A 70,811-nucleotide genomic window follows, 5' to 3' on the forward strand; every position below is an offset into this window, starting at 1 on the left:
CTCAGTCTATTTTTCAGGTTCCTACTCTGGGACAGTGGGGGTCCCTTTCTAGTCTCCACCTACATTAACACTCTTGGAGAACTCGTTTGCTTCCATGTCTTCAATTATCATCTCTATGCAGATGATTCCCAAATCCACATCTCCAGCTCCAACCTCACTCTTACTCAGAAGTCATGCATTTCCTTTTGTTTTCAGGATATTTCTACCTGGATGTCCCATTAACACCTCAAACTACATTCCCACCCAAGCCATGTCCTCCCCCCGACTTTCCCAACACTGTAGGCTGTACCACTATTTTCCCTATCACACAATCCTGTAATCTTGGTATTATCCTCATCTCTCTCATCCAACCCACATATTTAAACCATCTCCAAGTTCTGTCAGTTCTACTGTCCCAATATTGATAAATTCCACCTTTTCCTCTCCATCCAAACTGTCGCCAAGCATTTATCCTAACATATCTTGATTACTACTTCAGCCTCATTGCTGACCTCTCTGCCTCCTGTCTCTCCCCACTTCAATCCATACTTCACTAAACTGCCCGGTTCATTTTTGAAGAAAATGATAGGTCCACATCTTCCCACTCCTCAAACCTCCTCTGCTTCACATCAAGCAGAAATGTCTTGTCATTGGCTTTAAAGCAGTCAATCACCTTTCCCCCTCCTACCTTCCCTCACTGATTTCCTTCTATGGCTTAGCCCAAACTCTTGGCTCCTCTAGCACCAGCTTGCTCATTGTAGTATGAAATCAGTGAGGTAACATAAGAATGGGTGAGCTGATTGAGTGCCAACCCCTTTCCCACATCCCTACCTCCCTCCCTGCCTGGAAATCCCTCCCTTTTCACATAAGACATGGTTCATGATCCCACGAAGGGTTAATTAGCAAGTACTTTGCTATCTGCAGATGGTCTTATTCCTGATATATTTTGTTAACTGGTGGTCCTAGTAGAGATTTCATTTATGATGTCAAGATACTCTCACTCATAGTACTCTTTCTTTAACATTGACTATTATGACTAAAAAGATGGAAATCAAGATTAAATCATTTTGGATTTCTACTGCATTCAAGTAGTTTTCAAGAAAAAAGTACAAGAAATAATGATGCCAGGATTTTCCATGCTGGGAAGGGATATTTTATTAGAAAACAGTCAATCACCAAGACATAATAAAACAAGAGTGAGGAGCAGGACATAAAGAAAGGATATCAAACTCAGAGGATTCGGGATCTGGGAGCCTGGACAGTGGTCTGAGAAAGGGTTTTCCCAAGCTGGTTGGATACCTGGGGAATGATCCATTTTCCTTCTTTAGATTGGCACATTGCCTCCTTGCAATGAGGACTTTGAGCTGTTCATTTGTTTTTTGGTCAGTGGCTTCTACGTTGGATGAGGAGTGTGCAACATACAGACAGCAAAGCACTAGGAAGTGAGAAGGAAGTATAGGAAGGGATGAAGTCATTGCAGTCTCAGAGGATTTGGTTTCCTGTGAAATTGGCAGGGGATTTCTTAGTGAGAAGACAGAGGAGTGGATAAAGCTCTGCTTCATCATCCTTTTCCCTCATCTCAGCATAAGTTGAGATAAAGAGGTGGTGGAGGACCTTGTGAGGGAGACTGTGAATGAGAGGAACCAGAGTTGAGGGCAAAATCCATTCTTTCCTGTCGGGGCATACTACACACATGCCTGGCCTTCGCCCCCAGCCCCCCAGTGCCATTTGCACATGGCTTTCCCACTTGTGTGGCCTCATTTATGTCTGTCTCCATCCTTTCCCCTCTTCCCTGGGATGGGGGCCCCTGCTGGGTCAGGTCACCGGCAGCAGGCAGGAGGTACCCATTCCCTCCTGTGGCAGATAATACTTCCTCTCTGCTGGGTGGGACAGTGGAGGCCGCTGAATGGGGGTCATGAATGGCCTGTAGAACCCTGAGCACCCTCCAGTCTGGCCCGCTCCCACTCTGCTGCCCTCACCTCCCCGCAGGGAGGGCAGCGAGAGGATTTTATTTTTTTATAGACTCCCCTCACTCCATTAAAGTTGGTCGGCCACACTCACTCTGGCTCAATCCTCTGTCTTCTGCGAGGCCTGGGGTGCCCCTGGGGGGGATGGGGGGGTGGAGGTCTCTGTGGGGACGCCAAGGGTCACGGCATGAGGGTGGAAGATGGGCTTAGGGGGTCCTGGTTCCGAGACGGAGGGGGACATGGGGTGGGGGGGTCCCCCTGAGGTCCCCCAGGCCTGGAATACCCTCTTTCCACACATCCGCCAAGCTACTTCTCTTCTTCCCTTCAGGGCCCTACTGAGAGCTCACCTCCTCCAGGAGGCCTTCCCACACTGAGCCCACTCCTTCCTCTCCCCCTCCTCACAGCACCTGTGTATATGTATATATGTTTGTACATATTTATTTATTTATTTTATTTGTACATATTTATTCTAATTATTTTATTTTGTTAGTATGTTTTGTTTTGTTCTCTGTCTACCCCTTCTAGACTGTGAGCCCACTGTTGGGTAGGGACCATCCCTCTATGTTGCCAACTTGTACTTCCCAAGCGCTTAATACAGTGCTCTACACACAGTAAGCGCTCAATAAATACGATTGAATGAATGAATGAATGACAGTGGATTCCCCATGTCTTTCTGTTGACAGGTAGGTCAATAGCAAGGTGCTCCTGGACAGCTCCCCGTACTGCAGGGAAACCATGGATTGGAAACATGGATCATGGATTGGAAGCAGCTTGTTGTGCGGCAGGATGCTCAGCAGCAAGACGATGAACCACAAGTAGGGCGGAAACAAGGGGTCATGCAGCATGTGGGGCGGCAGCAAGCCTGGCAGCAGCTGGGCACACAGCAGGATGGCAGGAAGCAAGGCCTGCAGCAGCTAGACACGCAGCATGGTTGGGGACAGCAGGGCTGGCAGCAGCTGGACCCACAGCACGGTGGGGGACAACAGGGCCTGCAGCAGGTAGACACACAGCAAGCTGGGCGGCAGCAAGGCTGGCAGCAGCCGCACAGGGAGAATCTTGGGAAGCCACAGAAGCTTGTGGAGCAGCAGTTGCAGGCCATGGTGGTGGTGGTTGTGATGGTTGCTCAGGTGCAAGGAGAAGTTCCTGATGTTTGGCAGCCTCCATGCCCCCGTTTGTCTTTTATACTCCGCTGGGGGCTGCTGTCACAGCCAGAAAATGGTATCACATCCTTGTAATTGTTTGTATGCTAATTTTAAATAATTAATTAAAGGGGAATTTGGTTTTCCCCCCAAGAAATATCCTGAGCTTCCTCAGTAGGACCCACTGTGTTTTCCAGTGTCCCATGAGAGTCATCCAGATCAGGTCTGGGCTGCCAATACTCATTCTCATATTTCCTCTACCCTGAGAAACATCAATTCTAATCAGCCAGGTTCTTTTCTCGCAGTCCCTGGGCTGTGTATCTGTCACATGACCATCTAATTTTGGGGATCAGATAATAACCCCGAGGAATTTAGGGGCCCAATTTCTGCTGTGGGTAAATGCCTTTACTGGGTCATTCAGATAAGGTGAATGATCTGTTCTGTGGGGTGGAAGGCTGTTGTGGAGCAAAAGGTTTTTGCCAGACAATCATGGAGGGATGAATCTGATTTTGTGAGCTGTGCAAGAAGGGTGTGGCTATGGACTGTTCTGCACAGCCTTGTCCACTGGGCACCAATGTACTAGCCAAAATGCCTGCCTCAGGACATCTCAAATGAACTTCTGCATTGTCCAGGATCACTCATGCCCCAGGGCCCTGGAAATTTAGCAATTAAGGAAGTGTTGGTTTAACTGAAGCAGGGAGAAATGACAGCTTCAAGCCAAAAAGACTTAAAGAACGATGTCACTGGTCCAGCAGACAACGTAGGTGGATAGGTCTGACAGGGCTGATGCTCATGATAGAGTTCAAATGGTCTGTGAACCTGGCTCAGCAATAATATTTTTCACTTGCTGTCAGGAGAGGTGGAGATCTGAATGGTAACAGTCCTGGGCAAGTGGGGAAACAATGCTTATCTAGCTCTGCTGGAATTATAGGTTCCATCCAGGTGCTCTCCCAGGGAGCAAGAAAGAGCCATCTGTCCTTTACCTGTCCAGATATAGAGCTACTGGGGGAATGAACCTGGAGCAAATAGTTTCTGGAGGTCATATTCTGCTCTCAGTCTCTGATTCATTTGGGATTTGGATGTGTGTCTCGTACCTGGGTTGCCTCACTTAAAACCAGGCTTTGATGATGTAGGACACTTATGCGCTTGCTGATGTGTCATCTTCAAATACATTGGGAATAAAGTATAGAAGTTGAGGTGACTTTCCATCTCTCCTGCTTGCTGAAGTAACCCCCGAAACTACTTGAAAGAGAGTTTGGATTCCTGGAGACTGCACGGTCCTAATGCCCTCGCGATGGCAGTAGCCGGGAGGATGTTTGCCTTGAGGCAAGTAATCATTTCCAGGAAATTGCACAACTTGGCCCATAAAAATTCACCCTTTTCATTGCTTCCACCAATCCTTGATATGCAGCTTGGACTCCAGAGGTAGGCAGTCCAGCTAGCCATTCCCACTTCCAGAGGTTGAATGCTGGGTGCTCAGAGAAGATTCTGTCTCTCTTTTGTTTCCCCAGTTTGATTTACAATAATGTATCTTCTGAAAGTCTCTCATGCATTCTGGTCCATCACAGTATTTTGCAGATATTGACAGGTTTATACTTAGTTTCAGACCAAAAAGAGGACATCATTTGAGATCACTTGGTTGCAGTAAAATGTGTAATTTCTATCTGTGAATCGGGTTTGCTTTCAGCATGACCAAAATCCATAGGCTCTTTTAGTATATGTTCTTGAAAGAAAACCATGAACATAAATCTTTTCCTAGCAACTGATGACTTTCCCTCAACTGGAACTCCACCCAGGGACCCCTAAGATGAAGAAGGATTCAGAAATACCAGTTCCACTTCTCCCTGCTCATCACAGCCCTTTCTGTAGGATGTCCAACCATCTCTGAAGAGGGAGCCTCTTCCAAGTCCTGGATCCCCAAGTGGAAAGTAATTATCCTAAATTAATCCCATAGCTAGGCTTCTACTCCCTTTCTCATTTCTCCCCGACAATGGCTTTGTTCCAAGTAATGCTATCAATGAAGTGACTGATTCCTGTTTCATGAATTTTGCCTTTGGAATGGTGTCACAACAATCCCTGACTTTGAGTCTTCTGGCATGGGCTGGGCTAGCTGTTCTGCCCAACTGACCATGAACAGCCGAGATGGAAGAGTTTAGGGATTAGGTTTAGAACATACGTTTTGGCACCTGGTTTACCATGGTATTAGGACAGTAATTGAGGCCAAACACTCAAGAAATAAAAATTCACAATTTCAAGATTATTTTGTGCTGTAAAAGGAAAGTTTATTAGAGAGGAATAGGGTCAAAACAAGGGTGAACATCAGGACAGGAAAAGAGGTTTTTAGACTCGAAGGATTTAGCATCCACAGAACCTGGACTGAGGCCAGAGGAAGTGATTTCCAAAGTCAGACAGGTCACCGAGGCAAACTCCTTGTCAGTCCTCAGATGGACACTTTGACAACACGCCAGGTGAGAGGACGAGGTGACTGAGTCTTCGTTCGGTCTTTTGGCTGGTAATTGTTTGGAAACAAGTGCACACACTTGTTGAGGTGGATGGCCATTGACTGGGATGCTGGGCCTTGTTCCATGGTGGTGAGGAATGTGGGTCCCAGGTTGTTGTCAGATGCTTTGCAGACAGGAGCACACTTCCATTCCCAGATGGTTCATGTGATTCAAAGAAAGTAGGCATCAATATGGATGGTCATTGGTAGCAAGCAGCTGGCAGGAGAGGATATGGTTCAGCAACAAGATGCTGTCCCACAAGTAGGGCGGCAGCAGGTGGTTCTGCAGCAAGTGGTTTGGCAGCAAGCTGGGCGGCAGCAAGGCTGGCAGCAGGTGGGCACACAGCAGGTTGGGCGGCAACAAGTCGTCCGGCAGCAAGTGGTTTGGCAGCAAGTGGGGCGGCAGCAAGGCTGGCAGCAGCTAGTCACACAGCAGGGACGGGGGCAGCAGGGCCTGCAGCAGCTGGACACGCAGCAAGGTTGGGGGCAGCAGGGCCTGCAGCAGGTGGACACACAGCAAGGTTGGGGGCAGCAGGGCCTGCAGCAGCTGGAAACGTTGCAGACTGGCCGGCAGCAAGTGGGCTGGCAGCAGCTAGTCTCACAGCAGGGACGGGGGCAGCAGGGCCTGCAGCAGCTGGACACACAGCAAGGTTGGGGGCAGCAGGGCCTGCAGCAGGTGGACACACAGCAAGGTTGGGGGCAGCAGGGCCTGCAGCAGCTGGAAACATTGCAGACTGGACGGCAGCAAGTGGGCTGGCAGCAGAACGACTGACAGCAAGTGGGTCTACAGCAGGTTGGGCGGCAGCAGCTGGTCACACCGCATGTTGGGCGGCAGCAGGTGGTTCTGCAGCAAGTGGTTTGGCAGCACGTCTGGGGACAGCAAGGGCTGCTGCAGCAGCTGGGCTGACAGCAGGTGTCTTGGCAACAGCCCCTTCCGCAGCTCAGGTCAGAGCAGACGGATCCACAGCAGGAGTTGACCATGGTGTCGGTTGGTTCCGGGTCTGGTGCTGTCTCAGAGGAGGAGGAGATTCCTGTGTTTGAATGGCTCCTTGTGCCCTGTGCCCCTTATATACCCTGACTGCTGGAGGATGGAGGAGCAGAGACTGATGATCCAACATGCAGGATATCTTCCCTGCCATGATTGGGCCAAATGAAAAACAATGAGTAGTTTAGCAATTAAGGTTCTGATAAGGAAGCGATCTCAGGCCTGTAGGAAGGAGAATATTTTTTCCTTGTGGGCTTTCTGGGTAGCCAATCAACACCTTGTTTCCAAGGCAAATTGTGACATTTCCCCTCTCCTGTGGAACACTTCCTCATTCCAGCCATTTTCCCATCTCTACCAACTGTGGATCAGTCCAGTGACCTTGGGATCCAAAAAAGTCCTCTATCCCTCCCTTCCTTGGGTCCCTCTAGGAGCCAGACATGTGACTGGGTCACATGGGGGAAAGGTCCCATGACTAGGCAGTATTCAAGATCAAACACCTTCCTGAAGGAAAAATTGCTGGTTGGGGGAAAGCAGGAAAGGGACTCTGAATGGGGGTTAGTGAGTAGTCATTAAAGAATCTTGAGGAAGGAGGTGGCCGAGTGAGCAGTGTCAAACTATGAGGAGGATCCTGCTAGAAAACTGCAGTGGATGTCCATTACTCCTGCTTCGGCTCTACTGATACGAGACAGTTTGGCAGTTGGTCAGCCGTGATTATAAGTATGGAGCAAAAGGGCAGTTGATTTGGACATATTCATTCATTCAATCATATTGATTGAGCACTTACTGTGTGCAGAGCACTGTACTAAGCGCTTGGGAAGTACAAGTCGGCAACATGTAGAGATGGTCCCTACCCAACAATGGGCTCACAGCCCATGTGAAATTAAAGGCATCCAAGAGAAAACTCCTCCAAAGGAAGGGAGCAGCAGTGTTGCTTAGCGAATAGAGCACAGGCCTGAGAGTCAGAAGGACCTGGGTTCTAATCCCTACTCTGCCACTTGTCTGCTGCGTGACTTTGGGCAACTCAACGTCTGTATGTCTCAGTTCTCATCTGTAAAATGGGGATTAAGACTGTGAACCCCAGGTGGGACATGAACAGTGTCCAACCTGACTACTTTGTTTCTACCCATGTTTAGAACAGTGCCTGGCTCTTAGTAAGTGCTTAACAAATGCCATTTTTAAAAAAAGTGGTGGAAAGTTCAGCCTGAGACTGTATTCTTAATCCACGTGGAAGATGATAATGATGGAATCATCTGTTGACAGGATAGACGATAAGCACAATACAGAGGCTTCAGGACTAAGAATGCATAGAGGAATGGATTATTGTGGTAGTGCTTTGTGCATCACTACTCACGCTTGCCCCTGTCACTCATATTCCCTTTATTCATTTAATTGTATTTATTAAGCCCTTACTGTGTGCAGAGCACTGTACTAAACGCTTTACCCTTTAGGGTAGACGTGCAATGAGGAAAGAAGGAAGCATTGTGCAGTGCACCTGCAGTCTTTGCTCAGTACAAGTACCTAATTCTCTTTCTACTGGACCAGGGTGAGGACTGTCATAACCTGTTCCTCACCTCCAGATGTCCATTTGCATTCTTCTCTTGACCTCTGCCTCCTTCTGAAACTGCCCTTCCCGACACTGAAGGATGCACCACAACATCTGTGGACACAGGACCCATTCTTGAAGAAGATTCGATAAGAAGTTCTCGCTAACTTTAGGGGCAACCCAGGTTAAGTTAAGACGAGGCACCAGGTTAAGCCCATTCCTCAGTTAAATCTGGATTTTCATTCAGAAGTCCCTAGTAAGATGCTGCTGACTTTGTTTAATCAATCCTTGCTGAGGTAGACATCATATTCCACCTTACATATTTTCTGTACACAGTGTAAATCATTTCATATTTATTTTTAAAGAGGGGTGTTCATTCCACCTTTGTCCAAATTCCTAAATCCAGGGAAAACCACATCCTAGACTGGGGGAGGAAGCCTAGCCTTTTTTGATTCCTCCTTCAGATAACTGCTTTAACTGTGGTTGCTGGTTAGCAGGGAAAACTCCCAAGGTCACTCCATGCCTTCAGGGTATGAAAATACATTCAGTCTCAGGATGGTGGCAGGAAATTTTCTTGGGAGTTCTGATGTGCATTACCTGCAGCTATCTGGGAGCCCATTGCAAAGTTGAGGCCATGTAATAATAATAATAATAATTGCCAGGCTCTGTATTAAGCGCTGGGGAAGATAAAAGCAAATTGGTTGGACACAGTCCCTGTCCCATGTGGGGCTCACAGTCTCAATACGCATTTTATAGATGAGGTAACTGAGGCACAGAGAATTGAAGTGACTCGCCCAAGTTCACCCAACAGACAAGTGGAGGAGCTGGCATTAGAACCCATGTCTAATGCTGCTGGTAAGAGAAGCAGTGTGGCTCAGTGGAAAGAGCCCGGGCTTTGGAGTCAGAGGTCATGGGTTCAAATCCCGGCTCCGCCAATTGTCAGCTGTGTGACTTTGGGCAAGTCACTTAACTTCTCTGGGCCTCATTTGCCCAGATTTGCTCATTTGCGCTTGGGAAGTATAAATTGGCAGCATATAGAGATGGTCCCTACCCAACCGTGGGCTTACAGTGTAGAAGACGGTGCTCTTACCTCTAGGCCATGCTGCTTTTTGTGGTTCTTTTCCTGGCTCCTGCAGGAATATCACTTCCCTTGAGCCAGATTCTTCCCTCCCTCTTCTGGAACTGTGAATCTAATACATGATCATTTGACTTTGGGACTCAAGTAACATATTCTGAGTAATGTAGAGGCCCAGTTTCTTCAGCGGGAAGGTCCCACTTCTGGGTATCATCGGAATGAATGATCTGTTCTGCGGGGTGGAAGACTGTTGGTAGAAGAGGAGGCCAGAGTTTCTGCCAGGCAGTCCTTAGGGGATGAACCCAATTTTAGTCAACAGTGGGAAATAGCATGGACTGGATCCGTGCTTCACATTTCTGAATGTTAGGTAAGAATCTATTGTGCAAAGTGTCAGCTTTGATCCTACAAAAATGAGCCTTTATATTGCACGGGATTGCTTCTGCAACCTTGGCTGTGGAATTAGAGCAGTTGGTGATTGAATGTTTTTGAGGTTGCAGGAAGAAATGGTAGTTTGATGTCAAAAAGAACTAAAAAATGTTGTCTGGCAGACAGTGATGGGATCAGTCTGGAAAACTGTGGGGGTCCCTCGAAGCTCAAATCTGGGTTTCCTTCTGTTCTCCATTTACTCCACTCCCTTGGAGAACAGCTTAAACAACCGTGTCGATGAGGATGACTCCCAAATCTACTACTTCAGTCCAGATCTCTCCCCTTCTCTGCAGTATTTCATTCCTTCCTGCCTTCAGGACATCTCTAATTGACTGTCCCAACCGAGCCTTAAACTTAATGTGTCTAAAACAGAACTCCTCATCTTTCTGCCCAAACCTTTTCCTCCCCAGACCTTTCCCATCATTATAGGCAATGCCACCATCCTCCCTGACTCACAAACCCCTACCCTTGGCATTATCTTTGACTGATCTCTTTCTTTCAAACTGCATATTCAGTCTGTCACCAAATCCTGTCAGTAGCACCACCATATCTTTAGAATCCACTTCTTCCTTTCCATCTAAATTGCTACAACACTGGTAAAAATGCTTGTCGTATCCTGCCTCAACTACTGCATCAGCCACCTCACTACTTGCTTCCACTCTTTCCTCTTCATTCAACACTTCACTCTGCTACCTGAATCACTTTTATAAAAAAATTATTCACCATATTTCTTCCCACCCCCCAAAACCCTCCAATCGTTGCCCATTTTTCTCAGCATCTCACTCAGTAACTCCTTACCTTTAAGGCATTCTGTCGGCTCTGCCCATTCAACCTAAACTCCCTCATCTCTATCACACCCCAATCCATACCCTTTCCTTCTCCAATACCAACCTACTTAGTATAGCTCGATCTTGTCCCTCTCTCTGCCGATCTCTTACTGCCATTCTCCCACTTATCTGAAGCTTGTCCTCTAGACTGTAAGCTTGTTGTGTGCAGGGAATGTATCTGCTCATTGTTTCGTGGTACTCTCCAGAGAACTCATTATAGTGCTCTGTGCTTAGTAAGTGCTCAATAAATGCAATTGACTGACTGTCTTCATATCTGTCAGATCACCACTCTTCCCATCTTCAAAACCTTACCAAAATCATATCTTCCTCCAATAAATCTTCCTTTACTAAAAAGATCAGAAGCAGCAGACAATTGGAACTTTCAAACCCTAGCCTGGTACTGCACTTAAACCTAACCTTGGTTGGCCCCAAAAGTTAGCAGAATCCACTTATCAAATTGTCTGGAAGTAGGGTCTTCAAGAATGGCTTGTATGCCTTCAAAGCTCACTGTAAAGTCTCCAGTTTCAGCAAGGGTAGTTTCAACGGGAGGTCAAGATGACCATCCTTGTCTTGATTTTTTCTCCTGCTCCCTTCCCATTTAACAAATCTATCGCTGGACTTGTCCCAAGTCTGGTGGACATCATCATCAGGCACCAAGGTGAAATGGCCATTTTTAAAGTGTCAGGGAAGCATTCAACGGGCCTCCAGAGTTCAGGAGCAGTTCACAGTAGCGCTTGAGATGGTCCAGTGGATAGAAGATGGTTCTAACAACCAGAAGACCTAGGTTCCAGTCACAGAACATCCTGGAACTTGTCAACATGAGTGAAGACTGCATGTGCAGAAGAGTCGCAGTGCCCCATTGCCCCTCTTCTTTCTCATTTTTACTCCTACCCCAGTGGGAGTATAACTGGCAGGGACAAGTTCAGGAGTGTTTTAGACTGTGAGCTCATTGTGGAAAGGGATTGTCACTCTTTACATTGCACTGTAATTTCCCAAGCATTTAGTACAGTTCTCTGAACAAAGAACTTAATAAATATGATTAAATGAATGACAATGAATGAGGCTCTACACGAGCCATTAGCCTTATAGTCAACTCCTCTGTGCAAATTCTCAGGCCCAAAGTCTCTGGACTATAGCTCATCTTTGTTCCTGACAAATTACTCCATCACCATTTTACCCCGCAGCCCAAGTCTAGGATCTCAGGCCAGATTTTCCACTGGTTTTTATGGAACACTTCACCCCCAAGATGTCTCTAGATCCAAGGCCACTACGACATGGGGAAGAAAATGTCCACATAAATGCTCTTTTGCTCCGTATTTGTCAGCACAGACACCCCACTGCCCAACAGAGTCAAATCAATAGGCCAGAGGTAGTTGAAATGGGCACCAGCTTTAGAGTTCTCTGTCGGGATCCTAACAACCTGATATGGGCTCACTCAGCCACCTTCTTCCTCATGATAGCCTAGTGATTCCCCACTCACTTTCCTGCATTTCCTCAACCAGCATTCCTTCCCACAAGAAGGTGCTTTGATCCAAGATGGGGACTTTTAGCCCACGTTCCCAAGGGGCATCTTTGACTTACTGCCTATTCCCACAAGGAAGGGAGGGTGATAGTGATACATTGGGGTCTACAGTCAAATGACTAAATCATGGTTGCTAGTCGTGGAAAAATGGAGAAAGTGAGGAAATGTTCCTCAATAGAGGAGGAGGTTCAGAACCTCCTTGCCCAGGAAGCAAGATGCTAATTGGCTGCCGCTGAGGTCAACAAGATAGAAAATTAATCTTCCCCTGGGACTGAGAATACTGCCTTGTCAGAGTCTTCATTGCTAATCTACTCTTTGCTTTCCTATTGGTTCCAAGGATGGCAGGGAAGGGATCCAACATACTGGATACCCACCACCACCACAGTGTATATAAGAGGCATGGAGCACCAGGAGGTATTCAAACTTGGGAATCTCCTCCTACTCTGAGACAATACCAGATCCTGAACCAACCGACACCATGGTCAACTCCTGCTGTGGATCCGTCTGCTCCGACCTGAGCTGCGGAAGAGGCTGCTGCCAACAGACCTGTTGTGAGCCCAGCTGCTGCAGCAGCCCTTGCTGTCCCCCGACATGCTGCCAGACCACCTGCTGCAGAACCACCTGCTGCCGCCCAACATGCTGTGCAACCAGCTGCTGTCGCCCAACCTGCTGCAGACCTACTTGCTGCCAGTCGGTCTGCTGCCAGCCCACTTGCTGCCGTCCAGTCTGCAGTGTTGCCAGCTGCTGCAGGCCCTGCTGCCCCCAACCTTGCTGTGTGTTTACCTGTTGCAGGCCCTGCTGCCCCCGCCCATGCTGTGTGTCCAGCTGCTGCAGACCCTGCTGCCCCCAACCATGTTGTGTGTCTAGCTGCTGCCAGCCTTGCTGCCTCCCCACATGCTGCCAAACCACTTGCTGCCGCCCAACCTGCTGTGTGCCCAGCTGCTGCCAGCCTTGCTGCCGCCCAGCTTGCTGCCAAACCACTTGCTGCAGAACCACCTGCTGCCGCCCTACCTGCTGTTCAGCATCTTGTTGTTGAACAACCTCCCCTCCTGTCGGCTGCTTGCAACCAATGACCAGCCATATTGATGCCCGGGTTCCTTGGATCATATGGAGCCAACTCGGAGTAGGATTGTGCTGCCTGCCCGCATAGAGCCAAGCCACCTGACAACAACCTGGGGCCCACAGTCCTCACCAGCCTCCCAGTCAACAGCCACCCACCTCAGCCAGCATAGATGCTGGCTTCCAAAGAGCCATCAGCCAAAACACCAAAGGACATTTCAGTCATATCCTCTCAACTGCCATGTTCTCAACATGACATCTGAGGAGGGGCAAAGGAATTTTCCTTAGCGATTCATCTGGCTTTGGAAATCACTTCCTCTGGCCCCAGTCCAGGTATTGTGGGGGCTGAATTCTTTAAGTCTAAAACCCTCTCTTCTCTTCCTGATGTTCACCCGTGTTTTGATCCTATTTCACTCTAATAAACTTTCCGTTTACAGCACAAAATAATCCTGAAGTTGTGAATCTTGATTTCATGAGATTTGGTCCTTGATTACTGCCCTAGCCCCATGGTAAACCAGGTACTGAAAAATACGTTCTAAATTCATCTGATTCCTAAAGCTCATTGATCTCATTGCCCAATCTGCTGCATGTTCAGCTCCTGCAGGCTCTACTGTTCCTCACCATGTTGCAGGTCTACCTGCTGCAGGTCCTTTATTTGCAGAACTGCAATTGTTAATCTACTCAGTGCTTTCCAATTGGTCCAAACTATGGCAAGGAAAGGGTCTGGCAGCCTGGATCATATTTCTTTAGCAATCCACGTACCACCATATTAGGGCTTATAAGGGGCAAAAGGAAGCAAGGAGTCATTTAAAATCAGGAATCTCCTCCTCTGCTAAGCAAAAACTAGACCCTGAACCAACCAACACCATGGTCAACTCCTGCTGTGGATCCATCTGCTCTGACCTGAGCTGCGGAAGAGGCTGCTGCCAAGAGACCTGCTGTCAGCCTGGCTGTTGCTTCTCAGAGTGTCCAGCCTCCAGCACTTCTGGGGTACATCATGAGTTGCTGTAGCAATGAAAAGAGTGAATTTTGGGGAATGGAGTCATACAAGTCCCTGAAAGTATTCCCTTGCCTCAGAAGGAATAACTCCCTCTTGGTTGTTAATATACTGCAGATCTACGGGAATCTGCAACTCATTTTCAAGTGGTTTCAGAGGTTACTTTGGCAAGCAAAAGGTATGGAAGGTTACCCAAGCTGACCCATTTCCATCCCAATTTCCCCAAAGATGACACATCAGCCAGTGCACCTTCTCCTGTAGACTCTAAACTCTTTTGGGACAGGGATCGTTGCGAGCGTTATTATCTATTAATCTATTATAGATCGTATCTATTAACTCTGTTGTGCTTAGAACAGTACTTGGTGTGCAGTGTGCTCATTAAAAACCATTGATTGAAACAATTCCTGTCTTCAAGGGAGGCAATCTGTTATAGCCCCCCTCCAATCCCAACTGCATCTCAGCCTCTTGGAGCTGCAAATCACCTCCAGAGGCTAGCATCTCTGGGTAGCTCTACACCTGGAGAGGAGAATGACAGATGGGTTGTCTCTTCTGCTCTTGGAGATCTCTTTGAATGGATGCTATAATTTTGCTGGGGCTATAAACAAATTTATTCCTACTTTACCAGGGTCCTGGGAATGTGTCTACTAACTCTGTTATATTGTATTCTCCTAAGTGTTTCATACAGTGTTTTGCACACAGCAAGTGCTCATTAAATATGATTGATTGATTGATCCTGACTGTTAAGTCTTCTAACCTCTCCTGACACCAGGTTAGAAATATTTATAATAGCAAAACTAATTGTGGTATTTGTTAAGTGCTTACTGTGTGCCATGCACTGTACTAATAGCTGGGATAGATACAGTACAATTCAGTGAGTCACAGTCTCTGTCCCACCTGGGACTCACAGTCTAAAGGGGAGGGCAAACAGATATTTCATCTCCATTTTATAGAAAAGGAAACTGAGGCACAGAGAAGTAATTTTCTCAAGGTCATACAGCAGGTAAATGGAGAGCTGGGATTAGGACTCTGGCCATTCAGTCTCAGACTTCTTTGTGGAATCCTCCTCTGCCTCCCACCCCCTAACTGTTGTTGTCCCTCGAGGTTCCTTTCTGGATGCCTTTCTATTCTCCATCTACACCTACTCCCTTGGAGAATTCATTCACTCCCATGGCTTCAAATACCACCACTATGCAGTTGATACCCAAATCTACATCTCCAGCCCTGATATCTCTCCTCTCCAGGCTCACATCCCCGCCTGCCTTCAAGACATGTGTACTTGGATGTCGTCCTGTCACCTCAAACATAACATGTCCAAAACAGAACTCCTCATCTTCCCACCCAAACCCTGTTCTTCCTCTGGTGTTCCCTTCACTGTAGATGGCACCACCATCCTTCTTGTCTTGGTGTCATCCTTGACTCCTCTCTCTCATTCAACCCACATTTTCAATCCATCACTAAATCCTGTCGGTCCCACCTTCACATCATAGCTAAAATCCACCCTTCCCTCTGTATTCAAACTGCTACTACATTAATCCTATCCAGCCAGAATCACTGCATCAGCCTCCCTGCTGACCTCCAAGGCTCCTGTCTCTCCCCACTCCAGTCTATACTTCGCTCTGCTGCCCAAATTATTATTCTATAAAATCCTTCAGGACATGTCACCCCATTCCTCAAAAATCTCCAGTGGTTGCCTAACCGCCTGCACATCAAACAAAAAATCCTCACCATTAAAGCACTCCACCACCCTGCCCCCTCCTACCTCACCTTGCTTCTCTCCTTCTACAACCCAGGCCACACACTTCACTCCTCTAGTGCTAATCTTCTCACTGTGCCTCGATCTCGCCTGTCTTTCCACTGACCCCTAGCCCACATCCTGCCTCTGGCCTGGAATGCTCTCCATCTTCAAATACGGCAAACAATTACTCTCTCCCTCTTCCAAGCCTTATTGAAAGCACATCTCCTCCAAGAGGCCTTCCCGGACTTAGCCCCACCTTTCCTCATCTCCAACTCCCTTCAGGGTCCCCCTGCCTTTCTCCCTTTCTTCTTCCCCCATACCAGCTCCACAGCCCTTAAGGACTTATCTGTCATTTTATTTATTTGTACTGATGCCTGCCTCCCTTCTTCTAGACTGTAAGCTCGCTGTGAACAAAAAATGTGACTGATTATTGTTATATTGTACTACAGGTCTACATCTTCATCTACATCTTCTATATTGTAGCCTAGGTCTACATCTTCCCACTCCTCAAAACTCCTCAGCTTCACATCAAGCAGAAATGTCTTGTCATTGACTTTAAAGCAGTCAATCACCTGTCCCCCTCCTACCTTCCCTCACTGATTTCCTTCTACGGCTTAGCCCAAACACTTTGCTCCTCTAGCACCAGCTTGCTCATTGTAGTATGAAATCAGTGAGGTAACATAAGAATGGGCGAGCTGATTGAGTGCCAACCCCTTTCCCACATCCCCACCTCCCTCCCTGCCTGGAAATCCCTCCCTTTTCACATAAGACATGGTTCATGATCCCACGAAGGGTTAATTAGCAAGTACTTTGCTATCTGCAGATGGCCTTATTCCTGATATATTTTGTTAACTGGTGGTCCTAGTAGAGATTTCATTTATGATGTCAAGATACTCTCGCTCATAGTACTCTTTCTTTAACATTGACTATTATGACTAAAAAGATGGAAATCAATGCAATAGATTAAATCATTTTGTATTTCTACTGCATTCAAGTAGTTTTAAAGAAAAAAGTACAAGAAATAATGATGCCAGGATTTTCCATGCTGGGAAGGGATATTTTATTAGAAAACAGTCAATCACCGAGACATAATCATCATCATCATCATCATCATCAATCGTATTTATTGAGCGCTTACTATGTGCAGAGCACTGTACTAAGCACTTGGGAAGTACAAATTGGCAACATATAGAGACAGTCCCCACCCAACAGTGGGCTCACAGTCTAAAAGGGGGAGACAGAGAACAAAACCAAACATACTAACAAAATAAAATAAATAGAATAGGTATGTACAAATAAAATAAATAAATGAATAAATAAATATTTATTTATTTAACGTAATAAAACAAGAGTGAGGAGCAGGACACAAAGAAAGCATATCAAACTCAGAGGATTCGGGATCTGGGAGCCTGGACAGTGGTCTGAGAAAGGGTTTTCCCAAGCTGGATGGATACCTGGGGAATGATCCATTTTCCTTCTTTAGATTGGCACATTGCCTCCTTGCAATGAGGACTTTGAGCTGTTCATTTGTTTTTTGGTCAGTGGCTTCTACATTGGAGGAGTCTGCCTGCTGAGTGGGAGGCCAGACCATGTTCCAAGGGGGTGAGGATTGTGGGTTTCATGTTAGTGTCAGGCAACTTTGCTCATTGTGGACAATGGGACCCTCCCATTGCACAATCCTTCTCCCAGGTAGTTTCAGGAGGAGCAGGAAGCTCAGGTCTCCATGTGGACGGTCATCGATTACAAGCAGTTAGCAGGATTGGAGATTGTTCAGCAGCAAGATGATGCACAGCAAGTAGGGCTGCAGCATGTGGTTCTGCAGCAAGTGGTTCGGCAGCAAGCTGGGCGGCAGCAAGGCTGGCAGCAGGTGGGCACACAGAGGTCGGGCGGCAGCAAGTGGTTTGGCAGCATGAACTCGATCCTCTGAGCCTGCAATGATTTAATCCCTTTCATCGCTCCCTCTCACTTTTTCAGGCTTGGCTGCCTGGCTGCTCTCTAATAAAATTTCCCATCGGTGGAGTAAAAATATCCTGGCATCTCTGGTAGCTGTTCTTTGAATGCTTGTCTTTAGTTTCTCACAAATATACCCCTGACTAGAGTTCTGCAACCACAACATTTTTCAGTTTCTCGGCATGATCTGCAGGCCCATACTACAGCCCTCAGATCCCAGGATACCACTAATAAAAGCTGTTACTGATGAAGATGGTGGTTTTGATCATGATGATGAGGGATGACTGACCTAGGAGCTGGCTAAAAGGACAGAACAAGCATCACTTTGACTTGACCATCAGCCCGAACTGCCCACTCTCCTGCAACCATTCCTTAAAGTGCAGCCAAATTTAGTATCCTGAGTTAGGTACACAGATACAACCAGCAAGACCTTCCCAGGAAGAAATGGCATCAGATTCACCCCCATGATACCCCAAATGGGAAAGCTGTATCATCCATGGGAGGCTGTGATGCACCCTGCCAATGTCTATGAGACTTTGCTCTGGATGAAGTCCATTGTGCCTGCTTCCAATCAGTCTATCAATCAATCAGTGGTATTTATTGAGCATGTACTGTGTTCAGAGCCCTTGAGAGAGTAAAACACAACAGAGTTGGTAGACACATTCTCTGCCATCAACTAGCTTGCAGTCTAAAGGGGGAAAGAGTCATTAATACAAATAAATACATTACAGATACGCATTTAAGGGCTATGGGGCTGAGGGTCTTGTAAGCTGTTGCAGGGGTCGGTTGAAGTCAGTTCACTCCTGTCCCAGGGAGCTCAGATGGAGAAAGCTGAAGGACTGATCCACAAAACTCCCTGGGTTGTTCTACTTGCCCACAGACATACCAGATCCATCCTGGGTAGTGTAACTCTCCCTCCCTGGATCCATCCTGGAGTAAGGGAAGACACTCAAGTGGTCACACCATTGCTACGCAGTCACAACTAGCTCCTGCTAGAACATGCCAGAGCTCTTTAGAAAATTAGCTGCCACCATCCTGCAATTGAATGGATTTTCACACCCTGGAGATGTGGTAGGCTTAGGGGTTTGCTTGCCCACCCAAAACCCATCAGGTACAATAGTCATCTGGAGAAAGAATCAAAAAAGTCTAAATTCCCTCCTTCAGTCAAAAGTGATTTCCCTGAATTTGGAGAGTTCATACACAGAGGGTATACATACCCATCTTCATTAAAAAGGAACATGAAATCATTTACTCTATGTATAGAAAATGGGTAAGGCAGAATGTGATGCCTCCTTCAGCAAGGAATGCCTGAACAGGCCAACAGCTTAAGTCGGGTGGTAGGGACTTTTGAAATGAAAGGCAGGTGTACCTGCAAATAGACCATAGCTTGGTACTACACCACATATTAGCAAGTTAGCAAGATCCACATATGCACTTGGATTTGTACCCTTTACTCACCCTCCCCCCCTGCACCCCCCTCCCTCAACCTCACAGCACTTATGTACAATTGCATAATTTATTTATGTGTGTTGATGTCTGTCTCCCCATCTAGGTGGTAAGCTTAATGTGGGCAGAGAACATGTCAATCAGCTCTGTTATATTGCACTCACCCAAGCGCTGCTAAATAAATACCTTTGATGATGATGGTGATCACTACCCTTCCCTACAGTGAGTGAGGAAAATTCCCAATGTTCTGGCATCAGAGACTGTTTGGATCTCCATTGCAAGTAGAAATCCTTCTGGATTTTCCAGAATGATCCCAACACTTCGTATGCTAGACACGTGAATTTGTCTGTTAGGCCTTTCTTTTCTTTCAGCTGCCATTTCTACCTGCTCCCAAACGCTTAGTATAGTGCTCTGCACATGGTAAGCACTCAATAAATATGATTGGTTGGTTGATATGAAATTAACAGGGGTATGCTCTCCAAGAATGTCTCTTGCATTCACACAGGTCATGGGACAACCTGTGATTTCAACAGAGGAAAATTCAGAGAGAGGCAGAAGCCAGGAGAAGGATCAGACCCATGGGCCCATCTTGTCAACTGCTTCCTTCTCCTTTGATAAATCTACTCCAGAACTGAACCCGGCTGAAGAGCAGTAGTCTGCCATGGTAACCAGGGAATAAACTAGGCTTTGTTCACACTCACTTTCTCTTTCTGATGGGTAATGGGGGGACGGCCAGTTGGGAATGTAAAGTAACTTTATCTTCTCCACCGTACTGACTAAACCACAGTTACCTTGCCAACAGGTAACTGGGAGAGGAGCTGCTGAGAATTCTGGCTAACCTGACACTAACATGTCCAAATCAATGGGCTTTTCGCTCTGTACATATCATCCAGCCGATCTGATGTCCTGCAGGCTCAAGTCTCAATTGGCCAGAGGCTAAGGGAATGAACGCAAGCTGGTAAGTTCTCTTTCAGGATCCTGAGAGGCTGACATCACTCACTCAACCACCTCCTTCCTCATGATTCCCTAGTGACTCCCCACTGAGAGCCCTTCGGTCTGCCCTTCCTGCTTTCCTGCAACCAGCATTCCTTCTTCCTTTGATCCTGAATATTTCCCCATCATGGAGACCTTCACCCCATGTGACCCAGGTGGGTCACATAGTGGACTCCACACAAGGAAGGGAGAGAAAGTGATGTCCAGTCACACAGTCACCTGACAGGACCATGGTTGACGGTGACGGGAAAATAGCTGAAGTGAGAAGACATTCCACAGGAGAAGGGGAAGTTCACAATTGGTCCTTGGGAAGCAGGGGCCGATTAGCTGTTACCAAGGTACACAAAAAAGATCATCATTTCCCTGGACCTGCCCACAGCTCCTTGTTAAAACCTTAATGGCCAATCAGCTTGTTGCTTTCCAACTGACCACATTGTTGTCCACTGGGCTACCATTCACCTCCACAACAGGGTATATAAGGGCACAGGGATCAAGGAGAAATTCAAACTTGGGAATCTCCTCCTACTCTGAAACAACACCAGACCCTGAACTAACCGACACCATGGTCAACTCCTGTTGCGGATCCGTCTGCTCCGACCTGAGCTGCGGGAGAGACTTCTGCCAAGAGACCTGCTGTGAGCCCAGCTGCTGCAGCAGGCCTTGTTGCCCCCCAACGTGCTGCCAAACCACTTGCTGCAGAACCACCTGCTGCCGCCCAACGTGCTGTGCGACCAGCTGTTGTCGCCCAACCTGCTGCAGGCCCACTTGCTGCCGCCCAACATGCTGCGTTTCCAGCTGCTGCAGGCCCTGCTGCCCCCAACCTTGCTGCGTATCTACCTGCTGCAGACCCTGCTGCCCCCAACCATGCTGTGTGTCTAGCTGTTGCAGGCCCTGCTGTCCCAGGCCCTGCTGTCCTAGGCCCTGCTGCCCCCGACCCTGCTGTGTGACTAGCTGCTGCCAACCCTGCTGTCGCCCAACATGCTGCCAAACCACTTGCTGCCAGACATCTTGCTGCCGTCCGACCTGCTGTGTTCCCAGCTGCTGCCAGCCTTGCTGCCGCCCGGCTTGCTGCCAAACCACTTGCTGCAGAACCACCTGCTGCCGCCCTACTTGCTGTGCATCATCTTGCTGCTGAACTATCTCACCTCCCACCAGCACTTGCAACAACTGACCATCCACACAAATGCCCATGTTCACCAGCCTCCTCTCACCCAGGAGAAAGACTGTACTGCCCTCCCAAAATGAGCCACACTGCCTGACATCAACATGATACCCACGTTCTTCAGCTCCATGGAACAAGGCCCTGGCTCCAACTTGATGACTGCCCTCCTCAATCAGCGTGGACCCTACTTCCAAACAGCGGTCATAGGTCAAAAGCCCAGAGAACATCTCATTCTTCCCCATCCTCTGCCTGACACATTGCGAGCCTGCCAATCCAAAGAGGAACAAGGGAGTGTCCTGTATTGACAGCCACCCACTTTGTGAAACCCCTTCCTCATCCTATCCTCTGGGTTCTAGAGCACCAAATCCTTTGAGCCTGAAACATTGTGTTCCCCTCCAGATCTTCATCTGTATCTTTGCCCCACTTTCTTCTAATTAAATTTCACTCCCCAGCACATAAATATCTTGGCATTGTGAATTTTTATTTTTTGAGTGTTTGTCCTTGATTCCTGCCTAAGCCTCATGCTAAACCAGGTGATTAAGGGTGTGTCCCAACCTCACCTGATCCTTACACACATTGAAGTTTATTAATAATAATAATAATAATAATAATGGTATTTGTTAAGCACTTATTATGTACCAAGCACTGTTCTAAGTGCTGCACTGCACTGGTAGGTTGGTAGAGCAGCTAATTCAGCTCACACCAGGAGATTCAAAGTCCTTGACACTTGTTATTCCTCTCCAATGGCAAAACTCATGAACCAGGTCACTTAGCTCTTGTCACTACTTGGAACAAAACCGGTAATGGAGGATTAGGGAAAGGGAGGGGTGGGCAAGGTAGGGAATGGACTCGGTGAACCATCAGAAAAAGCATTCTCCATTTCAGGGTCCAGAAAGCCAGGACCAGAGAATGAGACTCCCCTTGGTAGAGTTGACTGGGCTTCCTTCAGGAAGGGCTTGTGATGAGAAGGGAGAAATGGAACTGGGGCTTCTGCAAATTAGGAAAATCCTCCAGCTCCATTGTAGAGGAACTTGAGGGGAATTTTAGTTTGGTGAAAGTCATCATCTTTCTTGAAAAGTCATTTATTCATGGCTTTCTTTTATGAACTGTTGCTGAAAGAGCCTACTGCTTTGGGTTATCTGTATCCTGAAACTAAAGGGGTTACAGAGCCTCCTGTGTACTTATTTTACTGCAACCAAAATGCTTCACTGTTTGTCTTCTTGTTAACCAGAAACTAATTAAAATGGTTAAGATCTCTCAATGCTAGAGTACAAGGGATCGGGGTGTGAGGGAGACTCACAGTCTTTGGGAATAGTCATTGTAAGGCAGAGCAGAAAAGCAAAGGAGAATCTTCTCAGCCTCTGGAATTGGGATTGGCCAACTGGACTGCAAACTTCTAGGGTACAAACTGGAAAGTCCTAAGTTTGTGGCAGCAATGAAAGAGATGAATTTTTAAAGACCTGGCAATGGTTCCTTGATTCAATAGGGGCTCCTCCTCCTGCAAGAACCTCTGGGAATCTTAGTTCTCTTTGAAGTGACTTCATGAATTACTTTGGCAAGCAGGAGATATAGAAGGTCACTTTCATACATTAATTCATTCATTCAATTGTATTTATTGAGCACTTACTGTGTGCAGAGCACTGTTCTAAGCACTTGGGAAGTACAAGTCAGCAACATATAGAGACGGTCCCTACCCAACAAGGGGCTCACAGTCTAGAAGGGGGAGACAGACAACAAAACAAAACATGTGGACAGGTGTCAAAATCGTCAGAACAAATAGAATTAAAGCTATATGCACATCATTAACAAAATAAATAGAAAAGTAAATATGTACAAGTAAAATAAACAGAGTAATAAATCTGTACAAATATATATAAGTGCTGTGGGGAGGGGAAGAAGGTAGGGCGGGGGAATGGGGAGGAGGAGAGGAAAAAGGGGGCTCAGTCTGGGAAGGCCTCCTGGAGGAAGTGAGCTTTCAGTAGGGCTTTGAAGGGAGGAAGAGAGCTTTAACTAACTCAACTGATTCCCATTTCTATGGAAGATGACACACAGGAGGTGCATTAGGGTTTCAAGGTCACTGAAGCCACACTTCAAAGGAGGCAATCCAGGATCAATGGGACAGGCCTCCAAATCCCTTCCAAACGACAGCATCCTAGAGTTGCACATGACTTCCAGAGCCTAACTTTCCCGGGCTCATTTCCCCGGGGAAGGCTCAATATCTGGGCATGTGAAGGACAGATGGCTTTCTCTTGCTTCCTGGGACGTCATATAGGATGAAGGCTATAATTCTGTCAGAGTTAGAGAGGAATTGTTTCTCTGCTTGGACAGGACCGTGATAATTCATATCACCACCTTTTCCAACAGCAGGTGAGGGTGATTCTCAATGTATTAGGGTCACAGACACATATGAATCTGTCAAGAGTAGAAACCCTTCCAAGTTCTACAGCTGATCACACCATTTTGTCCGCCGGACTGGTGACATCATTCTTTAAGACTTTCAGTTTCAACCTGTCATTTCTACTTTTTCCTCAAAATCAGTCCCCCCCCACCCCCTGTAACCCCCAAATTGCTCTATTTCTGCATCTATTGGATGGAGAAGTGATCCTGTACTATTAATAGGCTCATTTTGCTGAAACCAAGGTAAACATTTAGGCCAATACATTCTTGCCCAGAAGAAAGAGTTATGTAGCACAGACACAATCCTCTCTGTTCTCCCACAGTCCACAAAAGAGAAACAGTGTGGCCTACTGGATAGAGTGCAGTCTGGGAGTCAGAAGAACCTGGATTCTAATTCTGGCTCTGCCACCTCTCTGTTATGTGACCTTGGCCAAGTCACTTAACTTCTCTATGCCTCAGTTTCCTCATCTCTAAAATGGGGATTAAAACTGTGAGGCCCATGTGGGACAAGGACGGTGTCCAACCTGATTAGCTACTATCTATCCCAGTGCTGAGTACCATGCCTGGCACATAGTAAGGAATTTGATAAGTACTTATCAAATTCCATTAAAAAAATCAAGCCCAATCCTGCTAAAATTACCTAGAAGAGACTCTCTTCTCTTTCACCAACAGACTCCTAACCTGCAGAACAGATCATTCACCCTGATGATGTCCCACCAATAGGAATTTCCCCCAGTTGAAGTGGGGCCCTACATTACTCAGTGCAGGAAGCAGCATGGCCTAGTAGATAGAACATGGGAGTGGGAGTCAGAAGGATGTGGTTTCTAATAGCAGCTCTTTCTCTTGTCTGCTGTGTGACCTCGGGCAAGTCACTTAACTTCTCTGTGCCTTTATTACCACAGCTGTGAACCCCTTGTGGGGCAGGGACTGTGTCCAACCTGATTTGCTTGTGTCTACCTCAGTGCTTAGTACAGTGCCTGGCACATAGTAAGCACTTAACAAATACCACAATTATTATTATTATTATTATTATTATTATTATTATTATTATTATTATTATTGTCATTATTATAGTGTGTCACCTGAGTCCAGTAGTCAGATGGTCATGTGATAGACCCACGGCCCACAGTCAGGTAGGGCAGAAGCCAGCTGATGGGAAATGATGTTCCTCAGAGGAAAGGCGCCCCAAGAATGTGATTTGGGAATCCAAGACCTGATTGGATGATCCTCAGCGCCCTTGGGAAGTACAATGGTCCTCCTGAGGAGAATCAGGAAATGTCATGGGGAAATAGATCATTCTCCTTTTATTAATTATTGTAAACGAGGACACAATCTCAAGGACACGATTCTGCTCTCACTACAGCAGCCTCCAGGGGAGTATATAAGACAGGCTTCGGGGCAGCCAAACATCAGGAACGTCTCCTTGCACTTGAACGACCATCACAATCACTGCCACCATGGCCTGCTGCTCCACAAGCTTCTGCGGCTTCCCAAGATTCTCCCTGTGCGGCTGCTGCCAGCCTTGCTGCCGCCCAGCTTGCTGTGTGTCTACCTGTTGCAGGCCCTGTTGTCCCCCGCCATGCTGTGGGTCCAGCTGCTGCCAGCCTTGCTGCCGCCCTACCTGCTGCGTGTCTAGCTGCTGCAGGCCTTGCTGCCCACCGACCTGCTGTGTGCCCAGCTGCTGCCAGCCTTGCTGCCGCCCAACCTGCTGTCAAACCACATGCTGTCGGACAACTTGTTGCCGCCCAACGTGCTGCATGTCCCCTTGCTGCCAGCCTTGCTGCCACCCTACTTGTGGCCCATCGTGTTGTTGCTGAATATCCTGCCTGCCACCTGACTGCTTCCAGTCCATGACTCCAACTTGGATTCCCGGTATTCCCGGCTGCTGCTCTACTTGTCACCAGAGACTCAAGGGGAATCTGCAGTTCCAGACCCGGAATGGGCTGTGCTCTAAACTCTGTCCCTCATTCATAAACCTCCCACGTGCAGCCCTCAACCACCACTTCATCTCACCTGGCATCTCACAAGGAGAAAGGACAATGTAGGAGAGCTTTATCTGCCCCCTTTCGCTTCTCTTTAAGGAATCGCCTGCCCAGGTTTCAGTGAACTTAATCCTCTGAGCCTTCAATGTCTTCCACTGTTTTGTATTTTTCTACCTACTTCCCTAATAAAATTTCCCATCCCTGGGCTAACAAAATCCTGACATCTTTGGTAGCTGTTTCTTGAGTGCTTGTCTTCAATTTCTGGCCAACCATGCCCTCAACTAGAGTTCAGAGACAGTCACATCTTTCACTTCCTTGGCATAATCACATACTTATACCTCCTCCAGGAGGCCAAGTGCTTAATACAGTGCTCTGCACACAGTAAGTGCTCAATAAATATGAATAATGATGATGATGATGAGGCCTTCCCTGCCATTGCCCTCATTTCTCCCATTCACCCTCCCATTTAAACTGCTTTCTACCTATGCACTTGGATCTTTATATCTTGAGAATTTGATATTCACCCCACCCTCAGCATCACAATATTTAATTACATATCCCTATACTCTCCTATTCCCCTATCAATACTTTATTTTAATATCAGTCTTCCACTCTAGACTGTAAGTTCCTTGTGGGTGGGAAAATTTTCTACCAACTTTACTATATTGTTCTCTCCCGAGGACTTAGTACAGTGCTCAGCATACAGTAAGCACTCAGTAAATACTGATTAACTGATGATCACCAAGCCCCTGAGAGATAACATCTCTCAGAAGGTCAACAATAAAGTGTTCTGATAATAAGGATGGTGATTGTGATCTTGACAATGATAATGACTGTCATAGGAGTCCTCTTAAAGGTCAGAAGAAGCAGAACAAGAAGAAGCATTATCTGGGAGCCAGAGAATCTGGGTTTTGATCCTGGCTCTACCACTCATCTGCTTTGTGAACTTGGGCAAGTTAATTAATTCTCTGTTTCTCAGTTTCCTCACCTAAAAAATGAGAAGTAAGACTGCAAGCTCTTTGTGGAACAGGGATTATGTCCAACCTGATTGCCTTGAATCTACCCCAGAATTTATTACAGTGCTTGGTTCCCCATCCCCCCAACCATACCTCCTTCCCCTCCCCACAGCACCTGTATATATGTATATATGTTTGTACATATTTATTACTCTATTTTATTTGTACATATTTATTCTATTTATTTTATTTTGTTAATATGTTTTGTTCTCTGTCTCCCCCTTCTAGACTGTGAGCCCACTGTTGGGTAGGGACTGTTTCTATATGTTGCCAACTTGTACTTCCCAAGCACTTAGTACAGTGCTCTGCACACAGTAAGTGCTCACTAAATAGGAATGAATGAATGAATGAATGAAAGTAAGCACTTAAGAAATACCACAATTAGTATCCCACTTTATACTGTAAGCGCTTTGTGGGCAGGGAACATGTTTAGCAAATCTGTAGTACTATACTCTCCCAAACACTTAAAACAGTGCTCTGCACACAGTAAGTACTCAATAAATACTATTGATTGATTGATTGATCATCATCATCCTCATCATCATAATAATAATGGTATTTGTTAAGTGCTTACTATGTGCCAGGCACTGTACTAAGTTCTGGGATGGATACAAGCAAATCAGGTTGGACAGAGCCCCTGTCAAACTTGGATCTCACAGTCTCAATCACCATTTTACAGATGAGGTAACTGAGACACAGAGAAGTAAAGTGTCTTGCCAAAGGTCACATAGCAGACAAGTGTTTGAGTTGGGATCACTTTGAGTTAGCAGGTGGGCTGAATATTCTCTTAGAATGATTCCTAAATTGGCCGCCAAGTTAGACAAACCATAGAAGGCACACAGACACAAGCATTGAGATCTTCTCAGGAAGTTAGAGTGATAGATTCAAAGTCACCATGGCAATCTACCAGAGAAATCTGTTTTGTCCATGGCTCTTCACACAGTAAGACTGAAATAAATACCATTGATTGACTGATTTATTACTTGATTGATTGTTTGAAGAAGGAATAAATAAAGTCTCAACTCCCTCCCCTGACCTAGAGCATGATTTTCCCAGGATTTGAAGAGTTTGCACCAAATAGCATGAACATGTTTCTTCATTAAATATGCATCAATCAATCAGTTGTATTCATTGAGTGCTTACTGTGTGTAGATCACTGTGCTAAGTGCTTGGGAGAGTACAAGATAGAGATTAAATAGACATGTCCCCTGCCCATAAAAACCTTACAGTCTAAAGAAATTAAAAAGAAATATGAAATGATTTACTCTATGTACATAAAATGTGTAAGGCAGAATGTGATGTCTACCTCAGCAGGGATTTTTTTATAAAATTTGTTAAGGGCTTACTACTCACTGTACTAAGTGCTGGAGTAGATGCAAAATAATCAAGATGGACACAGTGCATATTCCACTTGGGGCTCACAGTCTTAATCCCCATTTTGAGGATGAGGTAACTGAGGCATAGAGAAGATAAGCAACTTGCCAAAGGTCACATAACAGACAAGTGGCGGAGCCGGAATTAGAACCCAGTTCCATCTAGCATCCAGGATGGTGCTCTACCCTCTAGGCCATGCTACTTCTCTTGGGAGTGACTACATAGGTTAACCAATCAATGTACCAATCAATCAGTTGTATTTATTGAGTGCTTACTACGTGCAGAGCACTGTACTAAGTAGATGGGGAAGTCCAATACAACAATAAACAGTGACAATCCCTACCCACAGTGAGCTTACAGTCCAGAGTGGGGTAGACAGACATCAATACAAATAAAATTACAGATATGTACATAAGTGCTTTGGGGCCAGGAGGGGGAAGAGAAAAAGAAGCAAGTCAGGGTGACATAGAATAGAGTGGGAGACTAAGGAAAGGGTCTTTGGAAGTGACATCGTGGTTTAACTGCAGATTCACCTTAGCTTGGTACTCCACTTTACCTTAACCTGGGATGTCCAAAAAGGTAGCAACGTCTTTTTTATCAAATTGTCCAGAATAAGGCTCTTCAAAGATGGCTCCTGGGACCACAAAAGTCACATCTCATCCTTCACTTTAAGGAAGGGCAGTCTTAGAAGGAGGCAGAGGTCAGGAGTATGAGCTGCCTATGCTCCTTAGTTTCTTCACCTGCTGCCCTCCCCTTTGACAAGTACACTCCTGGACATGTCCCAGGTCCAGCTTATGTCAGCCCCAGGCACCCAGGTGAACTGCCCACTTAAGCTCTGTCAGAGAAGAATGAAAATGGACATCTAGCCATCAGGAATAGCTCAAGGTAGCCCTCACCCTGGTCCAGTGGAGACCTGGGTTCCAGTTCCAAGAGAACATCACAAGTGCACTGTGTAATGAATCTCTGCCTTTCTCTTTTATAATAATAATGGCATTTATTAAGTGCTTACTATGTGCAAAGCACTGTTCTAAGCGCTGGGCACTGTTCTACCCTAGCAAATATATCACTAAAATGGGCCAGCCTGAGCAGTGTGGCAAAAACTGCTAACATGATCACTCAGTCCTTAAGGCATATTATCAGGCCTGGAGCCCCGGATGTCTGGTTCATCATCATTCTTGACAAGAAATGACAGCATCTCATGGGCTGAGACTGGTCTTCGGCTAAACTATCCACCTGTTCTTATGGAGCACCATCTTCCTGGAGGCCTCTAGCTCTAGGGGAAGAACACGTCCAATTCAGCTACCCTTCTGCTCCACACGTATTGTCATGACTACCCAACTACCCAGCAGTCTCAGATCAGCAGGGCAGAAGCGGGTGTAAAGGAAACACACTGCCTAGATTTCTACTGGGATAGCGACAACCTGATATCGCTCACTCAGCCACCACCTTCCTCATTATTCCCTGGTGATTCTCCACTGAATGCCAGGCATTGTCTTCTTCCTGCTATCCCCCAACCTGCATTCCTTCTTCCAGGAAGGTACTTTGATCCTGAATATTGCCCCATCATGGGGACCTTCGCACCATGTGACCAAGGTGCATGTTTGAATCGTAGTGGGCCACATGAAAGGAAGAGAGAGAGTAGTTTGTCAGGTCGCTCAGTCACCAAATCAAGCCACAGTTGCCAGAAGCAGGAAAATGTCCCTCAGTCACCTGATGGAGCCACAGTAGCCAAAAGCAGGAAAAATGGTGGAAGTGAGGAGATGTTCCTCAGAAGATGGGGAAGTTCTCAATTGTGCCTTGGGAAGTAAGAGGATGATTGGCTGCCATGGAGGTCCATGAGGAAGAAGATTAACCTTCCCATAGGCCTGAGCACACTACCTTGATGGTAGTTTAATTGCTAAACTACTCGTTGCTTTTCAATTGGCTATAATGATGGCACGGAAGATCTCCAGAGTGCCGTATAATCAGTTTCTACCTCTCCAGCCACCACCAGTCAGGGTATATAAGGGGCACAGAGTGCAAGGACAAATTCAAACTTGGGAATCACCTCCTCCTCTGAAACAACACCATACCCTGAACCAATCGACACCATGGTCAACTCCTGCTGTGGATCCGTCTGCTCTGACCTGAGCTGTGGAAGAGGCTGCTGCAGCCCTTGCTGCCCTCCAACATGCTGCCAGTCCACTTGCTGCAGAACCACCTGCTGCCGCCCAACGTGCTGTGTGACCAGCTGCTGCCGCCCCACCTGCTGCCAGCCCACTTGCTGCCACCCAGTCTGCTGCGTGTCCAGCTGCTGCAGGCCCTGCTGCCCCCAACCTTGCTGTGTGTCTACTTGCTGCAGGCCCTGCTGTCCCCGCCCATGCTGTGTGTCCAGCTGCTGCAGGCCCTGCTGCCCCCAGCCATGCTGTGTGTCTAGCTGCTGCCAGCCTTGCTGCCGACCAACATGCTGCCAAACCACTTGCTGCCGAACGACTTGCTGTCGCCCGACCTGCTGTGTGCCCAGCTGCTGCCAGCCTTGCTGCCGCCCAGCTTGCTGCCAAACCACTTGCTGCAGAACCACCTGTTGCCGCCCTACTTGCTGTACATCATCTTGCTGCTGAACAGCTTCTCTTCCTGCCAACCGCTTGTAACCAATGACCATCCCTGCAGGTGCCTAGCTTTCCTGGCCCTTCTGCAGTGACCATGAGAAGGACTGTGCTTGCTGCCCACAGTGAGCTGAGCTGCCTGACACGAACAACCGGCCCCACACAGTCCTCATCACCATGGTAAGAGGCTGGCCTTCAACTCATCCATCTCCCTCCTCGGCCAACATGGACGTCGGCTTCCAAACATGCTGAAGCCTTCGATCACAAGGCCAAAGGACATCTAAGTCATCTCATTCCCTCTCCCGGCACAAGGATAATGTTTCAATCTGAAGGTGGAGAAGGGACAGTTCCATGGGGATCCTTCATGCTTGGGAAGTCCTTTCTCCGGCTCACCTGCATGCTGAAACCTTCAAGTATGAATCATTCTCTTCCCATCCTTATCTTCACCTCTATCTTGGCCCCACATTCCTCTAATAAAATTTCCCTCTCCAGCACAGAATAATTCTTATATCTTGCATCTTTATATTTTGTTTGTACTTGATTCCTGGCTAATCCTCTGGTAAACCATGCATGGAAGGGTGATTCCAAAGTCACCTGGTCCCTTAATTCATGAATCTTGACCAGCCTGGTCAGGTGGGCAGAGCAGCTAATCCAGCCTATGCCACAAGACCCTAAATCGCTCAGTCTTGTTATTCTCTTCTAATTGCAAAACTCGTGAACCTGGTATCAGTCACATGACTTGAAACAAAACCAATCGCTGGGAGTATTAGAGAAAATAAGTAGGGGGTTGGCTAGGGGAAGGGAATTTATGAGCCACAGGGAAGGTAGCTCTAAATTTCAGGGTCCAGGAGGCTCAGACTACAGAATAAGATTCCCTCAACTGAGTTGGCTAGATTTTCTCCAGCAAGAGCTGTGATCAGCAGGGAGAAATGGAACTAGGACATGGGATAATTAAGAAAATCCTCCTGCTCCACTGTAGAGGACATTGACGGTCACCAGTTTGTAGGTACTGTTTGTCAGAAAATCCTCTTTTGTTTTCAAATTTGAAAGCAAAGGGACTCTTGCAGATACTATGTACATATTTTACATATTTTACTGCAAGCAAACCACCTAATAAGGTGCCCTCTGATAGCATAAGACAAGACAAGTAGTAGTATTAGTAATAGTAGTGGTAGTATTAGTAACAGTATTTATCAACTGCTTCCTCTGTGCATGGCTTACTGTGAGTAATAATAATAATAATAATGGTATTTGTTAAGCGCCTACTATATGCCAGGCACTGTACTAAGCTCTGAGGTGGATACAAGCTAATTGGGTTGGATACAGTTCCTGTCCCACTAGGGGCTTACAGCCTCAATCCCATTTTCTAGATGAGGTAACTGAAGCCCAGAGAAGTGAAGTGATTTGCCCGAGGTCACACAGGAGACAAGTGGCAGGGCCAGGATTAGAACCCGTGACCTTCTGGCTCCGAGGCCCATGCTCTATCCACCATGTCACGATGAATACTAAGCACTGGAACAATACAACAGATGGGAGACAGACATCAAGAGTGGTGAAGCAAAGAAACACTAAAACAGCATAAGACACTAGGACAAACCAACAACATAAAAACAAAAATGGTGGCTAGAGGAGGGGAATTTCAGAGTTTTGTGGCTCAGAGTGTATCTATAGTAACAGCAACTGCTAAAAAAGTCACCAGTCTTCCCAAGGTTATATGAACCCTCAAGCTGTGAGGGCTGTTCTCGTTTCCGCCAAGATGGTGTAAGGCCGGATGGGATGTAGATTCCTCACTACCTTGGAGGAGAGCTGGCATCAGTTCCTGAGGAGGTTATCAAATAGAAGTTCAGGAGAAAGGGTCTTCAGCAGCTAGAGTGAAGGCAGTAGTTACCACAGTTGCTTTGTTTGGTGCTAGTGGAGGGCCCCTGAAAGTATTTCTGAAATTAATTATACCCCAGATAAGATCTGTAAATACTAAAATTTGAGGGAGCAGATTGTGTGAGAGTCAGGGCCCTCAGGGACATGCTATTGTAAGGCAGAGTGGAGAGGCAGAATTTTCTCAGGGCCCCCAGAATCCAGCCTTCTAGAAATAGGACTGGTTAGCTACCAGTATTGCTGCCCCCAAATTTACTGTCTGTATAACTGTTTCCAATCTTACTGTTGCTCAGTTTGCTAGTAAACCTCGACCAGTTGAGCTACTTGTGGCTGCCCAACATGTTTCGTGCCCACTTGCTTCCAGCCTTGCTGCCACCCATCATCTTGCTGCTGATCATCCTGCCTGGCAACCAGCAATTTCTAATCCATGACCCCCTTGGGGATTTCTGGTGTTGCAAGAAGAAGTCCAGGAGCTCCCTGCTGCTGCTGTACATGCAGCCAGAGGAATCTGCAGTAGCAGAACCAGAGTTAATCTCTGGTCCCCTCATTCATCACTTCCCAAACGAAGTCCTCAGCCACCTCTTCACCTCACCCAGCACAAAGGAGATCTTTATTTGCTCCTTTCACTTCTTGTTAAGGAATCTCTTCACAGGGAAGCAGTATGGACTATTGGAAAGAGAACAGGGCTGGGAGTCAGAGGACCTGGATTCTAATCCCAGCTCTAAGCCCTGGTCCAGTGGACAGGGAACTAGTCTAGGAATCAGGAACCTGAATTCCAAGCATGGATGATCCTGGAGCTTGCTAACATGAGTGAAGACTCCATGTGCAGTTTGCATTCTGAGAAGCAGCACGGTGTACTGGATAGAGCATGGGCCTGAAAATCAGAAGGTCATGAGTTATAATCCCAGCTCCATCATTTGTCTTCTGTGGGCAAGTCACTTAACTTCTCTGGGCTTCATCTGTAAAAAAGGGGGATTAAAAGAGTGAGCCCAGTGTGGGACAAGGACTATGTCCAATCTGATTAACTTGTATCTACCCCTATTCTTAGAACATTGTTTGTCAGATAGTAAGTGCTTAAGAAGTACCCTAATTATTATAATTATTATTGCTACAGCCCTGTTTGCATCCTTTCTTGCACACTCCTAACCCAGCTGGAAAATAATTGGCAGGGTTAAAACATGAGAGACCCTGCATTAGTGACTAGCATAATAATCCATTCTTCTGCCCAGATTCTCAGTCCTAAGTTACTGCCCCGTGGTTCATCATCATTCCTGCCTCATCATAACCCTGCCTCATGGCCCAAGACCACGTCATAGATCTGGACTTTCCACGGTATCTTATGAAGTGCTTTCTTCCCAAAAGCGACCATCGCCAGGAGCACTTCATGTGAGGCAGAACTGTTAGGGAACAAATGGTTAATGCTGAGATACTCCTGATGGGGAGGTTTGTGTTCCCAAGGTAAGCAGCTCCCCAAAATGATGGCAGTAAGCAAATTGTGCGCAAAACTAAGAATGCAATTAGACAAGGCAGGGAACAAACCAATTTGAGTCATTTGGAATATAACCCGAAATCCTGCTGAGACCTAGGTGAATCTGACTACCAAAAAGGTGACCAGGGGCCTCACCACAGTGCCAGAACATTGGCAGGAGTAAAGATGCCAATTTTACATAAGAGGAGCTCATTTGCATGGTCACGTCTAGTGTATGTAACATATGACCACATGCTAAGTCTTCATAATAGACTGTTTGGGCAAGAAAGGAACTGACCAACATTTCTCTAGTCTCTGGGCAGTGCCACACAAACTTGGGGAATTAAGACTGTATGCCAGGGTACAGGATAGGGATGTACCAGGGTAGTAAGGCAATAAACTGATTTCTTCCCACAATGGATCACAGAAGCAGGGTGGTCTAGTGGATAGAACAGAATCCTAGGAGTCAGAAGGAACTGGATTCTAATACCAGCTCTGCCACTTTTCTGCAATGTGACCTTAGTCACTTAACTTCACTGTGCTTCAGTTACCTCATCTGTAAAATGCAAATTGACTAGCAGTAGTAATAGTAGTTCTTAGTAGTAAGCATTCGAGTAGCATTGTTATTATTATCAATGGGTAATTGGGGACAGGTTGGGTGGGTCATGAACTAAATTTATCTGCTCCATTCTGGGATTAAAACCATCTCAGACATTGCCTGTGAACAGGGAACTGGGAGATCTAGAGCTCCTGGGAATTTTTGCTAACAAGGTTGTGTCCAAATTAATGGCCTTTTTGCTCCAAAAGTATCATCAGGATGAACCAATCTCCAGTAAATTCAGGTCTGTAGGGCAAAAGCTGATGGAATATACACCAGCTATTGAGTTCACTGTTGGAATCCTAATGATGTGCTGGCTCTCACTCAGCCTCTTTCCTCTCATGGTTCTCTAGTGATGTCTAACTGACCACCCGGCAAGGTCACCTTCCTGCTTTCCCTCAACCATTATTTCTTCCTCTGGGAAGGTGTGTGATTTTGGACACTACCCTGTGATGGGGACTTTCACCCCATGTGACCTAGGCCCAAGTTTGACTAATAGCATGTTCCACGCAAGGAAAAGAGAATGAACTGTCAGGTCCCTCGATCACCTGACCAAGCCAAAGTTGATGGATGCAGGAAAATGACAAAGTGAGGAAATATTCCTCAGGAAAGGGGGATGCTAGAATTGTGCCTTCAGAAGCAAGGGGGCAGTTAGATAAATATAGTATCTACAGATTTTATATCTATATCTATAAATCATATGCCCCTCTCTGGGTCGTAACTGGAGAGTTCCAATGCTCCACCAGTCTTGGCTACGGGAGGGAGAGTCAAGCCCATTCCATTTCTAGCTTGGGCAGTGACTAGCCAGTGGAAGACAATCTTCTACAAGTCAAAACTCCCCTGTGCTGGACAGCAGCAGCGCGGGAGAGAGTTGAGGGCTGAGCTTCAAGTTTACTGCGTGGAAGGAGGCAATGTAAACTGCTTCTGTATTTTTACCATGAAAACTCTATGGATACACTACCAGAATGATTGCAGGTAGAGAGTGGGGCGTTCTGGGAGAGATGTGTCAGTGGTGTAACTATGAGTTGGAAATGACTCGACAGCATAAGATAAAAAAAATCATAGATTATAAATTATTTATTTATATTAGAGTCTGTCTCCCCTTCTAGTCTGTAAGTTCATTGTGGGCAGAGAAGGTGTCTACCAACTGTTGAATTGTACTCTCCCAAGAGTTTAGTACAGTGCCCTGCACACAGTGATGATGATGATGCCACTGAGAACAACAGAGAAGAAAATTATCCTTCCCCGGGGCCTGAGCTCACTTCCTTGGCAAAAGATTAATTGCTAATCTACTCATTGCTTTTCAATTGGCCCAAACAATGGCAAGGAATGAATCCAGCATGTTGGATCATCAGTCTCTCCTTCCTTACTTGCCACTCCGTAAGTGGCACAGGGCACTAGGAGGCATTCAAACTTGGGAATCTCTTCCTCCTCCTCCTCTAAGACAACATCAGACCCCGAACCAACCAACACCATGGTCAACTCTTGCTGTGGATCCGACTGCTCCGACCTGAGCTGCGGAATAGGCTGCTGCGAAGAGCCATGCTGTGAGCCCAGTTGCTACAACAGCCCTTGCTGCCCGCTGACGTGCTGCCAGAGCACTTGCTGCTGAACCACCTGCTGCCGCCCAATGTGCTGCATGACCAGCTGTTGTCGCCCGACCTGCGGCAGGCCAACTTGCTGCCAGTCACTCTGCTGCCAGCACACTTGCTGCCGCCCAGTCTGCTGCATATCAAGCTGCTGTAGGCCTTGCTGTCCCCGACCTCGCTGTGTGTCTACCTGCTGCAGGCCCTGCTGCCCCCGACCATGCTGTGTGTCCAGCTGCTGCAGGCCCTGCTGCCGCCCAACCTGCTGTGTGACTAGCTGCTGCCAGCCCTGCTGCCGCCCAACATGCTGCCAAACCACTTGTTGTCAGACTACCTGCTGCTGCCCAACCTGCTGCATGCCCACTTGCTGCCAACCTTGCTGCCGCCCAACTTTTTGCTAAACCACTTTCTGCAGAACCACCTGCTCCTGCCCTTCTTGCAGTGCATCACTTTGTTGCTAAACCACCTCTCTTCCCTCCAGCTGCTTACCACTCATGACCATCCACAAAGAAGCCCCGAGCCTCTGGGTAATTTGAAGCTGCCTGAAAATAGCTGGAAACTGAAAACTGAGTGCCACAATCCTCACCACCATGGAACAAGGCCAATCAACAGCCACCCTCCTCAGCCAACATGAACACCAGTTTCCAACCAATGCTGAAGCCACCAGCCAAAAACCCAAAGGACATTTCAACCTCTCCAACCTCTCTGGTGGCACAGTGAAAGTATGTAAATCTGAAGATGGACAAAGGAGTGTTCCAAGGAGATCCATCCAATCTGTGAAATCCCTTTCTCACCCCCCAGTCCGGGTTCCAGAGTACTGGATTCTCCCAGCCTGAAATGCTGTCTTCCCATCCTGCTCTTCAACATTCTTATGGCCCCACTCCTCTCTAATAATTTTTTCCTTCCCAGCACAGACATATCCTGGCATCATGCATCTTTATTTCTCACATGTTTGTCCTTGATTTCTGGCCAAATCTCATGGTAAACCAGGTGCTAGAAGCCACAGTCCAAATCACCTGATCTCTAAGATCATTAACCTTGGATATTTATGGATGGGGGAGAGCACCTGGAGGCTCAAATTTATTCACTCAGTCACTCATTCTTGTTACACCCTTCAAGTGGCAAAATTCATGAACCAGGCATCAGTCACTTTTTTATGACATTTTGTTAAGCACTTACTGTATGCCAGTCACTGTACTAACTGCTGGAGTAGATACAAGGTAACGGGGTTGGACACTGTCCCTGTCCCATGTGGGGTTCACAGTCTTTAACCCCATTTTACAGATGAAGTTAAGTGATTTGCTCAAGGCCACATCCAGAAGACAAGTGGCAGAGCTAGGATTAGAAGCCAGGCACCCTGACTCCCAAGCCATGGCTAGTTCCCTTAAGCCATGATGCTTTTCTATGTCATGGTAATACTCAAAATAAACCTAATAAGTGGTAGAACTGGGGAAAAGGACAAAAGGAGTGGTTATTGAGAGACTATTCCATCAGCCACAAATAAGATAATTCTACATTTGGGGGTCCAAAATGCCCAGACCAGAGAATGAACAGCTGGAACAGCTTTCCCTCTTAGAGAGTCACGGGACCTGTGAATCTATTGCCATAACTTCTTGGGAAAGTCACACTGCTCTTATCTATGTGCCTTCCTCAGGATACTGAAGTTGACTTCTGGTCTAGAAATGGTTGCAGGAGAGTGGGAGGCTTAGGTGCTGGCTAGCTCAAAGTGATATTTTGGCCCTCAAGAGGGTTCCTACTTCAGTCATCATATTTCAGGATCATAATCACCATCTTCAGCAGCAGCGGCACCACACCCAGGGGACAGAGAAAAACAGCTGTAGCCTGATGCTGCCTCCACAAAGTCTGCTGCTGTAACAGTCTCTGTAGTTACAGCAGAGACTGTGGACTTTGAACCGTAAGGAGCCTGAAATTCTGCTCCACTAACCACATACCCTACTTATTTTGGTTTTGTCTTTATGTTGCCTTAGTGGCTTTTTTTTTAATGGCATTTATTAAGCGCTTACTATGTGCAAAGCACTGTTCTAAGCTCTTTCCTTATGGCCTGTTTCCAGGCCTCTTTCCCCTTTTTATTTCCAGATTGTGAGCCCCCTGTGTATTCTTTTCCAGTACTTAGTATAGTGCTCTGCACACAGAAAGCACTTAATAAATATAATTATACTAATATTACTACTCATTGTACCTCATTCTCTTTTTCTCACTTTGACCTCTTGCTTATATCAAGTCTCCTGTCTGAAACACCCTCACCCTTGACATTCCTTATCTTCCCCATCTAAAGTTCTAAAATTAGATCTCCATTAAGATTATTCTCCTGCCTCTACTACTGCCACTTTAGCACTTCTTTGTCACCTAAATAATAACATACTTTGCACTTAGGTAGACTACTCACTAGCAATTCTGTTCATATCTTCAAAATATACTTTGTTTCCCCCATCTGTAATTTATTTTAGCGCCTAGACTGCAACTTTTTAGAGGGCAGGGAATGTGTCTACTAACTATATTGTACTCAGTCCATTTAGTGCTCAACAAATACCATTGATTGGAGGGTGCCTTTCAGAACTTGATTTTTTCATGGGACTTGCCAGTAGTTGGGGACAAACATTCAAGAAATAAAGATGTATGATGCCAGGAATTTTCTGTTCTGAGAAGGGAAATTCTATTAAAAAAGGATTAAGACCAGGATGGGAAGAGAGCATTTCGTACTGGAAGGATTTGGTTCCACAGATACTGGACTAGGGACTGGAGAAGGGGTTTCTGAAGCCAGATGGAGTACCACAGACAATCCATTGTCCCTCTTTAGACTAACATGTTGTAACCAAGCCAGGTAAGAGGATGAGGAGACTATGTCTTTTAGTATTTTGGCCAGAAGATTTGTGCTGTTTGGAAACCAGTGTCCATACTGGCTGAGGACAGTAGACATTGACTTTCAAAGGTGAAGAGGACTGTGGGTCCAGATTGGTGTCAGGCAGTGTGGCTCATTGTGGGCAGGCAGCACAATCCTTGTCCCGGGTGGCTTCGGGAGGCCCAGTGAATTTGGGCAACTGTATAGATGGTCATTTGTTACAAGCTGGTGGGAGGGGAGGTAGTTCAGAAACAAGATTAGGACCACAGGTAGTGTGGCAACAGATGGTTCTGCAGCAAGTGGGATTTGGCAGCAAACTGGGTGGCAATGAAGCTGTCAGAAGCTGGGCACTCAGCAGGTCGGGTGGCAGCAAGTTGTCTGACAGAAAATGGTTTGGCAGCACATTGGTCAGCAGCAAGGCAGACAGCAGCTAGACATAATAGCAGGTAATAGTAATAATTAATAATAATTGTGGTCACTGACTCTATGCCAAGCACTGTTCAAAGTGCTGAGGTAGAAGCTAGGTAATCAGGTTGGATACAGTTCCTGTCCCACACTGGGCTCACACTCTTAATCCCCATTTTACATATGAGGTGACTGAGGCCCAGAGAAGTTAAATGACTTGCCCAAGGCCACACAGCAGGAAGGTGGAGCACTACATCTAGGCCCATGCTCTGTTCACTATGCCACATTGCTTCTCAGGCAGATGCAACATGGTCAGGGGAAGCAGAGTCTACAGCAGGTAGGCATGCATCAAGGTCAGGGTTTTGTTTTGGATACTTTAGGTTTCAGGTATTGGCAGGACATCCAAGTAGAAATGACCCGAAAGCAGGAGGAAATGTGAGACTGAAGAGAAGGAGAAAGGACAGGGCTGGAGAGGTAGAGTTGAGAATCATTTGCATAGAGGTAGTAGTTGAAGCTGTGGGAGTGAATTAATTTTCCAATAGAGTAGGTGTAGAAAGAGAATAGAAGAGGACCCAAACTGAGCTTTGAGGGATTCCCACAGTTAGAGGGTGGGAAAGAGGGGAGGGGCCTGACACTGGCAAGAAGGAACCAGAGAGAGAGAGAGAGGACCAAGAGAGGATAGTGTCAAAGAAGATATTGTTTTCAGGAGAAAGGGGTGGACAGAGAGGAGAGGACAGAGGACATTGAAGGGGGGGGGGGTCAAAGCCATATTGAAGGAGGTCAAGGAGAGATTTGGAGGAGAGGGGGCAGTGGGGATAGACAACTTGCTCAAAGAGTTTGGAGATGAATAAGTAGAAGGGAGATGGGATGATAACTGGAGGAAGCCATGGGGTAAGGAGAGTGCTTTTTTTTAAGGATACGGGATACATAAGCATGTTTGAAAGCAGTGAGGAAGAAACCATTGGAATGTGAGCAGTTGAAAATGACAGTCAGATTGAGAAGAAGGGAAGGGCATGTGTTTTGATAAAGTGTGAAGGGCTGGGATGGGACACAGTTTCTTGGCAGGGGCCTTGTTGGCAGGAGGTGCTATCACAACCCTCGGATTGACAGGGACTAGATTCGCAGCAATATGACTGGAAGGTTCTAGCTGATTGACCGGAGCTGGGAATGTAGCAGATTGTGCGATAGCAGGTCGGCTTGCAGACAAAACCCGCACAGGAAGTTGATGTAGTACAAAGTTGGTTGGCTGGAGCTGGAGTCACAGGAAATTGTGGTATCCCCCTCAGACCATAGAACAGTGCTTTGCACATAGTAAGTGCTTAACAAACACCATCATCATCATCATCATCATCATTGCTCTGAGGATTCCAGGGGTTAGAAGAGTGGAAGCATCACGTTAACTATCGTATCCATCATATGTTCCTATCTACCTTTACCCACTGACCTTGATATTAGGAAGTAAGTAGAAACTAACTTTAATCAGGTCGATTTTCAGCTCTGATCCCCAAAAACCCATGATCTTTTTGCAGGGGTGATTGTTTTCATCCTCGATAAGCAGAAGGCCTAGTGGAAAGAACCTGGGCCTGGGTGTCAAGAGGCCTGAGTTCAAATCCTAGTTACGCCACTTGCCTGCTGCATGACCTTGGGCCAGTCACTTAACTTCTTTGTACTTCAATATCCTCATCCACAAAATAGGGGTTAAAAACCTTTGCTCCCTCCACTTTAGACTGTGAGCCCCATTTGGGACAGGGACTGTGTCCAATCCAATTAATTTGTATCTACATCAGCCCTTAGTACAGTGCCTGGTGAGCAGTTCTCAAACACTACCATTATTATTATCATTACTGAGAGGGATGATGATCAGCATTTATAGCTGCTGAAATAGACTGGATGCCTCTTTACCCATCATAAATTCTCACATCCTCTGTCACACTAATGATACAGTCAAATTAGGCCTAATGCCTGCTCAAGATCCAAATAAATCCAAAGCTTAACCACTCAAGAGAGGAAATGATTACAGGGTTTAGGGAGAAAGACAGAAAGCACAGAACACTTAGGCAAGAACTCCAGACCAAGAGAAAACCATCTTCTATCTTTCCATCTTCTGTTTCAATTGTGAAGACTCTTTAAGAAATTCAAGCCCTTTCAGGGTACCTTAAAGTGTTAATTCACAATGCTGCATTCTTAGAAATCATTTTGACTAATTTATCTCCCTGGTAATCTATACATTCAATTAATTTTGTTGCTTTTCCCTTTTTACAGGTGAAAACTAGTGATGAAAACGCTGGTCCTAAGCAACTCAAAGTCTATGACATAGCAAGGATTCGGATCCTACATTAATGAGCACATCACATACATGAATCTGTAAGGATCACATTCACAAGGTTGCAGGACTCCAGGTTAATTACCCGTATTACACTCCATCCATTCCCCTCTTTTCCCATGCTGGTTTATTAGTGAAATATCACCAAAGTAATAGTCTTTCCTGATTAAGCCCTCATTTCCTTGACCCCCTACCTCTTCTTCATCTTCTATGAACTTGGATCCGTACCCTCTGGACATTTGGTATTCATCAGTGCTTAGAAAAGTGCTTTGCACCTAGTAAGCGCTTAATAAATGCCATTATTATTATTGTTATTATAACACCCTCAGCCCCACAGCGTTTATGTACATATTTTATTTATATATATTAATATCTGTTTCCCCATCTAGAGCGTAAGCTCATTCTGGGAAGAGAATGTGTCTACCAACCCTGTTGTATTGTACTCTCCCAAGCACTTAGTACAGTACTCTGAGCACGGTATGCACCCAATAAATACCATTCTTTGGGTGATGCTCAATAAATTCCATTGGGTTATGCCTTTATGTCCCTACCTAGTTCACTGAGGCAGAAAAATGTGGATTAGTATTTCTCCTCTCTCTCCCAACCTTTTTCCACAGTGGGTGCAGTCATCCTGGAGGCTGATGGGGCAGAGAAGGCAGTGAGTGGATCTGGGCAGAGCAGCAGTGGAATGGCCACCCCACCTGGTTGCATTCCTTCCTCTGGAGCTGTGGTCCTGGACAGAGGAAGGACCGGGAGAGGACAGAGGCAGGAAACTCAAAGCTAAGTTGGTTCTGTTCCAGTGCCATTATGTTCCCCAGTGGTCCTTTTTCACTGGGCATGTTGGGCTATACATTGCCCCCACCCCCCAGGCGCCCACAACCCCTGGGCACCAATAACTGTAGGGGCCCACCAAGTACCCACAGGGCTGCGATACTTTAATGTCTCAATAAGGACATTCTACAAGCCAGACATATTGAAATGATTGAAGAATATCAAGAAACACAACAGCCATGATTTGGTCAAGTTTATTAGCATTTGCCTGGAGGAGGTACTTTACTCTTGAAGAGCTTAGAACAAATCTTTGAAATCTTGGAAAGCAAGACACCTGGAGTGAAAATTTGAAAGACAGCAGCTCTGCTAAAATGATGCAAGATTAACACATCAGGACACGCAGACATAGTCTGCCCTCGTATGGGAAAAAAACTAATTCTTAGTAGCTGGTCCCATCTCTTGGTCTATGACAGAAAGAGATTTCCTAGTGGAAATTGTTACCAGTAGCTTACGGGTAGTGACAGCACATGCTGAGAGCTAACTGACCTATGCCAAGCAACAGGATAAAGGCCTACACTATGCTTGCACACAAGGCTGACCCAGGTGAGGCGGGAAAGACAATTTTATCAGCAACAAGTTGACCTGCAGGAACTCCTCCTGTATCTAGTGGGGCGGCAGGAAGCAGGTGCACAACTGGCTGATTTATAAAAACATGGAGTAGTTGGTCGGTAATAACTGGAACCACAGTTGTCTGGCTCATAGGAACCGGTAACACAGCAGGTCGGCCGGAAAGAGCTGGAGTTACGCTCGGCAGTTTTCCAGGAAAGGGGCACAGAGCAGATAGGTCGGTAGCAAGTTGGTTGACAGGAAAGGGAAGTCCTACCAGCTGATTTGCGGGATCGGGGTATGGAGCAGGTGGGTTGTACCAAGTAAGCTGGCTGGCAGATGCGGACAGTGGAAGAAAGTGGCTGGCAGTAAAGTGGTTGGCTGGAGATGGGTGCAAAGCATGATGATTCGCAGGAAAGAGGTCCACAGGAAGATGGCTGACCAGAAATGGTTTGGCAAGGATTGAGAATGAACGAGATTGGCTGGTAGCAAGTCGGTCCACACGATCGTGACTCACGGCTTGTTTGTTGACAAGAATCCAGTTGATAACAAGTTGCCTGGCATGGACCAGACATGCAGACAGTTGGTTGACAGGCTGCCTGCTGGCAGGACCCGGAATCAGAGCAGAGAGCTTGGCAGGAACTGGAATCACAGGATGACTGCTGGAAGGGACCGGATTCCCAGACAATTGGTTGGCACGAACTGGGTATAGACACGGTTTCCTGGCAGGGGGCTTGTTGGCAGGAACTATTCTCACAGCCCTTTGATTGACTGAGACTGGAATCACAGCAGGACGGCTGACAAGTGTTGCCTATACAGGCTGACTGATCAGCACTAGGTATGAAGCAGAGAGTACGCAAGCAAATCGGTTGGCAAACAAAACCTTCACAGGAAGCCGGCTGGACACAAGTAGATTGGCAGGAACTGGCTTCAGAGCTTGATTGTTGGCAAGGACCGGATTCACAGCCAGATGGTTGGTACGAACTGGGCATGCACACGGTTTCTTGGCAGGGTCCTTGTTGGCAGGAGGTTGTGACAGTACCCTTGGATTGACAGGGATTAGATTCACAGCAAGATGACTGGAAGGTTCTACCTGACTGACCGGAGCTGGGAATGTAGCAGATTGTGTGATAGCAGATCGGCTTGCAGACGAAACCCGCACAGGAAGTTGATGTAGTACAAGTTGGTTGGCTGGAGCTGGAGTCACAGGAAATTGGCTGGCAGCAGCTCGATGGTCCACAGTCTGACTCTTGGCAGGTAACCAGTTGCCAGGTTTGGCTCTGGCAGGCACTGGGCAAGCAGAGACCACTTCCACAGCTCATCCCGTTACAGCAGATAGAGATGGCAGGAGCAGCTGGGAGGGTTGTACAACTTCCGGAACAGCAGTCGCCAGACATGGTGTCCTGAATTCAGTATGCCGGGTGGTTGCAAGGAGCACGTTCCTGAGTTTGACGGTCTCTTAGACACCTGTGGCTTTTATACTCCTTCTCCTCCTCCATTATACTCCCCTTCCTCAATGTTATGGCCCAGCAGATGGCATCTTTTCCTTATTGTTGTTTAGACCATCTGCATCCAAACATCTAAGCTATCATTAAGCAGCACTCCATTTGCCTATGAAACTATAGTCCCTACTTTAAAACCCAAACCACTGGTTGTTTGTTTCTGCCAATCTCCACCTCATCCTTCATGCTATTGCCCCCAGTGCAAGGAGTCTCTTCCAAGTGAGTTCCCTGCTTGTCCCATCCGTCAGTTAATCAGTGGTATTTACTGAGCATCTACTCTGTGCAGAGCACTGTCCTTGGGAGAATACAACAGAGTCGGTAGACATATCCCCTGCCCACCGGGAACTTACAGTTTACAGTACAATCTCTCATTAAACTAGAGTCCTTCCCCTCTTCCTTCTAAGAGCGTTGCTTTTGGCCACTGATGCAGCTGCGAATATCAGCTCCAGTTCTCGTGCTCAGAGCTTCAATTAAATCAGGGCAGGCCTAATAGAAATTGGACAGTGGACCTCAAAATGACAGTTGCTCTGCCTCTTCTTTCTATTCTATTTGGGGGTTGGGACAGGGGTTCTGAGAATATTGCCGGTGGCCTCTCTGATCTGTTCCTTTATTTGAGCTGCGGAGCACTTCTGGTGGAAATCCAGACAGCAGTGAACTGCACCGTGTTTCACCATCTAAAATCCATTCTCACCTGCTTTAACACGAATATCTCCTCCATCTGGCAACATTATTACTCCATCCTTATTAACATTCATGCTCACTGCCAGTGCTAGCTGTTTCATATATTTAATTCTCTCCTCAAAACCCCTTTCCCCCTGCCCTCCCCTATCTCTTGCCCCTAATGACTTGGACACACACTTTACTGATAAAACTAAAACTGTCAGGTGTGATCTCCCTAAAATCTTCCCTACTCCCCTAAAAGAAAGTCGTCCTTTTTTCTCTCTTTGGCTTTCCCATCTTTCCCAGCAGTATCTCAAAAGGAAATCTCCTGCCTCCTCTGAAAATCTACCCCATCCACCTGCACCTCTTATCCTATTCCTTAGGACCTTAGCAAAACACTTACTTGCTTCCTCCCTTCTTCCTTACTTATATATCATCTTCAACAATTCACTTTTCAAAGTCTTTTTCCCTGCCACTTTCTAATATTCTGATTTATCCCCTATTCTAAAAATCCCTCCCTTGATTCCACAGCTCCCTCAAGTTATCACCCCACCCGCCTTCTCTCAAAACTTCTTTAGTGAGTTATCTACACCCAATGCCTCCACTTCTCTCCTCTAACTCTTTCCTCAACCCCCTTCAATCTGGATTCCATCACCTTCCTTCCACAGAAATTGCCCTCTCTAACGTCACCAATGATCTCCTTCCTGCCAAATACAACAGCCTCTACTCCACCCTAAACTTCCTCAATCACTCGAGTGATTTCAACACTGTGGACCACTTTCTTCTCCTTGAAACATTATCTAACCTTGGTTTTTCTAAATCTATCCTCTCCTGATTCTCCTCCTATCTCTCTGGCCATTTCTTCTCAGTCTCCTTCACAGGTTCCTCATCTGCCTTCCCCAACTAACTGTGAGCGTCTCTCAAAGCTCAGTTCTGGGTCCCCTTCTATTGTCCATCTACATCCACTCATTTGGAGAACTCATTCACTCCCGTGGTTTCAACTACCATCTCTATGGGAATGATTCCCAAATCTACCTTTCCTGACCTCACTTCTCTGCAGTGTCACATTTCCTTCTGCCTTCAGGACACCTCTATTTCAAACAATCAATTGTATTTACTGAGGGCTTACTGCTAACTGTGTATGGAGCATTGTACTAAGGGCTTGACAAAGTACAGTATAACAGAGTTGGTAGAAAGGTTCCCTGTCTACAAGGAGCTAGACACCCCAAATTTAGCATGTCCAAAACATGACTTATCTTCAACCTGTATGCTGTCCTCCCCCGTCTTTTCTATCATTCCAGAAAATAGCACCATCTTCTCTGTCTCACAATCCCATAACCTTGGCAGTGTCCTCGACTCACCTCTCTTATTCAATCCACATGTTCCATCTGTCACCAAATGCTGTTGATTCTATGTTCACAATATCACTAAAACCTGCCCTTTCCTGTCCACCAACCACGATGATCCAAGGACTTACATATAACCCATCTTGTCTACTTCATCAGCCTCCAAGCTGACCTCCCTGACTCCTGTCTCTCCTCACTTGAGTCCTTACTTCACTCTGATGCCCTGATCATTTTTCTAAAAAAATCAACTCGTCCACATCTCCTCACTCCTCAAGAATCTCTAAGGGTTGCACACCCACCTCCACATCAAAAAGAAACTCCTTACTATAGGCTTTAAAGCACTCAATCAACTCATCCAGTCATTGATTTCCTATTATAACCTTGTCCTAACACTTTTCTCTGCTAACGCCAATCTACTCATTCTACTTGAACCTCATCTGTCTCACCCCCAAACGCTTGCCCACATCCTCTGTCGGGCCTAGACCTCCCTCCCTCTTCATATACAACAAACCACCACTCTCCCCACTTTCAGAGCCTTACTAAGATCACGTCTCTTTCAACTCCCCAGCTAAACTCTCATTTATGCTACTCCCTCTCCCTTCTGCAACCCCTAAGCACTTAGATCTCTACCCTTTTAGCACTTGATAGTCTCCCCACCCCCTGCCCCAGAGCTTTTATGTACATGTCCCCCTCCAGACACTAAGCTCCTTGTAAGCAGGGAAAGCGTCTACCAGCTCTATTATACCATACTCTACTGAGTGCTTAGTACAGTTCTCTACACACATTTAATGATCAATCAATACTACTGATTGACTGTTCCATAACCTAGGTGGGAACTTGACTTCTGTGCACGCTTATGCCAAGTGACCAAACCATGTAAGGAAACTCACAACTCACAAGTCATACACCAGCCCAAAGCAGCAGTGCTAACTCTAGGGTAGCTCCAGGTGTGTTTCTAGTGAGAAGAGGAGCAGGAGGTGGGGGGTCTATCAGGGTCTATCAGACCCCTAGCAGGAGGTCTATCAAGTGGAGGGAGCAGCCATCCATTTGTACTCAAACTGCATGTTTCTAGAACTGTCCTTCAGTCTCAAAGATGAGAACCCTGACCTCAATGTTCACCTGTGGCCGTGTATGTGATTGAAACAGCCAAAAACCCCAAAACCTAATCTCACCACACATACGTGGAGATTGTCGTTTGTTGTGTTTTTGCATCTGTTGTTTATGAATCCAGATTTCCCCTATCTCTGTGGGGTCAAGGTTTCCTAAAGAATCTGCAGTTGGCAAACCACAGAGATTAACACCATTCCAGCTCTGCCCCTTGCCTGCTGTGTGACCTTGGATGAGACTCTTAACTTTTCTTGGCCTCAGTTTCCTCAACTGAATAATGGGGATTTAATACCTGCTTTCCAGCCTACTTAGATTGTGACACCCCGTGGGATAGGGACTGAGTCCAGCCTGATTATCTTTTTTCTATTCCAGAGCTTAATATAAAGCTTGATAAGCCCTTAACAGATGTTATATATGAAAAGCCACAATTATTATTATTTATTATTAAGCTTTAGGGAAAGTAGAGGGGAAGAAGTTGTCTGACTTCTGTACCTCCAGTTGAATTTCAGGTAGGTTTGTGATGAGCACCCCGGTCAAGCACTCTAGACCTGTTCCTAGCTGGCTGTGATTTCACTTGGTACTTCTGACTGTACCAAATTAACTAGACATTATTTGCTACTTGTCTCTGGTTAACACAAAGGAAATCTTCCTGTTGCTGCCAGTTGTTGCCCAGGTAAGACCTTTTTTTAACTCGCTTTGCCTCCCTACATACTGCCAACCTCTATCCTCACTTGTCCTACCCTTCTTTAAACTTGTGTCCCTTATATGGCATGCTGGTCACCCCAAATCCTGGCCCTGTTTTCATCTATGCTTCTTTCTCTCCCACCCACCCCCACTGTACTGGATTTGTGATCCAGCACAACCTGTTCCACATTCCTTCTTGTTTTTCATCCCCCCTGCCCTATTCCTGGCCCTGGTCCTGTCTGTCCTGCTCCCCTTTCTAGAATCCCCTCAAATCACCAAAGAGCAGGGATGGAACAAGGGCCAAGAGAGTGAGGGTCAAAGGCTGCTCCATCCCTGCCAGTTCCCTTCCATCCCACACTGCTCAGGACCCAGGCCTTTCATGTCCCCATGGTATGTTTTCACAGGGACAGGAGCTGACACTTTCTGTGCCCAGCCTAAACCAGGCAGAAGGCCTGACTGAGCAGGAAAAGCAAGAAGGGAAATGAAGGGAGGGTGATCACCCTCTGCAGCCTGGAGGAAACAGAACTGCACTCTGCAGAGCCCTTTAGGAAACCAGGACATTTTTGGTTCCTAATGCACTCAGTTCTTCCAGAATACCCCAGTGACAAACCCCACATTAAGTAAAACTCATTAACCCCACATGCATACACAGAACCATTTCTTCCAATGCCACATCACATTTTATACAAACAGGGGTGGGGGTGGTGAGGATCAGAAGGACATCCTCTGATTCCCTAACAGGGTTCTGGACAAAACACCGAGTGAAAACACATGCTGTGGTAGAACTAATCCTGTGGCTCAAACAGACTGAGGCCTACAATCCTTTAGGATACGTAGCTGAGTGGAAATTTCCAGGTACCAATCTATGGGGATGGTATTGTGTGGTGCTTCAAAGGATCAGCCCCAGCTCCAGTTCTATTTTATTTTAATGGTGACTGAGATGAAGGAATCGAAAACATCAGATTGGCAGGTGGTCCTCACTGGGATGGGGTTCATAGGACTTTGTAAAACACAAGATTGGACGAGACAGATTGGGAAAATGACAGAAATTCCCACCAGACAAGGATAAAAGAATGTAGTCCCTCCCCATACCATACCCATACTGCCACAGCATAAGAACTATGTCTGCTAGGTGTGCTCAGTCAGATTTATTGGCATTTCATAATCTCTCCCTCTCAGCTGAGGGCTATCGAGTATTGGGAATGCAGGGAAGATGCAGAAGAGGTTCTTCAAAACAGAAATGCTTTTCTGAAATGAAAAGGGATCGAAAAGACATGGCTAAGGATGATGGAGTACAACAGTGGGCAGCTTTCCAGTAGCCTGTGGAAAGGAAACCTGGATTTCCATTCCCAGTACCCTAACTGGGACTTCATCTGGAGCTGGGAGGAGTTCAGGGTTTGGGAAAGAGCAAAGGCAACATAAACAGGGGGTAGTGGCTATGGACTAAAAGATCTTCTGATCCTGTGGAGGTCAAGTGGCAGGCCAAGGTCTTCTCATACAAGCAACATGTTGGGTGTGAAAATCAAATCTTCAGAATGTGTCTCAGCAGGAGGGTTTAGTGGGAGCTTCCGCTGAGTCACAGTGGGTGGGACTGGTGGGTTTGCAGGACGTGGTGACGGTAGAGGTGGGCTGGCAGGGAGGAGCCTCGGACACAACTGGCTTGCAGACGATGGACTCAGAGCAATCTGGAGAGCTGGAGGAGGACTTTCGGCAAGATGGCTTGTAGGTGGCGGGTTCTGGGTAAGCGGCCCGAATGCAGGCTGGGCGGTAAGAAACCGAGGTGACGCAGGGTCCTCGGCGCAGAATGGGTAAGGGGTGCGTTGAGCGATAGCAAGATGGACGGTAAGAAATCGACGAGACGTACGGCTTGCAGCTCACGGGGCTGGAGCAGAGGGATCGGTAGCAGGCCGGTCGATAGGAGACGGACGTGATACAAGATGGTCTGCAGGAACTCGGCACGTAGCACGTGGGCCGAGAGCAAGGGGCCCGCCCAATGGCAGAGACGGAAGATCCTGGTCGGCAGGAGAGTGACTGGCAGGGGGAGGGCCCACGGCACACGGGTTTGCAGGAGAAGCTCTCACAACAGGGTGTCTGGCAAGATGAGGGGAGGCAGCAGGCAGGCGGGCAGGAATTGGGTTCACAGGAAACAGACCCACAGCGTTGGATGAGGTAGCAAGTCGGTTGGCAAGGAGAGGGAATGCATACTGTTTCCTGGCAAGAGCTGCGATCGAAATAAGTTGGTTGACAGGGGCTTGATGTCCCACAGGGTGATTCTTGGCAGGGATCGGGCATGCACGATGGCTCGCTCGAGCTGGGAATGCAGCAGACTGTCTGGTAGCAAACTGGTTCACACACCAGGGTCACACAGGGGTCTGGTTGGCCGCAGCAAGGGTCGCAGCACGATGGTTCGCAGGTTCCGGACTCAGAGCAGACCGGCTGGCAGCAAACAGGCTCACAGCAGACTGGTTCGCAGCAAACAGGCTTGCAGCAGGTTGGTTCACAGCAGCTGGCCTCGCAGCAATTCGGGGAGCAGCTTGGGGCTCTGCAGCAGGGGTCTGGGCAAGTTACCAGTTGCCATGTCTGAGTTTGGCAGGAGCTGGGCAGGCAGATTGGGCTTCCGCAGTTTACATCGGTAGAGCAGAGGGAGATGGCAGGAACAGTGGTGCAATTCCTGGAACAGCAGCTGGCGGACATAGTGCTGGGAGTGTGATTTACCCCTGGGTTGCGAGGAGAGAATGGCCTGAGACTCAGGGTCCCTCTCGTCTGCCTGGATTTTTATATCACCTGGCTAGCCCACGTGGCCCCAAGCATCCCCTCGTTGTCCTTGTTGTTGTTTAGAACGCTTTGCCAACAAGCATCTTATTAAATGGCTGTTTGTTTGCTCTCATAAAACGCCTTCCCGTTTGCCTCGGTGCTAAATGTGGGTTCATCCTTCCTGCAGTTGGATAGAAACGAGCAGTTGGTGGGCCACTCTACATTCCTGGGTGGGGCCTGCCCTGCCTCCCTGTCGCTGGGGACACTCAGGAAAGCCAAGTGTCCCTGGTGCAACCTCGTAGTTGTCCATTTTCCTTGGTATCCAGATCCCCTGGTGGATAAGGAGGGTCCCCACCAAGGAATGGTGGGGGATGACAAGTGCACCAACATAGGCTTGTTTTAATTGCTGCTGCCTAAGTGTCACTCAGAAAGAAGGCACAAAAGGAGAAGTCCCAAGATGTGCCCCTGGAATATCCTGTTTCTTCAATTGGATCCCCTTGCCATGCCAGGTCAAAAATAATAATTGATAAGTCATTTATTTATTCATTCGTATTTATTGAGCACTTACTGTGTGCAGAGCACTGTAGTAAGTGCTTTGGAAGTACAAGTTGGCAACATAATTGTCAGTGCCAAGCTCTGTGCAGAGTGCTGGGCTAGGTACGATGCAGTCAAATTAGGCACAGTCCCAGTCCCTGTCTTTCACTGGGTTCCCAATCTAGCTTATCCCCATTTTACAGGTGAGGAAACTGAGGCCCAGAGAAGCTAAGTGACTTGACTAAGGTCACACAGCAGGCAAGTGGAGCAGCTGAGATTAGAACCCAAGTTTTCTGACTCCTAATCTCCCGTTCTTTCCATTTGGCCACACTGATTCTCCAGAGGTTGAAAGGAGACTAGGCCAGGTCCTTCCTGTCTCAGGGAAAAAACTCACTTGGCATCAACCCAGTGACCCATGAATCCTTATCCTAATAGAGAAAGCAGGTTTTCTCTACAAGTTGCTAACCTCCAGTTAAGGAGGCTCAGTGGCTGAATGGACAGAAAGTCCATTTGGAAGGGTTTGGGCCTCAGAGGTCATTCCTTGGAAGGAGTTCCTATTGGAGAGCTGATTCCAATCTGAGAGATTCCCCAGGAGCCGAAGGATTCCTGGCCTGTGCCTGTTTGTGAACTTTTACACCTTTGAGGGAGGCAGGTTCCCGGAGGCCAGGATGGGTCTTAGCAAGCCTAAGGAGTGTGTCTAGAGAAGGGAAGATGGCAGAGATGCTCAACTTCCTCACCAGACTCACTGGAGTCGAGGAGTGACTGGGAAGCACCCTGTTTCTGTGGAGTTTTAAGAGCACGAGACAAGGGCATCCCCACCCTACTCCAGTAGGGAGCAGATCATCCCTGCAGCCACCATGGTAAGGGATTCCCCAGCCAACTGAACGGGGTATTGCTGGGGCCCCAGCTCTGTAGAAATTGGTCTGTAGACATGGATGGCCCTTCCTGTTCTTTCTGTCTCCTTCTATCCCACCAAACCAGTGCTTGCAAGAGATCAGCTTGACCCCTTCAGTGGATCTGGAAGGGTCAATGGGAAGAAGAAAAGGGGAGCATATTTTCCCTTTGATTTCCCTATCTTCCAGAGGGCTTTCTTCATCCTCTTTTCAAAATGACCTCTTGGTGGGTAACCAAGAAAGTGATAGTTGGAAAAGCCACCTGTCCAGCAATACGCCTGATGCAGAAAAATTACTAAATGGCAAATGAATTCATGTCCTAAAAGCACTAAGCTTCAATCCCTCCTCCTTTTCAGATCAGAGCCACCCCGTCCCAGGATTCACTATCAGCAAAGCACCTTGAATTCATTGTATTCATTTCAATATTCCAGGCTAACTCCAATTTTTCATTCTTCTGGGACCTAACTTCATTATTCAGTCAATCAATCAGTGGTGTTTATCGAATGCTTATTGTGTGCAGAGCACTATCCTAAGAGTTGAGTGAGTTGGTAGGCATGTTCCCTGACCACAGGGAACTTACAGTCTAAAGGAGTTTACAGTTATTAACAGCAATTCGCTGTGGGAGTCAAGCGTTAAACCAGTTGCTAAAGACACCCTGCCGGGGATCATGTGTCCCAGTGAGCATGGAAAAGAACGTTGCCATGCCATCCCCCAAATCTTTTAATATCGACTACCACTCTTCTGCTCCTCCTGCTTTCCCTCATCTCCTCCAACTTCTCCTCTGAGTTGCACCTATTATGCCTGTCTAAATGGGCTGTTCAGCAACTCCCTGTTCTTATCTTCCCTTTCTGAATTTTTTTCCGCATCCTTTTCTGAGAGCTCCTTGGTAGACCAATCAATCAATTAATCAATCAAATTTATTGAGAGTTTGTGCTGTACTGATGGTCATTTTCCCATAGGACATTGAGAATGAGCACAGAAGATAGAAGATAGTCTCCTGACCCCTTTTCAATCCCACCCTGCCGTCTGTGGAGTCAATCACAAATGCTGCTTTTTTTCAACTTCTTCCAAGAGAAACTCTCTTTCCCATGCCCCTTGGGCCTGTAGAAATGAGGAGCAAATGGAACCATAGTAACATGATTATTTTTTCCAGCCAAAAAATGTCAACATAACCCAGGGGTGTGAACTACTATCCATCCCTGCTTACATCAGATTACCCAGAATTTCTAGGCAGTCTCTGGTAAAGAGAGGATATTTTCCTATTCTGGGGGAACACAAGGGGCCGATATGCTTGCTGAGCTATTCCAAATCCAGCAGGACTAGGGAGGGAATGGAGAATGAAGAGGAAAAACTGATTCTAACCTTTGACTCCCATCAAAGTCCACTCCTCTCCCCAAACGGCTTGAGGGTTTCTTCCACTGTGCCAAAGGACAAAATGGCAGCTACCAAACTTTCTGCCTAAATGACAGCTGCTATTTTGCGCTCTGGCACAGTGGAAGAAACCAACTGAAGCCAATGGAAGCACTGGCCTCCCTGGGCTTCCTGCCCAAACCCACCTGCTGAAATGAAAGAAGAGGCGTGAGAGCTCTGTTTGAAATGCCACAATGCTCGAGTTTATTAAGAAATCGACAAAGACACATCTTTGCACCTCAGAAGTAGCAGAGAAGACAGGAGACATGATGCAGAGACACCTTGGAAAGATGTTCTGAAATGACAAGACATTGAATAATAATGAGGACAGTATTTGTTAAGCGCTTATTATGTGCAAAGCACTGTTCTAAGTGCTGGGAGGTTACAAGGTGATCAGGTTGTCCCACAAGGGGCTCACAGCTTTCATCCCCATTTTCCAGATGAGGGAACTGAGGCCCAGAGAAGTGAAGTGGCTTGCCCAAAGTCACACAGCTGACAGTTGTCAGAGGTGGGATTTGAACCCATGACCTCTGACTCCAAAGCCCGGGCTCTATTTCCATCAGAAGGTGAGCCCGAGCGGCAAACGCTGATCGATTGCATAGGATCATGTGGTTGGGGTACCTTTTTCTTTTATTTCTCACCCATATCGGTCTTTGTCTCACTGCCTCGGCATCAAGGATCGGGCAATGGAGAAGTGGCATTCCTCCTCTGTGCAGACCCGAGGCCAATCCAAAATCCAAGAGGGAGCAAGGGAACTGTCTTTGGCAAGTGGGGAGGTGCCTCTCCACTAAGAATGCATCCTTTCACAGGCTTCATCTCGCTGCCTGGGCCCTTGTCTTCATTTGGTCGTGCACACCGGGGTGGGCTGGCAGCACACGGGTCCGCAGCAGCCACCTCCGGAGCCACAGCAGCTGCCACAGCAGCCGCAACAGCCGCAACAGCCGCCTCCGCAGCCACCTCCGCAGCCCCCGCAGCCTCCGCAGCCTCCACAGCCGCCTCCCCCACAACCAGATCCACAGCAGCTAGATCCACAGCAACTGCCACCGCTTCCGCAGCTCGACCCGCAGCAGGTCGGCTGGCAGCAGCACGTCTCGCAACAGTCCACCTGGCCCTGCTGACCGCAGCAAGTGAAGCAGTCCGTGGGGCAGCAACCCATCGTCTCGGCTGGTCAGGTTCCCGCTCAGTAAAACACGGCCGCAGCTTCCCGGGTCTGAAGGGCTCCCGCCCAGCTGCGGCCTTTATATTCCCTGCCCACGGGGTGTTGGCACCAAGCACAGGATGTTTTCTTTGTTATTATTTATGCCCATTTCCAGAAGAACATCTCATTACCTGGCTGTTTACTCTCCAGCACAGAGTACCTCAACTCATAAAAAGGATACTTTGGGGTTGCTTCTAAATTGGGACTCGACTCGTCCCAACTGATGTTTTCCTGGGGGCAGAATGGGGGGTGTAAAAATACACCTTTGCCGAGACCCATGACGGGATCCATCACTGACTGAACTGCGGCTCGCTCTGGCCACGTGCTGGTTGGAAGTGCGAAGAAATAACAGGAGGCTTGGTTTCTGAAAGGAGATATTTTAGTCCCCCATCTGCTCTTGGAGGGTCAGAGAGTGTTGATCCAAGTTTTTATTGCTTTTCAGAGACCATTGGAATGTCACACAGCAGGGAATTGGGTGTCACCTTCTCTTTGAGAGCTTGTCCACCTGGGGTGGGGCATCAGCTGGTCCACCTGTGAGCTACCTGGTCCTCACTTGATCAGCTCAATTTTATTTATTGAGTGCTTACTATGTGCAGAGCACTGTACTAAGCGCTCGGGAAGTACAAGTTGGCAACATATAGATGTGATCCCTAGCCAACAATGGGCTCACAGTCTAGAATGTCCAGAATGTCTTGCTATCCTAGCTCTCCCAAAGAAAAATGGCATTTTAAACACAGGTCTCTTGGCAAAGCCAATTCTACATCCAGGAATGTGTGGTGTGTGTGTGTGCAGGTGTGCATGTGCATTTGTTTATTTTTGATGAGCATTGGTAATGAATACCAGTCACCCTGTGAAATGCAGCGAGACTCATTGTAAAACCCTCAAGGACCAGGGTGACACTCTCATTTATATGGCACACTCAGCAGTCAAGCATGTTTCTGAGCCTGAGTAAAAATTGTGTCCTTGATATACAAAGTCGGGGAGGAGAGGAATGGTCAGGAGGAGAGAATCCAAGACCTCTTCCTTCCAAAAAACAGAAAGGATACCCAAGGCTCCCAAGTTTTTGTTTTCCCAGTGGTGGTGGGGTGAGGGTTGCGAAAGGGTGAATCCCTGCTTTCTTCCACCGGGACAAAGGGCTATTAATACATCACTTAGGGGGAGCCTTACCTGGGATATAGATGTTGGAGGTTTATATTAGTTTTACAGCTGCTTTTACAGGAATGCCCCGTTCTCCTTCTAAAGCCAGGCTGTGCTTTGTGGGAGATTTTTATCATATTAATGTCCAATATATCAGCCTGCACCAGACTACCCACAAACCTACATTGCCTTCCCAGAACTGAGTGCTGTCAAAGAATTCTGTTATGTAGCCAGCTCATTGACCAATGATGTGATAATAGAAAGGAAATAGAAAATTTAATTGAAAGGGCTAGCTCATCCTTTGGGAGACTGACAAATAGTGTGGTGGCAGTTTGATATTAAGCTCCAGCTCTAACTAAAGGTCTAAGGTGCTGTAATGCTGTCTAACTTTCTCTGCAGCTGTGACAATTGGCTGCTCACAGATGAACAGTACCACCAATGTCACATATTCATCCATTCTTTCTTTCAATCATATTTATTGAGTGCTTACTGTGTGCAGAGCACTGTACTAAGTGCTTGGGAAGTACAAGTTGGCAACCTATAGAGACAGTCCCTGTCCAACAGCAGGCTCACAGTCTAGAAGGGGGAGACAGAGAACAAAACAAAACATATTAACAAAATAAAATAAACAGAATAAATATATACAAATAAAATAAATAAATAAATGAATAGAGTAATAAATATGTACAAACATATATACATATAGGCTCTACTCCACATCATATGGGAAGAGAGGATCCCAAGGATCCAAGACCTAGAACAAAACAGCCTCCAAGCATGGAAGCTAGACCACCTCAGCAGCAGGATTGGGTGGCACACCTGAGGAGAAAGGAAGGATAAGCAACAGCTGTTGAAATTGGGGAATTAATCAATCGTATTTACTGTGTGCTTAATATGTACTAAGCACTTGGGGAGTACAATAGAAAACTGAAAACAAGGAGGAAAAAGAAAACATTTTAAGGATACAGTTGAACAAAACCCTCGACAATGCTTTTTTGAATTCTGAAAGTCAGTTGCCACAAATAAGAATAATGATGATATTTGTTATGCACTTACTAATCACCAGGCACTGTACTAAGCCCTGGGGTTGGTACAAGCTAATCAGATTGGACATAGTCCCTGTCCCATAAGGGGGCACGCAGTCTCAATCCCCATTTTACAGATGAGGCAACTGAGGCCCAGAGAAGTGAAGTGATTTGCCCAAGATCACACAACAGACACATGGCAGAGCCAGTATTAGAACCCATTAAGAACCCATTAGAACCCACTAAAGCAGCTAGCTCAGTGGAAAGAGCCCAGGCTTTGGAGTCAGAGGTCATGGATTCGAATCCCGTCTCCGCCACTTGTCAGCTGTGTGACTTTGGTCAAGTCACTTCACTTCTCTGGGCCTCAGTTCCCTCATCTGGAAAATGGGGATTAAGTCTGTGAGCCCCACGTGGGACAACTTGATTACCTTGTATCTACCCCAGCACTTAGAACAGTGCTTTGCACATAGTAAACGCTTAATAAAAGCCATCATTATTGTTATTAGAATCTTCTGACTGCCAAGCCTGTGCTCTACACTACAGTCAATGAAGAAAGGAGTGACTCTTTTTGAACAGAAGCTTTATGGGGATCACGAGACAAAGAGGCAAAAGTGAAAACAGCACTAAGTACCGCAAACAATTAACACGACTGAATGATGGTCTTTTTGTGTGCCCGTGATGGTTAAACTACGGTTCCTAAAGGGTTCTTTCCAGGCACACAAACCTCTAAGAGAATTTCACCATCAGTAGCATCTTCTGTGGGCACAAAAGGCACATTCATATAACACACAGTTCTTGCAAAACAATAATCTGCACTGTATCACTCTTGAGTTTGCCACTATGCCCAAGCACACAAATCATTTCTTCCAATATCACATCATGCTCTACGAATCAATCAGTGGTATTTATTGAGCACTTACTGTGGCCAGAGCACTGTGCTAAGCACTTGGGAAAGTACAATAAAATAGAATTCATAGACAGGATCCCTGCTCATAAGGAGCCTACAGACTATCCAAACAGGTTCACACTGTTTGACGAAGTTTGACCTCCTGGCCTCCTGTCTTTCCCCATTCCAGTCCATACTCCAGTGGGTAGATTGGCTTGAAGAACAAAGAGTGAGAGCTCTTGCTCTCAATCAATCAATTAATAGAACAATCAATAGATAGTTATTATTACTAATACTAATTACTACATTATTATTACTAATAATAATAATGATGGCATTTATTAAGTGCTTACTATGTGCCTGGCACTGTATTAAGCGCGGGGGGGGGGGATCCAAGTAATCCATACTTCACTCTACTCTCCGGACCAGCGCTTAGAAAGTGCAGTACAAGTGCTTATTATGTGCCAGGCACTGTACTAGGCACTGGGGTGGATCCATACCTCACTCTGCTGCCTGGACCATTTTTCTACAGATCCATTCAGTCTACATTTCCCCAAGATTTTCCTCAAGAATCTCCAGGGGTTGCTCATCCACCTCCACACCAAGCAGAAGCTCCTTACCGTCAGCTTTTAATCAATCAATCAATCATTGATTGATTAATTCTATCAATTGATAGAATTCTATCACTTGATATCAATCAATTGATAGAACAAAGAGTGAGAGCTGGAGGTAGTGGGAGGAGATGGCGGATAAGTGGATAATCCAAGCATTTATCCTATCCCGCCTCGATGACAGCGTCACCCTCCTTGCTGACCTCCCTGGCTTCTGTTTCCCCACTCCAATCGTATTCACTCATTCAGTCATATTTATTGAGTGTTTACCGGGTGCAGAGCACTGTACTACTACTACTACTAATAATGATGGCATTTATTAAGTGCTTACTACGTGCCAGTCACTGTATTAAGCGCTGGGGTGGATCCAAGTAATCCATACTTCACTCTACTTCCCGGACCAGTGCTTAGAAAGTGCAGTACAAGTGCTTATTATGTGCCAGGCACTGTACTAGACACTGGGGTGGATCCATACTTCACTCTGCTGCCCGGACCATTTTTCTACAGATCCATTCAGTCTACATTCCCCCACTCCTCAAGAATCTCCAGGGGTTGCCCATCCACCTCCACACCAAGCAAAAGCTCCTTACCGTCGGCTTTTAATCAATCAATCAATCATATTTATTGAGCACTTACTGTGTGCAGAGCACTGTACTAAGTGCTTGGGAAGTACAAATTGGCGACACATAGAGACGGTCCTTACCCAAAGTGGGCTCACAGTCTAGAAGCGTTCAATCACCTCGCCCCCTCCTACCACACCTCTCTGATTTCCTACTTCTTCTAGACTGTGAGCCCGCTGTTGGGTAGGTACCATCTCTATATGTTGCCAACTTGTACTTCCCAAGTGCTTAGTACAGTGCTCTGCACACAGTAAGTGTTCAATAAATACGATTGAATGAATGAATGAATGCTGCCCAGATCAGTTTTCTTAAAACTGTTCAGTCCCTGTTTTCCCATTCCTCAAGAACCTCCAGTGGTTGTCCATCCACCTCTGGATCAAACTGAAACTTCTTACCACCTTTACCCCTCCTACCTTATCTCTCTGATTTCCTACTAAAACCAGCTCACACATTTCACCCTCTAATACCAACCTGCTCACTGAACCTCGATCTCATCTATCTCACCATCAACCCCTCACCCATATCCTACCTCTGTCCTGGATCTCCTTCCTCATTCATAACTGATAGATGATCACTCTGTCCAACTTCAAGCCTTACTAGAAGCACATCTTCTCCAAGAAGCAGCATGGAGAAACATGAGGAAGAGCATGGCCTAGTGGAAAAATTCTTAGGCCTGGGAGTGAGAGGATCTGGGCTCTAGTCCCGACTCTGCCACTTGTCTACTGTGTGACCTTGGACAAGTCACTTAATAATAATAATAATGGCATTTATTAAGCATTTACTAAGTGCAAAGCACTACTTCCCTGGGCCTCAGTTACCTCATCTGTAAAATGGGGATTAAGACTGTGAGCATCACGTGGGACAATCTGATTACCTTGTATCTACTCCAGTGCTTATAACAGTGCTTGGCACATAGTGTTGTGATCGGGTTTGTCTGATATCCATTTTTGTTTTCACATCCCTTCCTCCCATCCCTTTGTACACCCTTCTTCACGGAAGAAGAATGCCCGCAAAAACTTCCCGCCACAAAACCTGCCTAACCAAGGCCTCCCCCACCCTGACCTGCCTGACAAAAGCCATCCCTGTTGTCCACTAGCAGACTTGACATGACTGACTCCATTTCGTGCAGGCTAAGAGAACAACTCCTTTTTGTATTGTCTGCAACAGATGCCTTCAAGGCCATTAAACAAGTAACACTTATCTATGTAAGGTCCTAGGTCAGATGACATCCTGACAAGACAGTGACAACAGAAGATAACAGAATTTACACACCTATCTATGCAAGGCCATATGGCAGATAACAACAACCTTTACAAGGCAGTAAAAACAGAGAATTTACAGCATCCTGTTGGTCCTAATTGGATTCCTGAAATTCCTAAATGCTCCCTCCCATGTTGCTGTAACTGAATAAAAGACGCAGTGAGAATGGGATTGGGGCTGCTTGATCTGGGTCCCTGGCCCCTTGCAGCCGCGCGCTAATAAAATCCACTTCTAAATTTCTACTTGGGTCTCACTCGCTGATTCTCAGCACAACATTTGGAGGCCCCAGTGAGATTGCACGGTGTCCCGTGTCACCGTGGAGACCCAACCTGGGAGGACCTCGGCCTCAGGGGAAGGAGACCATTCTGCTCTGACTTCTAGGGGGGCCGGCCCCTGAGACGTTCCAGGGCCCCGGAACTCAAGGCTGAGAGGTCTCAACTGTCCCCTGACGCCGACTGATCCTCATTTCGGCCTGGTGGATCCTGGGATCGGCAACGATCAACTGCTTCCGGAGGTAACCTGCTTTCTGTTTTCTGGAGGGAACGAGTGCCGGACGCGGCAGTTAGCGCTTTGCGCCTCGATTCCCCGGGCACCCCAAGACGTTGGGTCTCTGCCCGATTCTGGTTCTGGTTCTGGTTCCGCGGTTGTCTGTGAATCTGTTCTATATGTGGAAGCGTTGCCTTTAGGAAATTCTGTTTTACGATCCTCTGTCTGAAACCTCCTCGCTCACAGACTGCCAGGCAGGTTTCCACCTGGATCGGGGACGAATATCTTCAGGGCAACTTCTCCAATGTCTACTGGAAGGATGTGTTCGCCTCCAGGTTGTTGTTTGTTTGTGTCTCTGTGTTGTATGAATGGGAGGTTCAGCCAGCACGCCAGAAACGCCTTTGAACTGTATGCTCAGTCACTTTAAAAAAGGATACCGGGATGGGTATGATTATGGGATTACCCTAAAGAAACAGAAGCTCATTCTATTTTGCATGAATGAGTGGCCCACCTTGGGGGTGGGGTGGCCCCCTCAGGGTAGTTTTGATAAGCAAATTGTAAACAAGGTTTGGAGAATTGTGACTGGGACCCCTGGCCACCCCGATCAGTTCCCCTATATTGACGTTTGGCTGGACCTCATTACCCACCCCCCTCCCTGGTTGAAAAATTGCTCCCTGAAAAGGGGCATCCGAGTTCTTTTTGCCCAACCTAAAAAAGGGCCCCCTTCCAGGGACACCCCCCCCAAAAAAGTCCTCCAGGAGTCCTAGGAGGATGATCTTCCCCCTCCTTGTAACCCGGGCGCCCTTTGGGACGTCCCGCAGTTTGAGAGCCCGCCCTGGACTCTCAGAGAGAGTCGAGTGGCATAGGCCCCATTAAAGGTACCCAGATTCGAGTATTGGGATGGACCTCCAAAATATGGACGGGGGAGGTTACTTATCGTTGTACGTGTTTTCATAAGCGCTTAGTACCGTGGTCAGTGCACGGTTAAAGTTCTCTAGATACTAGAAAGTGACGGGAGTGTCTGTTTGACTTGAGGAAACGAAGGTGGGAAAAGGAAAAATCTCAGTCAAAACCGAGTGGTGGGAAGTCCCTCCCGGAAATTCCGGAAGGCAGTCCGATGAACTTTCAAAGTATAAGAGAAAAGAGAAGAAATTAATTATAAAAATTATTATTAAATAATTGCATATTACTGCCTAACTTGGGCTGGCGCCCACCTCAGAGGGAACGTCTTCTGGCCAAAGTACGGATCCTCCGAGGACTGGGTTTGCCAAGAATTGAACATCTATGTAATTATGAGGGAACCCCGGAATGATGGGGAATTTGTGTATGCCGCAGTCTGGCGGCCGTCGGTGGGTAAATTTGTGCTGAAGGAAATAGATGAGAAGAAAGATAGAGGGGGAAGAAAGAGAAAAACCGGCACACCAAAGTGATGTTGCAGACTCCAAAACAACAGGAAAAGCAAAGAAAGATTATGATATAAATCGTGCAGATGGTGGCAAAGTTGATCATGACTTGTTACACCTGCGGCCGGCAGGGGCATATGAAAAGAGAGTGTCCTCAGCGGGAAAAAGAAAAGAGTTCTAGGTACATGAAGGAAAAGGGAAGGTGAAAAAATTGCAGTTGAAGGAAATTGTCTGGTCAGGCATCTACACCCTGCGAAGCAGGTGTCCCATAAGGGGGGAATTAGGGGTGGAGAGATTGCCTCTGAAGGAAATTGTATGTGTATGAAGGTTAGAGTAGTGTGTGTGAAGGAGAAAGAGAAGGGACAGGAGATAATTTTAGTAATTCCTTCGTGGAGGGGGAAGACTAGGGGGATCAGGAGCCCATAGAACAAGCCCACCCTGAGCCCTTGACAAATTTGAAGGTGGGCAGAGAAAAACAAGATTAACAATGTTATATCTTTGATAGGCCCGGGCGCTACCCGATCGTCTCTAACCAGACTGCCGATCGGGGCCAGAATCGAGAGGGAAATCATTAGGATCTCGGGGGTGCAGAGGGAGAACTTCCCAGTACCTGTTACAGAGACCTTAGAACTAGAATACCTAGGGTCAAACTTCTCGGAAAAATTCCTAATCATACCCGAAGCCGGGGTAAACTTGTTGGGAGGGCTCTTAACCTCGGCGGGAAAAACCATTAAAAATAAGGAGATTTTGTTTTTACTAGACGCAGTCTGGATGCCGGCCCGGGTGGCCAGCATCCATCGCCCCGGGCACCAGCACGGGGACTCACCCAAGGCCACTGGCAATCAGGCGGCGGATGAGGCTGCCCGAGAGGCGGCAAAGTCCCCTCCCGGCGTTGCCCCCTTATGCCCTGTTTTTGACCCTAATGATACACCGGCCCCTCACTACTCCCCCTCGGATGATTCCTTCGCAAAACAAAAACGGGGGACTAGAGACGGGTCAGGATGGTGGGGCCTTCCAGAGGGAAGAATTTTTGTCCCTGAGGCAGTAGGGAGAGAATGGATCACGTGGCTACACCAGATCACCCATCTGGGGGCACGAAAGATGGGCTTGTTGTTGAGAGATGGGTACTTTATCCCACACTTGGACAGCCCCTTAGCTAGCATAACCACCCGGTGTGGAACATGTGCGCAGGTAAATGCGAAGCAGGGGAAGGCTGCTCCCTCAGGAGTCAGATTGCCGGGATTGCAGCCAGGAGAAAACTGGGAGGTAGACTTTACAGAGGTGAAACCCCCCGCGGCAGGCTATCGATACCTCCTGGTATTTGTTGACACTTTTAAGGGTGGGTAGAAGCTTTCCCAGTTAAACACGAAACAGCCATGGTAGTGGTGAAAAAGATTCTGAATGAACTTCTCCCACGATTTGGTCTCCCACTGGGACTCGGGTCTGAAAATGGTCCAGCATTCATAGCCAAAGTGTCCCAAGGCATAGCCAAAGCCTTAGGAATAGAATGGAAATTACACTGTGCCTATCAACCACAGAGTTCAGGTCAGGTAGAAAGGACCAACCGAACTCTTAAGGAATTCCTTACCAAACTGGTCCTTGAAACTCAGGAAAATTGGGTCATGCTCCTCCCACTGGCCCTACTCCGAAGCCGATGTACCCCCAATAAGTCGGGTCTCGCACCTTTTGAGATTCTGTTTGGTAGACCCCCGCCAATCCTCCCTCTAATCAGGGAGGAACTCAGGGCGGACGCTACTAATTCTTCCTTGATTAAGTTCCGGCAGGGTCTCCAGAAAACACAGGGAACACTCCTGAAATCTGTCCGAAACGCCCTGCCAGTTCCCACCTCTGCACCCGCACACGCCTTCCAACCTGGGGACTCGGTCCTGGTCAAGAAAATCACCGCCTCCGGCTTGGAGCCTAAGTGGAAGGGCCCTTACACCGTCATCCTGACCACGCCAACAGCCATCAAGGTTGACTCCGTTCCTGTCTGGCTCCATCACAGTCGAGTGAAACCTGCTGCGGCCCCGACATGGAAGGTGGAGGCACAGGCTGACCCCTTAAAGCTAAGACTCTCCCGCATTTCCTCCTCCTCACCTCCCTAATGACCCCCTCTCCCTCGATGTCATTCAACCCTCATGCCCCAAAACCCAAAAACACCTGGACGATGAAAAAGGGGGATCAGGTACTCTGGACATTCTATGCAGAAGATGGTACATGGACCCATAACCAAGGTTTGAATGATGGCCGGTATTTCCGGTTGGATTTATGCTCCCTCTTCCCCACCTCGATCGGAGGCGCTTCCCCTTGTAGTAATCCGTTTTCTGAAGTAAGAATGTGCCCGGGGTTCCTTACAGATGGCTGGGATGCCAGGTGCCTGGATAGGTCGTCCCATTTCTGCCCGAAATGTGCCTGTGTGACCGCCATTGTAGTATCCTCGTTCCGCGGGGAGGCTTGTGGGGCCAAAGAAGGCCGCGTGGGGATGGATCCGCACTTGACTATCCAAAAGGACCCAACCCCCGTATCCACAACCTTGTTTCTCACCCTTCGTGACCCTGAGAGTAGGTTCTGGAATACTCCCCATTCATGGGGCATGAGATTAGATGGCAGAAATAGGGCCTGGGTGGACCCTCGGATTATCTTTACCATTGCTAAGCAATCCCCCGTAACGTTCTACTTGCCAATCGGCCCCCTTGGGAAATCAGCTCTGCCCCCCAAAATCCTCCCTAGTCCTTGGGCCCCGTCCTTTGCTGTCCCACCCCCTCAGACACCCGCCGGGGAAATTATCTCTCCAGAGCCAGGTGAGGGGGGGTCCTCCAGCCAGAAACCCCCTCATCCTTCAGTCATGGGCCTCTTACAGGCCGTTTAGGGGGTGATCAACTCCACTCGACCGGACCTGGGCCTAAGCTGTTGGCTATGCATATATGCCCAGCCTCCATACTATGTTGGAGTGGCTATCAATAACCCTGTGTCTACCACCTCCGATTCTGACAACTGTGAATGGGACCAGCCAGGGTTGACTCTTGGGGATGTCCAGGGCTCTAGGGTTTGCTTAATCTCGGATAACACGAACCTCCATGCCTCCCCATACTCGCCTGTCTGCTCCCTCAATGTGATGGTCCGGTCCTCCTCCGGTTCTGCTTACTTCCCCGCCCCACCGGGCACCTGGTGGGTGTGTTTGAACGGAATCACTCGATGTGTTTCAGCCCGAGTTTTCCTTGCTCACCCCAGTGGCCCTCTCTGTGTGCTAGTCTCCATCGTCCCCAGAGTGTCCTTGTTGCCTGGTGCTGATGGGTGGGACCACTTTTCCCTGCGGGAGGATTGGTCCCTCTGTCATAAGCGGGCTGCCCCGCTGTTCATCCCCATTCTAGTGGGGTTGGGTTTAGCGGGGTCTGCCGCCCTGGGCACTACCGCACTGGTGCGGGGGGAGGCTAGCTACAGAGAACTCCGCACCCAGGTGGATATTGACCTCACCCACCTTGAGCACTCCATTTCCACTCTGGAGTGACAGGTTGACTCCCTAGCGGAGATGGTCCTCCAGAACCGGAGGGGTTTGGACTTATTGTTTCTGAGACAGGGTGGCCTCTGTGCCGCCCTGGGAGAGGCCTGCTGCTTTTATGCGAATAACTCTGGAGTTGTTCAGGAGAGCCTCTCTCGGGTGAGGAAAAATTTAGCAGACAGGCAAAGGGAGCGTGAAGGGGCCGAAACCTGGTACCAGAGTCTTTTCCGGACATCCCCGTGGTTAACCACGCTTGTGTCTGCCCTAGCTGGCCCCTTGTTTCTCCTCGTAGTTGCCCTGCTCGTCGGACCCTGCTTAGTGAATCGCCTCCTAGAATTTGTTAAGTCCCGCATCAACTCGGTTAAGCTGCTCCTCATTAGGGATCTCCACTATCAATCCCTACAAACTGAGCCCGTTGGCCGGTATGACGATGTCGCCACAAACGTGTCAAGGGTTTGACACTCTGTCCATAAGAAGTGGGGAATGTTGTGATCGGGTTTGTCTGATATCCATTTTTGTTTTCACATCCCTTCCTCCCATCCCTTTGTACACCCTTCTTCACGGAAGAAGAATGCCCGCAAAAACTTCCCGCCACAAAACCTGCCTAACCAAGGCCTCCCCCACCCTGACCTGCCTGACAAAAGCCATCCCTGTTGTCCACTAGCAGACTTGACATGACTGACTCCATTTCGTGCAGGCTAAGAGAACAACTCCTTTTTGTATTGTCTGCAACAGATGCCTTCAAGGCCATTAAACAAGTAACACTTATCTATGTAAGGTCCTAGGTCAGATGACATCCTGACAAGACAGTGACAACAGAAGATAACAGAATTTACACACCTATCTATGCAAGGCCATATGGCAGATAACAACAACCTTTACAAGGCAGTAAAAACAGAGAATTTACAGCATCCTGTTGGTCCTAATTGGATTCCTGAAATTCCTAAATGCTCCCTCCCATGTTGCTGTAACTGAATAAAAGACCCGCAGTGAGAATGGGATCGGGGCTGCTTGATCTGGGTCCCTGGCCCCTTGCAGCCGCGCGCTAATAAAATCCACTTCTAAATTTCTACTTGGGTCTCACTCGCTGATTCTCGGCACAACAATAGTAGGCACTTAACAAATACCATAATTATTATTATTACCTCATCTGTAAAATGGGGATTAAGACTGTGAGCTCTATGTGCGACAGGGACTGTGTCCAACCCAATTACCTTGTATATGCTCCAGTACTGTGCCTGGCTCATAATAAACACTTAACAAATATCATTATAAAAGAAGCCTTCCCAAACTGAATCTTCATTTCCTCGTCTCCCACTCCTTTCTGCTTCACCCTTGCACGTGAATTTGTACCCTTAATTCACCCCACCCTCAGCCCCATAGCATTTATGTACATATCTGTAGTTTATTTAAATGAATGTTTAACTACCCCTCTAGGCTACAAGCTAGTTGTGGGCGGAAACATGTTTGCCAACTCTGTTATATTGTACTCTCCCAAGTGCCCAAGTGCAGAGCATACAGTAAGTGCTCAATAAATATGACTGTTTGATACACTGAATGACTGATTGAGCTTTCCCTAATTTTGTAACAGTGGTGGAGACAAAATGAGTAATGAAACATGCAAGTGGAGTTATGTGTATTTATTTCCTTTGCTCTTTCACTGAAGTCTGGAATTTACAATGACCAAGGTGTTCAGTAGACAATTTCCAGACCTGGCTCAGCCCTCTGTGGCCTGAACCTCTATCCAACCTTGACACAAAAAAATCAAGGAGCAAAAGTTCTTGCCTTTATAACACAAACGTCTTAATCACATTTTAAGACAGGACAGACCGTGAGAAAAGCTTCCTGGTTTTTCCCCAAATGCACCTGAGTTGGGCAGCATGATTGCCAACCTTGCCACAGAGCAATCAGTCAATCAATCAATCAATTGTATTTATTGAGAGCTTACTGCATCCTCTGCAATTTACCAAGCATTTGGGGGAAACAACACAACAGTATAACACATTCCCTACCCACAACAAGCTTGACAGTCTAGAGGTTTAAAGTGCATTTTCACATGCTAATTAATAAATTCAGTTATCTTGGCAGAGGAGGAGATTTGACTCACATTGAGAAATTCTAAAATCTCACTGGGAAAGATACAAATTTTTTTTTTAATCCATGGACCCGAGTTTCTTTTTTTCCAGTGCCACCTGGTAGTCCCAAGTAGATGTTACATGTAGCGCTTCAGATTTATTTCTTTATTATCAATTAATCAATCATTCAATGGTAATGACTGAGTTTTTACTTTGTGCAGAGCACTTGGAGGAGTACAATAAAACAGAGTTGGTGAACATGTTCTCTACCCATAATTTAAAGAGCTCTTACTTTGTGAATCTCAGTAAATTTGGATCATACTTCCTGAAAGGGAAAGGGACTGTGTTTGATCTGAAAAATCCTGTTTCTACTCATCATGTAGCACACTGACACCTAGTAAACATTTAATAAATACCGCAACTGTTCTAAGGAACTTACAGTTAATACGGGAGATAGATTATTTACAAATTAAGGGGTCAGGAGGAAGAACAAAAATAATATGAATAGCAAAATGAAAAAGTACACAAGGGCTTAAGGAGGTTATTGGGATGAGATGACCTGGAACGGAGGAAATTAATCCATTCCCAACTAAGGTTTTATTCTGCCCAAAAAGGTAACATTTTACCATTTTACATTTTAAAATGGGACAAGAAAGGGCCCACAGGAGAAAGATACATAAAAAACTTCTATTTTTTGAAATTCCAGAGATAAATGAAACACCAACAGTATGATTTTAAGGGTAATCACATTCCTGGAGACCTGTTAACTGCAATAGGCTGAAACCCAAGGTAAACCCACTCTCTGACACAGGAGGAAGTAAATATAGCTGGGATGACTCAAGGCTCCCTTGAGCCTATACTCTCCACTATGACACCCACCCTGGTAGAATTGAAGCTACACCCCCTTGCTAAAGTGGGTATTCCCTGGAGCCCCACTTTGGCCTTAAAACAATGAGACTATATCACAAAGGATTTGGGGGGTGCCTTCCCTCCAGAGTCATTGTACTCTCCCTAGCACTTAGTATAGTGCTCTTCACACGGAACGCATTCATTAAATGCCACTGATTGATTGATTAAGATTGGAGTTTCAAGAGCAAGGTACATCTGTTAGATGGCCTATCCGCTTGCCTGGCTACCTGGAGGTTTCAGAAGTAAGATTCAAACTCATCTAAAAATGGGAAGCACTGTGCCATAGCCCAGGACTGAGCAAGGAAGCAGAATAGTCACAAAGTGGTTGAGCTGCTCTTATGTTCCTTTGGCTTGCCCGTTTAAACTCCATTATTTGCATCTGCCCCCCAAAGTTTCCTGGTCACCAGAAGAAGGAACAAAATGCAGAAGCCTAAAACCAGACCCAGGACCAAAATAAGTTTAGTTCTCCCTCTCCCTCACTGAGCTCATCAAAAAATGATGAAAGCTAACTGGAAATTAGTCAGCCTCTTTTCTCTTTAGCAAAATGCAGAAGCCTAAAACCAGACCCAGGACCCAAATAAGTTTAGTTCTCCCTCTCCCTCACTGAGCTCATTAAAAAATGATGAAAGCTAACTGGAAATTAGTCAGCCTCTTTTCTCTTTGCCACCAATCAACCAATCATATTTATTGAGCACTTACTGTGTGCAGAGCACTGTCCAGTGCTTAGAACAGTGCTTTGCACATAGTAAGCGTTAAACAAATACCATCATTATTAGTATTACTAGGTGCTTGGGAGAGAACACTGTAACAAAGTTGGTAGACATGTTCCCTGCCCACAAGGAGCTTACAGTCTAAAGGGGGAACCAAGATATGTACATAAAGTACTGTGTGGCAGATTGGGGTGAAAAAAGGATATAAATCCAAGTGCAGCAGTGGGGCTCCAAGCAGCTGGGCCCCTGGGTCCCTGTGCACAATTGCAGAATTTATGTAGTTGGATTTACTGCAACTCCCAAAGGGAGTTGACCCTCATTGAGTTGACCCTGGAAGCTGTGTCTGTGATTGTATGTCTGTTGCATAGATTGCTGCCCTTAGCTTTTAGATACTTTTTGTGTTTTTATTGTTTCATCCTTCCCTGTATGTCTGTCACCTGTCCCCTCTCCCCTCCCTTATTTGGAAATTGTGAACCCCTTTTTGGCCAAGGACCGTATCTAATTTTCACTTGGGTATTTTTTCCCCAGCACTCAGTCCTGCTCTCTGTTTAAAGTAAAGGCTTAATACCATCATTGCTAACACTACCCCTACTCTTTTGTACACATCTGTAATTTCAGTGGAAAGAGCCCGGGCTTTGGAGTCAGAGGTCATGGGTTCAAATCCCAGCTCCACCACTTGTCAGCTGGGTGACTTTGGGCAAGTCACTTCACTTCTCTGGCCTCAGTTCCCTCATCGATAAAATGGGGATTAAGACTGCGAGCCCCCCGTGGGACAACATGATCATCTTGTAACCTACCCAGCGCTTAGAACAGTGCTTTGCATCTAGTAAGTGCTTAATAAATGCCATCATTATTATTTATTTATATTAATGTCTTTCTTCCCCTCTAGACTGTAAGCTCATTATAAGCAGGAAATATGTCTGTTTATTGTTATATTGTACTCTCCCAAGCCCT

The 70,811-nt window shown here is 46.9% G+C and overlaps 5 protein-coding genes and 1 pseudogene across 7 annotated transcripts; 4 read left to right on the forward strand and 2 right to left on the reverse strand.

Moving 5' to 3' along the window:
- Positions 1-2,736: 2,736 nt before the first annotated feature.
- LOC119934207 (keratin-associated protein 4-2-like) lies at positions 2,737-6,566 on the reverse strand. The gene is made up of 3 exons (XM_038753626.1): positions 6,150-6,566; positions 5,864-5,996; positions 2,737-2,807 (listed from the first exon to the last, which is right to left on the reverse strand). Exons 1-3 carry the CDS (start codon positions 6,564-6,566, stop codon positions 2,737-2,739), a joined length of 621 nt encoding a protein of 206 aa, XP_038609554.1.
- A 5,803-nt stretch (positions 6,567-12,369) lies between these two features.
- On the forward strand, positions 12,370-12,999 carry LOC119934360 (keratin-associated protein 9-1-like). Its single transcript, XM_038753831.1, has one exon. It carries the CDS (start codon positions 12,442-12,444, stop codon positions 12,997-12,999), a length of 558 nt encoding a protein of 185 aa, XP_038609759.1. The 5' UTR covers positions 12,370-12,441.
- An 890-nt stretch (positions 13,000-13,889) lies between these two features.
- LOC119934357 (keratin-associated protein 4-4-like) lies at positions 13,890-21,278 on the forward strand. Of its 2 annotated transcripts, XM_038753827.1 has the most exons (3): positions 13,890-13,987; positions 18,475-18,485; positions 20,770-21,278. In XM_038753827.1, exons 1-3 carry the CDS (start codon positions 13,890-13,892, stop codon positions 21,276-21,278), a joined length of 618 nt encoding a protein of 205 aa, XP_038609755.1. The 2 variants fall into 2 exon arrangements, with proteins under 2 accessions (XP_038609755.1, XP_038609756.1); XM_038753828.1 differs by lacking the exons at positions 13,890-13,987; positions 18,475-18,485 and having other exon boundaries at positions 20,706-21,009; positions 21,106-21,278.
- Positions 21,279-30,107: 8,829 nt separating this feature from the next.
- Positions 30,108-30,674, forward strand: LOC119934359 (keratin-associated protein 9-1-like). Of its 2 annotated transcripts, XM_038753829.1 has the most exons (2): positions 30,165-30,571; positions 30,629-30,674. In XM_038753829.1, exons 1-2 carry the CDS (start codon positions 30,165-30,167, stop codon positions 30,672-30,674), a joined length of 453 nt encoding a protein of 150 aa, XP_038609757.1. The 2 variants fall into 2 exon arrangements, with proteins under 2 accessions (XP_038609758.1, XP_038609757.1); XM_038753830.1 differs by having other exon boundaries at positions 30,108-30,674.
- A 5,397-nt stretch (positions 30,675-36,071) lies between these two features.
- LOC119934358 lies at positions 36,072-36,584 on the forward strand (annotated as a pseudogene).
- Positions 36,585-54,876: 18,292 nt separating this feature from the next.
- On the reverse strand, positions 54,877-55,194 carry LOC119933989 (keratin-associated protein 17-1). The gene has a single exon (XM_038753325.1). It carries the CDS (start codon positions 55,192-55,194, stop codon positions 54,877-54,879), a length of 318 nt encoding a protein of 105 aa, XP_038609253.1.
- Between the last annotated feature and the right edge of the window lie 15,617 nt (positions 55,195-70,811).

Source organism: Tachyglossus aculeatus, chromosome 11, assembly GCF_015852505.1.
Source record: "Tachyglossus aculeatus isolate mTacAcu1 chromosome 11, mTacAcu1.pri, whole genome shotgun sequence".
Lineage (NCBI taxonomy): Eukaryota > Metazoa > Chordata > Mammalia > Monotremata > Tachyglossidae > Tachyglossus > Tachyglossus aculeatus.

Bases quoted from the DNA above. Each gene is read 5' to 3' on its own strand.
- LOC119934207 (XM_038753626.1), bottom strand. From the start codon at position 6,566: ATGGTCAACTCCTGCTGTGGATCCGTCTGCTCTGACCTGAGCTGCGGA. The intron at 5,997-6,149 runs GTCTGCAACGTT...AGCTGCTGCCAG, and splicing joins AGCCCACTTGCTGCCGGCCA to CCTTGCTGCCGCCCCACTTG. The intron at 2,808-5,863 runs CCTGCTGCCGCC...GCTGCTGCCAGG, and splicing joins AACCACTTGCTGCAGAACCA to CTTGCTGCCGCCCCACATGC.
- LOC119934360 (XM_038753831.1), top strand. From the start codon at position 12,442: ATGGTCAACTCCTGCTGTGGATCCGTCTGCTCCGACCTGAGCTGCGGA.
- LOC119934357 (XM_038753827.1), top strand. From the start codon at position 13,890: ATGGTCAACTCCTGCTGTGGATCCATCTGCTCTGACCTGAGCTGCGGA.
- LOC119934359 (XM_038753830.1), top strand. From the start codon at position 30,165: ATGGTCAACTCCTGCTGTGGATCCGTCTGCTCTGACCTGAGCTGTGGA.
- LOC119933989 (XM_038753325.1), bottom strand. From the start codon at position 55,194: ATGGGTTGCTGCCCCACGGACTGCTTCACTTGCTGCGGTCAGCAGGGC.